The 72,089-nt window shown below is 37.3% G+C and overlaps 1 pseudogene; it reads left to right on the forward strand.

Annotated features, from left to right (window-relative positions):
• Positions 1 to 7,816: 7,816 nt before the first annotated feature.
• LOC121488692 lies at positions 7,817 to 32,877 on the forward strand (annotated as a pseudogene).
• The last annotated feature ends 39,212 nt before the right edge of the window (positions 32,878 to 72,089 follow it).

Consider the following 72,089-nt stretch of genomic DNA (forward strand, 5'->3'; position numbering starts at 1 on the left):
TTTTTTTGACTTTAATGAAATCAAGTTTATCAGTTTTTTCTTTTTGGCTCATGTTTTTTTTTAAATTTTTATTTATTTATGATAGTCACACAGAGAGAGAGAGAGAGAGAGAGGCAGAGACACAGGCAGAGGGAGAAGCAGGCTCCATGCACCGGGAGCCCTACGTGGGATTCGATCCCGGGTCTCCAGGATCGGGCCCTGGGCCAAAGGCAGGCGCTAAACCGCTGTGCCACCAAGGGATCCCTTTGGCTCATGTTTTGGTGTCATATCAAAAAATTTGTTGTCTACCGTAAGATCACTAGTATTATATTTCTTCCTATATTTTCTTCTTTCTATGTAAATGCCTAAGGTCTAAGTTCCATTTAGTATTTTTGCATATGAATATCCAATTATCCTAGTGTCATTGTTGAAAATATTTTTCTTTTCCTATTAAATTGTTGAAAATCAGTTAGCCATAAATATGTATTTATTTTTGAATACTCATTTCTGTTCCATTGGTCTGTATGTCTCTCTTTATGCTAGTGCCACACTGTCTTAATATAGCTTTAATTGTAAGCTTTAAAATTGGGTAGTGTAAGTCCTCAAACTTTATCCTTTAAAAAAACTTATCTGTTTATTTTATGTCTTTTGCATCTTCATAGAAAATTTAGTACCAGACTGTTAATTACCACAAAAAATTCCACTGCAGTTTTAATGGGGATATCATTGAATTTATTGATCAATTCTCTACCTGCTTTTACAATTTTTCTTTGTCTTTGATTTTTGGCAATTTAATCCAGTTGTGTCTAATTATGGATTTTTAAAGCATTTATCCTGCTTTGGATTTAGTTTGTTTTAGTTTTTAGTTTGATTTAGTTTGTTTAGTTTGGATTTAGTTTTTTTTTTTTTTTTTTTTAGACAAAACAAAGGCGTTTATTACAGGAACGTTCTTGAACAACAGCAGAGATGTTCACACAGGTAGATGGTGGAGATGAGCCTGAGTGGCGTCCCCACACACTTGAGGGCTACTCCTCGTTCCTCGGGGCGCACACTCTTGCCTGCCTCCTCCTCGCTGGAGACCCGTGACCCCTCCCCTACTGAGAGCTACAGGACACCCCCACAAAGGAGGCTTCTCTCTGCAGGCGGGCCCCCCATGAGTGACGTCCTGATTTCATAGCAGGGAGAACAGTCCCCACTCCACAAACACAATCCCACCCTCTACTCCCTCAGGAACACAGGTCTTCCCAGCTGCCACAGACGGTGAGGCAGGGTCACTAGGTGAGGATGTCGTGGGCCTGGTGCTCCACCAGCATCTCCATGCTCCTCACGTCGGTGCACCAGAACTCCAGGCGGTCCTTCATCCCCTTGATCTGCTGCCGATCCAGTACACCGGGCTGCACCCAGGTCATGTGAACCCGCTTATCCACCTCGTCAATGCTGCCTTTCACCAGCCCCACTGAGAGCGCCTTTTTTTTGTTTTGTTTGTTTTTTGAATCTGTGGGTGGTATTTTTCATCAGTTTTCAATATTTACAGCTTTTTTTTTTTTTTTTCCTGCTTCATTCTTGCTCTCCTTTCTTTCTGGGATGCTCTCTCTCTCTCTCTTTTTTAAGTGATTCCCACTTTTACTCTTATGTTCCTCTTCCCCCTTTTCTCTCTGCTATTTTCTTCTTTCTTCTTCAGTTTGGATTTTTCCTATTGATTTGTCTTGTAATTCATGTGCTATTCAGTACCAACAATGAGATTTAAATATCAGCTAGTGTATTTTTTAGTTCTAGAAAAAATTGTCTAGTTTTTTCTTATAGATTCAAATTCTTCATATTTTCTCAGTTTTATCTATCTCTTCTTTATATTCTTTCACATTTCCATAAAAGATTAAAATTTTTTTCCAGCTTTATTGGGATATAATTGACATAAAATTTTGTATGTTTAAGATGTAACACATGTTGATTTGATACATTTATATTTTGCAAAATGGTTACCACCTCAGCACTAGCTAATACCTCTATCACATTATATAATTACCATTATTTTCTGTGATAAAAACATTTAAGATTTACTCTCTTAACTTTCAAGTATATTATACATTATTGTTCACTATAATTGTAATGCTATGCATTACATTCCCAGAACTTATTCGTCTAATTGGAAGTTTGTACTGATTGACAAACACCTCTCCATCCCTTTCCCGTCCCCCTAGCCACTGGTTAACCACCATTCTATTTCTGTAAGTTCGTTATTTTTAGATTCCACGTGTCAGTGAGATCATACACTATGTAACTTTCTGTTTGGCTTATTTCACTTAGTATAATGCCTTCACTGTCCATCCATATTGTCACAAATGGCAAGATTTCCTTTTTTTTTCTCATTGCTGAATAGTATTCCTATGTGTGTGTATGTAGGTGTGTGTGTATCTTACATTTTTTTAACCATTCATGCATTGACAGTCACCTTGTTTCCATATCTCAACTACTGTGAAAAATGCTGCAAAACACACGGAGTGCGTATATTTCTTTGAGATTCTGCTTTCATTTCCATTGGATATATACCCAGAGGTGGGATTTCTGGAGCGTATGGTAGTTCTATTTTTAAATTTTTGAGGACCTTCCAAACTGTGTTCCATAGTGGCTATGTCAATTTGCATTCCCTTCAGCAGTGCACTAGGATTCTTTTTTCTCCTCATCCTTGTCAACACTTGTTATCTTCTGTCTTCTTGATGACAGCATTTCTAACAAGTGTGGGGTGGTGTCACGTTGTGGTTTTGATTTTCATTTTGCTAATGATCAGTGATGTCAGACATCTTCCCATTTACCTGTTGGCCATTCATATGTCTTTGGAAAGAATATATATTTGGTTCCTCTGCCAATTTTTAAATTGGATTGCTTTCTTGTTATTAAATTATATGAGTCCTTTATATGTTTTGCATATTGATCTCTTATCAGAAATGTGGTTTGCAAATACTTTGTCCCACTGTGTAGGTCACCTTTACATTTTGTTGATTGTGTCATAGAATTATTTTTAGGTTTTGTTTATTGTGGTTAATATCTGAATTATCTTCTGTTTTTTCTTTTGACTGGAAGTTATATTTTTCTAACTCCTTATATACCTAGCAAATATTTATAGTATGCCAATGGGAATAAAGGAATCATGGAGATTGTAGATGATGCTGTTTCCCAATAAAGAAGGTTCTCACCTTATTGTGTTAGGTAAATAGTTTGAAGGGCACATCTCTTCAGTCTAATCATGGATGATCTGTGTTAGGAATTAGAGTTTTTCTGAGATCTAGTTAACTTCTGGTTTATCCCTGGTTAAGTTATTTGTGGTTCTCTGTCTTCTTGATGTTAACCTGTTAGGAGGATTCAGTTCTGACCACTGGAGGTTTTGAGCATAACTCTTTAGGTTTTTATGGTATTTTTCATACAAAGAACCAAGAAATTGTGAAAGGTTTTACGCTGCCTTTCCAACTTACCCCCTCCATTTATACATGCTGCTTCAGAACTTAAGAACTGACCCTTGGAAAAAACTGTGTATCCAGGGCTTCTCTAGTTTCCAATACAGGTCAGTATCTGTGAAGCCTCTAAATTCACAACTTCTTTCTTTTTTCCTCATGCCAGCCTCGATACTCATGCCTATTTTGGAATTGTTAATTGACCCAAAGAAAGAAAATGGCTGGTGATTTTCAATTGTCTTAGGAAAAACTCTTTGAATTCTGAAATTTTAGTTCTAGTCCTCATTGGCTCCATATTTTTCTGATATTTTTAAACATACAATTTTTTGTAATTTATTTGGTTTTTCTCCCTTAGTTGTAAGGAGAATCACTGACCTGCTGCAACTTACTGCATCTTTCCTGGAAGTGAAGTTCATTTTCTGTCAAAGAGAAAAAGAGAAGTGAGTTCCAAATCTATTAGCCAGTAAGATTATTTTAGATACCAAGCAAAATTCTAGAACTTATTATTTATAAGGCAGGTGAAAGTGTTATTATAAAGGGGACATCGTAAAATAAATCTAATATAGGGTCATTGAGAATATATTATAACTAAATAGCTCCATTTCTTTTTTGTTTCTTTGTCAAGGTTACAGGAAAAATAGATACAATTTATCTGACATTTAGAAAGACACTTCACAAAGTTTTAATGGTATCTTTGTTATCAAGATGAAGAAATGTGAAGTTGATACTAATACATTTAGATAGATTTACATAGTCAAAGGATCAAACCCTGTGACACTGATGACTTTTTGAAGAGATCAGTGGGAGTTTGAAGAAATGTTTTTGTGACTACAGCACAAACCACTGGGTAGATTTTAATCAATGAATTTGATGAAGACAAAGATAATACACACATCATGTACACTCAGAGTGAATTCCAGTAAAGTGAAAGAATCAAGAACCTAAATAATTTCAGCAAACTGCAACAAATAAAGCTTAATGGGTACAAATGTAATATCCTACGTTTGGATAAAATGAAAACTGTTAAAATACAGGCTAAGAAAGACATGGCTTAACAGAAATACATGTTTAAAAAATCACTTGGGAATTATTGTTGACATGAAATTAGAATGAGTCAGTGGTGTGATATGGCTGCCAAAAAGGCCAGTATGATTTAGGGCAGCATTTAGTTGAGTAAAAGGTATGGAATAAGGCAGCTGATGAATCCATAGTAGTGAATATTCCTTGGACATTTGCTGTTGCAATATGTTCTGAGCATCATACTTTCAGAGGGGACCATATCTGAAGCTCACCCAGGGGAGAGTAGTCAGGATATAGAGGTGGGAAACAGAAAGAAAAAAACAGTGGAAAGATGTAAGAGTGTTTTACTTGGGGAAGAGAAAGTTCCAGGAAATATGAGAGCTGTCTTATAATGGGCATAGGGTTGTTTTGTCTTTGTAGTTAGAAGTAGAACAGATATAGAGAAGATGCTTGCATTTCTAACATTAAGAAGTACTTTTTCAAAAATAGTTATATAGGTATCTGAATTTTGAATTGGATTGCTTTGTGTTCTGTGTGGTTGTAGATATCTAAGACTTTTCAATTAGGAAGAACCAGATGCATGTCATTTTTAAGTTCTGTGATTTGACCTAATCTTTCAAACTCTCAGTTTCTTTAATTCTAGAATGGGGACAGTAATAGTACCCTATTATAGTTATGAAGATTAAGAGAAATAATTCAGATGAAGTGCTTGCAATGATGCCCAGGATAAGTGAAATATTTTTAAGGTCCTGTGATGTGATAAGAAAAAGAAGAAAAAAAGCACCTGCCTCTTATCCTGGCCATGCTTTTACTTCAGTAAGTAGGAAACCAAGTCCCAACTCCGAAATTAGACTTAATGCCCAAAATGTAGGTGCCAGAGAAGCTGACTTAATCTGATGTTGCCATTAAGAGTCTACAGATCATGATAGCTAATTCTCAAAGACTTTTCAGGTGTTATTTTTATGTTAGCATCTGCTTGGATAAACTCATACTGTGAGTTGATGAACATCAATTTATTTATTCCTTCTAGGTGGTCAGTTTTTACAGAATGGCACATGTGTATGCAAACATGCATCCTGAATTTTGAGTACACACTCCATTTAAAATAATTTACTTCTTTTTCCCTCAAAGTACATATTACTTTATATATATATATATATATATATATATATATATATATATATACACACACACACACACATATGTAAGATGTGGTTAAAAAAAACAGAATTTTTATATGTCACACAGTTGTGCTGGGATAGTCACAATCACTTTCCGTAAGAAGCATGATTCAAAAATACTATGAGATACTATTTTATGCTCATCAGAAAAGATTAGCATAATAAAAATAGTATAATCTTATATGCTATGAAAAGGGTACAGAGCAGTGATAACTTGAAAGTCTGGTGGGAGTGTGAACTGATATAACCACCGTGGACATTAATTTAGCAATATATCTATGAAAATTAGAGAGGAGCACTCTCTGACTCAGCAAGTCTGCTTCTCTGTATATGGCAGAAAAAATCTTATATGTGTACGAAAACAGAAACATATAGAATGTCCTTTGTAACATTTCAGTCTAAATGTTTCCCAAGTGCAGAAAGAATAAATAAGTTATGGTTTAGTCATCTGAGTGAATGCTATACCACAACTAAGATGAGTAAATTAGAGGTACATCTGTAAGCATGGATAAATTTAAAATACATGACACTGAGTAAGAATACTCTTTGTGGAATGATGTATACAATATGATTCTGCTTGTAGAAAGATTTAATCATAAAGCATTATTAAATAATGTCTATGGTTATAAATATGGAACAAATATATAGAACCATTCATGATGAGATTTATTTTGGAGGAAAGTAAATAGAAGAATGAGGAGGGATCAAAGGGGCGGGCTTAATTCTTTCTGTAATATTTTCTAAAAGTGGTAATCCTGAAGCAAATGTAGAATAATGTTAATATTTGATAAAGCAGGGTATTAAGTACATAGGAGTTCATTATATTCTTATCTGCATGCTTAATGTATTTCACAAATCCTTTTTTTAAGAGAAAAGAAGGCTCTCTTTTCTATGTTCTTGCTCACTTTTTCCTTTTTAAAAAAGATTTATTTATTTAGAGAGAGCATGCATGCGAGTGGGGGGAGGGGCAAAGGGAGAGAATCTCAAGCCAACTCCCCACTGAGTGGGGAGCCAGACCTAGGCTTGGATCTTACAATCCATGACCTGAGCTGAAACCTGAGTCAGATGCTTAATGGACTGAGCCACCCAGGTGCCCCTTGCTCACTTTTTCTTGAAATGGCTGTGAGAAGATTTAGGGGTCCATTGGGTGGGCCAAAAAAAAAAAAAAAGAAAAATAAGAAAATTGTGGTCAAAGTGCCAGCTAGCAATTAAAAGTACTCAAAGATCCCTCATATATCTAGTGTGGTTTTAAGTAGTACAATAAGATCATGTGTTAAGATTCAGAAACCCTGATACTGTTCATGTGGAGAGGTCTAACTAAGAATAAGTATCTGTTGGGGAGAGAATGAAAGATTAGTACAGACAAGGGAAAGACAAGGAATGTCTCAGTGGGGTGGCTTCTGAGGAGATCCCTGGCCAGTGTGGGGGTCAGTGTAGATGCCCTGTGCACTTGGGGAGGAAAATAAAGGTGGCATTAATGAAAGAATTGCTGAAGAGAAAGACTTGAAGCAACTTCATACTTTTGCTTGGGGTAATCTGGTAAAAACTATCCTAGAAAAAAAAAAAAAAACCTATCCTAGAAAATCCAACCACTCAAACAAAAATAATTGGGAGTGAGGCTTAATGGTTAATGAAGCCCATGCTCCTTTGATCAGTAGAAGAATTGGACTTGCCTAAATGTCCTGATGGCAGCTTGATCTTTTATCTCCAGGGTCCTGCAGAACAGAGAGGGGATCCTACTCTGTACCTCCAGGCAGCTAGTGGGGTGAATGGATTCCCAGTGTCAAAGGCTGAAGTTCTAATTAGAATCCTCTTTCTAGAAGGCTTTTGGTGAGCAGTCTTCATTCACTTCCCAGTGCCATCGGGGAATAATGTTCCATATTCAGCAAGAAATTGCCCTCTTTTACATGTATGAAATGTTTTTGTATTTGAAACAAGTGGTCTTGTATTTTTGTGGATGTGAAGCAGAGTGGTCTTGAGGGCTCATGATCAGTATATCTTGTCAAATAAAAGCATCATGAGCTCTTAAAAAATGCTATCTAAAAACTAAACTTGGTCTTAAATGGTAATGCTAGAGAAAGATGCTTGGGAATTTAAAGATGGATTGGGCAACTTTATAATTGAGATTTTTTCTAGTGTCTACATTGTATTTTAATATTTAAGGAGGAATGGAGGTATTGGTAGGGGAACATGAAGAGTGCTGAAAAGGTGAGGGGGAGCCAGGCTGTGCAGATGATGGTAGCATCAGAAGAGGTTCTTTTGTTCCCCAACATGGACAGAGAGATAATCCCCATCAGATTATTCTCTTTAAAGTAGAGACTTTAAAGAAAATGTAGTTTCTGTTGTTTAGCCTGTACTGCCTTCTCCTGGTTGGTCTTGGATTAGCAGCTAGGGTATAATAAAAGTAAAGCTTGTGTGAATTAATCCACATATAACACAGATACTGTGTGCAGACTATACTGCCTGCCCATTGGCATTTGCTCCAGTGCTGGTAATATATCCAGGCATAGAGGGCCTGCCTTAGAACTATGGTGGTGGTGTTTCATGACTCTTGTCTTTGTGAGCCTATGCATATATTAATAAAATATGCAAGTAGAACCCTTTAGCTCCTCCAAATTTGAGGAAGGCACTTGTGTGCAGTCTGAGTTCTCTGTGAGTTGCTTCCTTCTAAATGAGGGAGGTTATATAGAATGTTAGGCTCTGCTAATACACTTACCCTTATAAAGGGACATTTGTTGTGTGTCCTCAGAGTGAATTCTACTTTTATTCCTAGGACGTGGCAGGAGTGTAGTGAAGAGGCTAAAATTATAGTCTCCAGTATCACAGACAAACCTCAGTTCAACGAAAAGGTAACTGGTTCTTCTCAGTGAAAATATCCTGCTTAATTGTCAGACAGATTTTGATATTCTGAAAATTATACCTGTAAAGTGAAAGAAAAGGAAGAGACTGAGAAAAAGGAAGCAGAAAGAAGAACTTACTGACTTTGGAGAAGAGCCAAAGCCTTATGTACATACAAGCAAATGCATATATGTATAACCTTATATATGTGTATATGTAGCTCATGTTATATCTGGAAATTGTATAGTGTGAAATTGTATAGTGCAATCTACCTGTGAGGAACCTAAAAGATGGAAAAGGATCAGGAAATGCTGATACAAAGAAAAATACTGGGGATGGGGAGCATGGTTGAGGTTGTCCCTACCCTTCTGTTAGAGCATCCACGCATTCAGAAGTGCAGGAGGGGAGTGCCTGGATGTGGCTAGGCCAGAAATAAAAGTCTGCATCCAAATAGTGGGAGCTTGAGCGCTTGAGCCAAGCCAAGAATGAAAAGCACGCTGTGGCCAACTCCACAGAATAGGAGGCAGAGTAGAAGCTAAGTAAACACTCAACTGACTGTGCCACCCAGGTGCCCCTCCAAATGACTTTTAATTCCTAGTCCATCCACACACTGAGGTTCTACACCTGGAGATCCTAAGGCAGCAAAGGGCTCCAGAGGAATGTTGTGGGTAAGATATTAGCGATTCATATCCTGAATATGTGTACATTATATTATATGAATGTGTGTGTGTATAAAATCGTTATGTCCAAGTAAAACATTAGATCACTTTTATTTTGGTTTTTCTTAACTAGTTATTTTGTCTCTAAAGTCTCAGAAATAAACTCTATTCATGTACTTTCAAACCAGAAATAAAGGTTGACTTGGGTAAACTTGGAATAAACAGACTGGCATATTAAGATAAGGTCCCCAGGATCAATCCTTAAAGCTGGTGGGCTGCCAATCAGATATCTTCACTGAGAATTGGTTTAGGATCAGGAACTATTTCCACCTAGTAAATGATAAGGACAAAAAGATCACAGAGACATGATGCAGCAAAAGTGATTATCTGTTGTTCTTTAAATACAAAGATGTCGAGGAGACTTGTCTGTGGTTTGGTATAACAAAGCCTGGAACTCAATAAATATTAACTGATAACGATAACATGAAAATGCTTTTGATTGCTCCACATACCAAACCTCATAGCCTTACCCAGAGACCCAATGAAAGCTAAAATAACCAATAAAGAAAATGAATGAAAGCTATGCCAAACCATGAGAAGATGATTCAAGTTAGAAGTGCATGACAAAGCAGGTGGCTTCAGTGCTGGTAGAAATATTTGGTAGCTAGGAACAAGATGAAAATGAAGTATCAGTAATTGTCATTTTCCTTCATAGTTAAGATACATGAAACCAGTGAGATATTCCATAGACTGTGAAGGCACAGCCTCTAATTCTAAGAGCCAATTTATTTTACTCTAATTGGAGAGGTTGGAAAGACTTTTGAGATTGTTATTTTAAATGTCTTTTGCTATTAAACTGTGGTTAGGAAATCTGCTCAGCCAAAATGATGCTAAAAGAGCATTAAGTTTATGAGTCACGAAAGCCAGAATGAGTCCAATTAGTTTCCTGCACTTTAGCACAATAGAAGCCTTTAATAACAATGAGACACTACTTTAAAATTGATACAAGACAAGAGATCAGAATCTTGGCTTCTCTCCCCACCTTGATTATTGACCAAGTAAAGGTTAGATGAGCTATTGTGTTGATTCATTTGAAAGATTCCTCTTCTGTAGAATGAGGTTGACAGTGGGCACATTTGGGTCTTGTAGGGCACAGAGCAAGTTATTGTCTCTTCAGACTGAAGTCTTGTATATGTAAGTAGCAGGAATGAAAACACTGCAGGGCTGACTTCCTCCTAGGCCTTTTTTGACTTTCCCTCTTCCCTCCCTCCCTTGCCACCCAATGCTTCTCCTTCTTCTCCTCCTCCTTCCATTTTTTTCCTTTCAGAATTATCTACAAAGTTCTGTTTAACCTAATTCTGTCTGGTCCCAGTATTCTAAGTGGAAAATGGCAAAGTAGGCTATGGAAGGCTCTTGCCTTAAAGGGATTAATTTGCACAAATTAAATGCTGACATGCGTGGATTTTTGGGAGCCCTAGAAATTAACAGTCTGTACTCTCAAGGTTTTTTTTTTTTTTTTCTGTCCACATACTATTCCACAAGGTTCAGAAACCAACCTTTTGTCACTAGTGATGCCTTACTTAGATGCCAAGGAGACTGTATGGTTAATAGACCAATGAGTCTTTTTTTTTTTTTTTTTTTTAAGATTTTACTTATTTAACAGAGAGAGAGAGAGAGAGAGAGAGAGAGAGAGAGAGAATGCCTGAGCACCAGAGTGGACAAGCAGGGGGAACAGCAGAGGGAGAGGGAGAAGCAGTCTCTCTGCTGAGCATGGGATCATGACCTGAGAGGAAGGCAGATGCTTACCTGATTCAACCACCCAGGAGCCCCATATTGGGCACCTTTAATGTGTAAGCTCCCCAAAGAAGACTGGGAGGGTGTGCTTTTCCACTGATTGGCTTACTAAGCAGTAAATGATAAATTCCATAGGGCAGGGAATTTGCTTGTTCACCTCTGTATCAGCAAAACTGTGCCAAATAGTTTGGGGATGATAAATAATTGAAGAGTTACAAATTTTAGCTATTTTTAAGCTTTAAATCATTTTGTCTTGTGTAAGGAATCATACACTACAAACTATTTCGTATCTTGCTTTTGTAACTTTGTATCATGTATCATTATTTTTCCTGTTATTAAAAATTTTTAGAAAATTTTATTTTTAGAGGTAGTAAATAATTCCACTATATGGCTAAATCTTAATTTACATAACTATTTTCTAATTCTGGATATTTAGATTGCTTTTATTTTTATATTATAAAAAAATTGCTGAGTCTCATGGATGGCTTAGATGTTTAAGGGTCTGCCTTCAGCTCAGGTCAAGATCTCCAGGTCCTTGGGATGGAGCCCTGCATTGGGCTCCCTACTCAGTGGGGAGTCTATTTCTCCCTCTCCCTCTGCCTCCTATGCTCTCTCTCTCAAATGAAGAAATAAAATCTTAAAAAAACTAAGCGTTTTTATGCATACATTTTGTGACATTATGAAGACTCCTACATGCAGACTTACTTGATTCAGAATCTATAAATATTAAGGTGGTTTTTTTTTTAAAGATCTTGTTAATTTATTCATGAGAGACAGACAGACAGAAAGAGAGAGAGAGAGAGAGAGAGAGAGAGAGGGAGGCAGAGACACAGGCAGAAGAAGAAGCAGGCTCCATGCAGGAAGCCCAATGTGAGACTCCGTCCTGGATCCCGGGATCATGCCCTGGGCCAAAGGCAGATGCTCAACTGCTGAGCGACACAGGAGTCCAAAATATTAAGGCTTTTGATACTTGTTACCAAACTGCTCTTGAGAAAGGTAGGAACAATTTACACTCCGAACATCTATATTTGAGATCTATATAACATCATGATTCTTCACTGGTGTGTTAATTTACAACTTCATAGTTCTAAAATTGAATATATTTTTTGTTTTCAAATATTTATTGGCTGTTTTTATTTCTGCTTTTGTGAATTGCCTATTTGTATTTCTGACCCATTTTTCTATTGAGTGTTCAACTTGTTCTTATTAATTTTGTAACAATCCTTTATTTATCAGAGATAAATATAGTTGTCTGTAATACATATTTCCTCAGTTTGTTATAACTTGCATTGTCTCAGATTTTTAAAGTAGTTTTTATAATTACCTAAAGGCAAACAAAAACTGAAATACATATGTAGTAGTACTTACAAAACCCTCCTCCATCCCAGTGTTTGGCAACCATTCATCTAAAATTATTGACTTTTGAGAAGAATTTTGATGGCTTGATGTTTTGGATGGATATTCTTCTTCATATCACTGAGGTACTAATCTATTCTTAGTTTTCGAGAATTTTGTTGGGAATAGAGATAACTTTGCTCCATGCCTTTCTAGTATATTTGGAGATGCTTATGTAATTTTTCTTCTTTGACTTAGGTCAGATATCTTTGGAAGGATAGGTTAGGCGACAATTTTATACTTTTTTTTTTCCACATCTTTCAGTTTCTTCTGCAGATAGTATTTTCAGACTTTAGTATCTTTTGGAGTTGGTTTTTTAATTTATATTTTCCTTTACCCCCACTTTATTCATTGGTTCTTTTAGCAATATTAATTACCTATTTTGTATCAGACACTATTTGTGATCAGAACAGTGGAAAGAACAAAGGAAGACAGAGATGATGCAGAAATAGAGGTCCCATTGCAGTTCTGGTCCCTGGGAGATGGACTTGGAACGTTTGATATTTGTGTACATAATACACTGTGAATGTTGAATGTTGAGGGTAGCAATATTGGGCAGCTGATAATGTAGGGAGTTCTGGGGTTGGGATGGCTCTGTAGAGTTTTCCCATTTGACCAGTTGGCCACTCATTATGTGTGCACTGCCCCCAAGGAGAGAAGTGTGACTTTGAGTGAGAGGGCTCCCGTGGACCTTGCACAATTCCCATTCCTAGAGAGGGCGTCCATATGCATTCACGTTCCTGGCAGCAGGTGAGATGGGTGCTCCACTCCCAAAGGGGATCTCTTCTTGGATTCTACACTGATTGATAGTTAGAACTGCTGCATTATTTCTACTGTTTAAGAACCACCCTGTTTCCTGTCGTGTTTACTGTCATTGTATCCCATTAACCATTCAATGTTTTGTTGTCTTTTCATCCATTCTCTCTCTTTTTCTCCCTCCCTCCCCATCTCCTGCTTATTCTGCTAAGAGATTTGTTTATCAGTATTTTTGAAAAACTGTCATTTAGATTTATTTGTCAATTTTACTAGATGCTGTATCTTTAGTATCTTCTTTTGTCTTTGTTATGTCTTCTTCCTACTTCATTTTATTCTTTCCCTCGAATCTTGAGTTGAATGCTTAGCTTATTTAATCATTTCATTTTTAATAAGAAATACTTTTAAAATATAAATTTTCCTCTGAGTGCATTTTAACAGTATTCTTTACATTTCTGTAAGTGTAGTTTTCATCGTTATTTTTAAATTGTGTATTGATCTCATTTTTTCCTCAGTATTGAGAGTACTTTAGGAGAAAATTCTAAAATGTCAAGGCAATTTTTTTTCTGCTTTAATTTGTCATAGTCAGAGAAAGTGATCTGTAATATTTCCAAAGTTGGAGATTTCTTAGGATTTTCTCTGTAGCATAATAAACTAATATGAGTAGTGTCCTCTCAAAATTCATGTCCATTAGGGACATCAAATGTTACCTTATTTGAAACGAGGGTCTGGCAGATGTGACTAATTAAGATGAACTCAGATTAAGGTAGGCCCAAAATCCAGTGACTGGTCTCTTTTAAGCAGACTGGCAAACCCACAGAGACACATACATAAGAAGGCCAGGTGAAGACAGAGGCAGAGAATGGAATGATGTAACTAATGGCTAGGCAATGCCAAGGAATGCCACAAATGCTGGCAACCCCCAGAAGCCAGGAAAAGGAGAAGCAGAATACCCTCCTAGAGCCTTCAGAGATATGCTAAAGGCTCTTGATAATATTATTTTTTAATATCTTCCTTAAACTTATAATAGTTTTTACCTTATGTAAAATGGCACAATGTTATTTTGGTGCTTAACACTTACAGGAGTTGTATTTTTACTAGTAGTTATTATACTTAATAGTAGTATTTGGTAGTTGTATTATTTTACCTGCTATAATTATTCTGTACTTGATTTTATCTCATGTTATATTTACTTAGAATTACTTTTTATCTGCTTTTAATATTTGACCATAACTATTTTTTGGACAAAATCCTCTGTCCATTCTTCATTAAAAAAATCATCTTATATCAGTATGTTTTAGTTCCTTCTATTTTATATTTAAGAATCCGATCCCTCTAGTTTTGTAACCAAAGAGGAGACTATTTGTTTTTTTATTGGGCAACTCATACAATGTCCATTTATGTAATATCAAGGTCATAGCTGACAGATTTGCTATAGTTGCTATTAATTCTGTTTGTGGTTTGATACTTTAATAGAAATGCCACCCTAGTGTTTCTTTCATTTTCTGTTTATCTTCCTTACTGTTATATCGTCAAATATTTTGGGAAATGTATATCTCGTTTCCATTCCGTGAAATTCAAAAGTTTTCTCAAACCGTGTTTAGTAGCTGATACTTGAAGGGCTTTCTTTTGGGTCCTCTTCTTTGACAGATGAAATCTAGGACACCTTTACTTTCTCCAGTAGCACAGAATCCACTACCCTCTCCTAGTTCTGAGTCTTTTACACTGATCTTCCTGTGTTTCACACCCTAGTGATTGTACTCACATTATTATTTTTATATCCTGTATCTTCTCTTTAGAAAACATATTTTGCTTCGCATTCAACTTTATAACCAGACATAAAATTTATTCTTAGACTTAATATCTATTTTTAACTGGCCTTCAAGGACCCTCTTAGCTCTGTTCTTTTGGTCAGTTGGAGTGCTTCAAGGAATTTCTTTAAAGAGAAATGTGTTTTCTGAGCCTTTGCGTGGCCGAACTGCTTTATACTTTGAACTTCAATGATAGCTTGAACTTTGCTCAGGTTGGTTCTGACATTTAATATTGCAGAAGAGAAGTTAGAGGTCAGGCTGGTTTTTATTTTTCTGTAGTAACTATTTGGGAGGTGGGTAGAGGTAAGAAGTGGCTAAGTGAAGAATTTTGTCCACATCTGTTATTGCCATTTGAGAATGCTATCACAAGGTTGTTAGGTGTAACATTTCTTTGATGTTTCTTGGAAAATAGTAGCCCCTTTTGATTTGTATACATTAAATTTCCTTATGTTTAGAAGGGTTTTCTTCAACTGGCTTGTTTACGAGTACATTTCTTCTGGGTTCTTCTCCAGAAACAACTACTCATTCGAAATACTATATGATGTTTCTTTTCTCTTAATTTTCCATATTCTCTACAATTATTTTAATCTGTTTATAGGTTTTTTTTTTTCATGCTGACATGTATTTTTGAGTTTGGCTTTCACATTTGTATTTTATTTTGAGAGAGAGTGCAAGTGCACACCCACGTGTGCCAGTGGGGAGGCTAGGGGGAGAGGGAGAATCTGAAGCAGGCTCTACACCCGAAGGGGGGCTCCATCTCATGACCCTGAGATCATGACTTAAGCCAAAATCAAGAGTTGAATGCTTTACTGACTGAGCCACCCAGGCACTCCTTTCACAGCTTTAATTTGAATTTCTCCATCTATTCTTTCTTCACTGCCCTCCATGTGGATTTAATTATTTCTATTTCATGTTTAGTTTTCTTGAATGTTTCTCTTAAAAAAAAAAGATTTTATTTATTCGAGAGAGAGTGTGCACGTGTGTGAGAGAGTGCATGAGTGTGGGGGGAGGGGGCGGGGGCAGAGGGAAAGGGAGAAGCAGACTTCTCCCAGAGCAGGAAGCCCTACATGAGGCTCAATCCCAGAACTCTGGGATGATGCCCTGAGCCAAAGGCTGATGCTTAACTGACTGAGCCACCCAGGTGCCCCAGTTTCTTGAATCTTTCTAATTGTTTATTATAAAAAATCTTATCCCTCAGTAAATCCTCATAATGAGCCTACGAAAAACATATATTAATTATTCTCGTCTTACAGATGATGAAACTGAGAAACAGATTAGTTAAGTAAAGCACCCTAGGTCACACAGATAGTACTTGACAGAGTTGATATTGAATTCAGAGCAGTCTGATACAGAGCGCTTGTCACATCTACTGATTTTGCTTCTCTATTATTAGAAATGTTATATCACATGATGTAAGTCTAAGTTACATGAAGAATTCTTTTATAGTGATTGTGTAGTTCTTGAAGAGAGAATGGGCGTAAGAATAGGTTCACAAAAATGTTTGAGAGTTTTGAGCATAACATGGTAATCAGATTTGTAATATGTCTGGAGCGGAAGTGTAAAATGGACACAATATTCAAGACAAGGAAATTCTGGAGTTAAGATTCTAAAGTCTTTGAGGCAAAAGTTTGACCTTTAATTTGCCCGGTGGGCCTGTGTTTCCTACGTATGAGATGTTTTACACTTCTGAAGCCTAAGGAATAAGATTGAGAATTCAGCTCGAGGTTGGGATATAGGAAGGTGTTGAACTATCAAGGAAGAGAAAGATCCCATAATATGCTCTAGAAAGAACTAGTCAATCTAGAGAGATTATGACTATTGGCTACTACATGGATGAATGCAAAAAAATACATACCTAATGTTTATTTCTTGTGTACTTCAAGGTTCCAGTGCTCTGTGATAAAAATAACACATGTGTACACTGAAGGGGGAGTCAAATGGAAAAGCCATTAATACCCCTGGAGTGTGTATGTGTGTGTGTGTGTGTATCTGTTAAACAGTGTTGGGAACTCAAGAAGAAAGCTTTATGTTTGTGGAATATTTTATTTTACCCTATTCTGTGTTTTAAGAAATATGGAGAAGACTGCCAGCATATTTTATCTTGTAGGTAATAACAACGTAATTCCCTTAGAATGATTTTGGTATGAGGAACACTTAAAAAAAAAAAAAGAAATCTTTAGTCTATTTGAGCCTGTAATCCGATTAGGACTAATTACGTTATCAGTATAAATATGAACAATCACATCATTAGAACCCATAATTGCCTAATTATGACTTGTACTCATGCAGTGATTTTTGCTAGATCTGAATTCCAGCTATAGGATTATTTTGCCAAATCTGGAGACAGAAATTAGAGTCAATTCCAGTCAAGTCCGTGGCTTATTTTTTGGTGACCTGGGTAAATTTACCAGAACCATTTCATGGAAATATTATTCTTCAAATTTTTCATAAGGGCCAATTAGAAGAAACTTCTTGCAGATTGAAATTATTCCCTGTACCACTTTACGAAGATAAACAAACAAAACAGGGATGAGATCTTTTTTAGGAATTATGCACAAAATTAACAGAGTCACCGAGTGTCCCAAAAATATTCCAGCAAGCTCCTCATTATCATGCTGCCCTCTGCCAGACCTCTTTTATCCCACCTGCCTTTATTTTTATTTGTATGTTTCCTAGAGGAAAGTCTTATAGATTTTATTTGGGAGACTGGACATCCAGGAGCATTTATTCCTCAGTGAGTTGAGTGAGTTGTCCAATAGTACAGGAAGCAGAGGCAATAGTTCACATCTCTTTGCCTTTGGAAAATTCGATGGCCAGCAGCCAATCCTTGTAGAGAGGAAACAAATGATGTATAGTAAAGTTCAGTTTGGAAGACTGCATTTCCCCCATTTTCCTGGTCTATTTATAATATTTTAGTGCTTCCACAGTGACCAAAATGAGGCTGGTTCCATAGGAGCTTGACTGCTTGGAGGCATTCTTTGTTTCAGGTTTTAGGTGTGTGAGTTGTTAAAAGAAGACTCCCTGAGGATCTTCCATAATAAGCCCAATTTGGATAGCATCCAGGATGAACCCTTACATCGAATTCTGAATTATAATGGGTAACATTATAGCAAAACTCCAGAGCATTTCTCTCTGTGTCCTAGAACATTAAATATTTTTGTCTGGCAGGCACATCGGCAAAACCCCAATCTCATTCCAGTCTGATAAAGCTATTTTTGCAGTTGATTAGCATGCCAAATGTTTCCCTTCCTACATACTCCGTTTCCTTCCTTTTCCACTATTTGTAAACTGCTGGGGAGGTGTGTTAACAACATTGGATTTCAGTGTCACATGGAGGGGAAGTAGGGATGGTAGGAGGCAGGGGTGGGGGAGAGATTGCTTTCTGTACACTCTTTTAAATTCCACCTTTTTCTTTTTAAAATTCTTTTTAAAGAGATGGATAAGTGGGGCACCTGAGTTGCTCAGTCGGTTAAGTGTCTGACTCTTGATTTTGGCTCAGTTCTGGGTCTCTGGCTCATGAGATGGAGCCCCGCATCAGGTCTGCGCTGAGTGTGGAGCCTGCTTAAGTTTCTTTCTCCCTTTCCCTCTCCCTCTGCTCCTCCCCACCACTTGCATGCTACCCTTCTCTCTCTTTAAAAAAAAAATAAATAAAAGGGGTGCCCGGGTGGCTCAGTTGGTTGAGCATCTGCCTTTGGCTCGGGTCATTATCCCAGGATCATGGGATCAAGCCCCAGCTCAGCAAAGAGCCTGCTTCTCCTTCTCCCTCTGGCACTCTCCCTTCTTGTGCTCTTTCTTTCTACCAAATAAATAAATAAAATCTTTTAAAAAATGATGATTAGTGTATGAGTATTAATATAATTCTAATAACCGTGATTCTATGGTTGTGTTTTATCAGGTAAATGGTGAATTAGTTTCCAAGGGTTGATGTAATGAGGTATCACTAGTTGGGTAGCTTAAAACAATAGAAATTTATCCTCTCACAGGTTTGGAGGTCAGAAGTCTGTACTCAGAAGACAGGGCCATACTCTTTCTGAAGGTTCTAGGGGAGAATCCTTTTTTGCTTCTTTCTAGCTTCCAGTGGCTGCCGGCAATCTTTGGTGTTCTTGGTTTATAGAGGCATCACTCAGTCTTGCCTCCATTCTCACATAGCTTTCATCTGTGTCTGTATGTCCAAATTTCCCTCTTTATATAAGGACACTGGGCATTGGTTTGGGACACATCTGAATCCAGGATGCCCATCTTTGCTTGATCACATCTGCTAGCATCCTGTTTCCAAATAAGGTCACATTCTAAGATAGTAGGAGTTAGGACTTCAACATATTTTTTGGGGGGTGGAGATATAATTCAACCTGTAACAAATAGCAAACAGGAATGTTTCAGTTTTGTATTTGCTCAGAGAAGGACCCCTGAGGGCTGTGGGATAGTTATCCATCATATTTAGCAATTTGCCCTAGAGCCTGAGAGGTCAGGATGGATGGCCTGTTTTACCTGCAAGATAGGCAGCTACCTTCTCAGATCGTGAAACCCAACACTTCCTAGTTGAGAAATGTGTTAGCTCAGAGTCTTAAATAAGTTGCAGAATTAACACAACTTGTGGTAAAAGCCTGAGTGGAGTCCACCATTGCTTGACTCCTAGCCTATCGTCTTTTTTAAAAATTTAAATTCAATTAGCCAACATATAGAACATAATTAGTTCCAGATGTAGGGTTCAATAGTTCATCAGTTGGATACAACACCCAGCACTCATCACATCACGTGCCCTCTCTCATGCCCATCACCCAAGTTACCCCATCCCCCCAATCCACCTCCACTTCAGCAACCCTCAGTTTCTTTTGTGAAGAGTCCTTTATAATTATCTGTTAATGCCAAGCAGGTGCGTACTGGGTGCGCAACAGATCCGCTCATTACCCAGCAGAGCAGTGACAGCTCCGGAAGCTTCTCCTCACACTGCAAATCACTGAAGTTTCTTTTAGTCCAGCATGTGGCTAGGCATCTTAAATGTTTCCCTGAAATAGGTCACTTATAAACAAATCAAACGAATAAAACAAAAGCTTAGTCTGTTATCTCTCCTTTGAGACATTTGCATTGCAATAGAGCAGCCTGGGCTCCATCTGGGACCTACTGAATCTGTCTCCAAAGGAAAGTCTAGGGACAATCTGTATGTCAAAGCACACTAGGTACCTCACATGATAAGGCATATCTGGGAGACACTGGAATAGAAGAATCCTGACTTCGGAAATGGTAAGGAGTAGTATTTAGTGCCGGGCTCTTAGATAAGAATCAGATGGGGATGTTGGGGGGAGACAGTAGGGGAAGTGGAAAATTAATTATTCAGGGCCTTCCAAGGAGCACCAGAGTTAGATGCACAATTCCCTACTCTTTGTGCCAAGTTTGAGGCCTGCTGTCTGCCTTGGGAGGGATCTGAAGGAAGCAAGTTCTCTGGGCTCAGAGTTCTTCATCCCTCTTAGGAGAAGCAGTATATACCTAGGATTGTTTATTAAGTACAGAGCCTGGAATTTCTTGAAGATTGAAGCACCAATTTCATATGAAGGGAGGTTATCAGAGAAAATTCTAGCCTGCCTTGTCTCCTTAGTTATATTGTTTGCAGTCAGTGGTTATGCCCTCCCTTTCTTAAAAGAGTTGCTCATTATTTGTTTTGTACCTAAAGTTATAATCTAGTGTCTGTGACAGCACATTTGATTGCTTTTAAATTAAGGTGATAGGAAAGGCAAAGAAATGACTAGGGAAAAAAATCTGGAGAACAGATGACAAGATAGCAGTGTTTTTGAATCTCTCAAAATAAACATGATATTGAAAAATGATCCAAAATCGTTTGCTGAAAACCACACTTATGTTTGAGTAATATTTTGGTGAGATATTTTAAAGTGTATGTTTCTTTGAAGGCTGATGTTCTGAAATTGAATTTGAAGGCTGCCTGGTACCAAAGTAGGACATTTTTTTTCCCCAGGTGTTCCTGTATTTTCTTCTCTGTTTAGTTTTTATACATTTAATTTTCATCATTTCTGCTTCTTCAAGATAGAAATGCCATGTGGTTTCTATCCAAATGAGATCCCCAGGAAATGGTGACACCTTTTCTTTTATTATTTGCTTTTTTTATATCTGCCTTCTTTCTTCAATTTCATCCCATTGAGAGTCTCCTATGTACCAGCACTGTGCTGGGGCTGAAACACCACAGGCTTTGCTAAGGAGCACCAGGCTGTGAGTGGGAAGGACCTGGAAAGGGATCGTGTCAATGAGTTGTGAAAAGTGACATTGGACACTTTCTTAGGGAGCTAGAAGAGCACAGACAAAGTCATTGGGACATAGTTGGGGCCCCCAGGAATGCTTACCAGAACTAATTACACTTGAGCTGAAATCTATCAACATGTGCATTGTGCATCCATGTGGGTGAACCCACTGATGAGAAACTCAAAGGAGTGGTTAGAACTTGGGCTTATATAGAATCTTATCAAAGAACAATTTGTAGAAAAGTGACAATGTTTTTAACATAATTTATTTAATTAGAAGGGATTATGTCCCAGAATGGAATGGTGTCTTCAAATACCATAATAGCCATTGTGGCAAGGCCATCTCCAGGGAGAAATTTGCTAATGTGAGCCTTATTTTAGAGACTAGGCCTTGGTGTCTTGTCCATGCTATAGCTTTGAGCACCCAGCCTTTTCATTTGTGTTTTTAAGATGATTGGTTGAAAAGCAGGGACATGGTCTTCGGCAAGATATCAGGTTTGGTCTAGGGAAGGCAAAACCAGAAAGATTACCATTGCTGAAGGTGGGCAAGTCTGATCAATTTGATTTTGTTTTCAGTGTTAACTCACAAAACCATTCCATTTGGCAGCTGAGTAGAGCTTCTTGATATTGTTTATTGTACTTTTCATTTGATACAATTCTTTGGATTCCATATTTCCTTTCCCTTCTCAGAATCTAGTTAGACTTCAGAGTTTGGGTTATAATGATGAAATAAAAGCTAGACTACATCACCTCAAAACTCTATTTCTCTTGTCCAAGACTCTCTCAAAGTCTAGATTTCTCTATCCATCTGCATACCAAAACTCTCCATTTGGATGTCTAACAGACTCATCTGAACTCTCACTCGTCCCTCCTCCCCCTCAAGCCTGCTCCAAGCCTTTGTTCTTTTTCATAGTAGCGATGGAGAAGTCCTCCATAGCTATATGGGTCTTTTTGCTGTTCCTTAGACATGCCACACATCCTTATGTGGCCTTATATGTACTTTTCTCTTGGTCTGGAAGACTCTTTATCCAGATACCATCATGGCTGATTCCCTCAACTCCTCCTAGTTATGTCAAATATCACCTTCTTGGTAAGGCCTACCCTGACCACCCTATTTAAGATCACAGATATTCCTCACTCAAACTTTTTTCCAGTACTTTACCCCTATTTATTTCCTTGAGACTTAATCACCTTTCAACATATTATGTAATTTACTTTATCATTTGTTTTCTTCTTCTCTTCCATAGAATGGAAGCTCAGTGAGGAAAGGGATTTTTTTCATTTTTTGCTCATTTTTGTATCTCCAGTGCATACTACACTGCTCAGTAAAAATAGGTATGCAATAAATATTTGTTGAGTTGAATGAATGCATGAACAAATGAATGAGTGGTTTTTCTTATAAATAAACTAAAATTCAAACACTTATTGCAAAGGCCTACACGATATGACTTTGACAGCCTCTGACCTCATCTCCTATACTGTTTCATTGGCTCACTCCAGTCCTTTTTGCTGTTCTCTGTTTTGTTAAAGTAGTTCCTGGCTCAACTTTTACACCAGCTATCACCTTTGGCTATGACTGGTATATTACCTCCCAAAGTGGCCTTCTCCAATATTCCCATCTCAAGTAGAGCCCCTCCTCTTCATTAAATGCCATCCAGCCCTGCTTCATTTTTCTTCATTGTACTAATGATCTACTGAAATTCCATTATTCATTTGTATGTTTACTCATTTATCCTTATGTTTTTATCTTCTTCCCTAAAGATTGCAAATGTAGTAAGGTCAGGGATTTTGTCTTTCTTATGTATAGTTTATCTCTGACACATGACATCTGACACAATGTGTACTTAGTATTGGTGAAAAGGTGAAGTGGAAGACCAGACTGCAAACAGAGAAAATAATGTGCTAATTCATTGTTGAGGGAATGAGAGCTTAAATGTTGTAGTGGGAATGAAGAGGAGTAGCTAGCATTGAGAAGTATTTAGGAATTAAATGACAGAAGTTGGTAGTATATGGAGAATGAGAAAGGAGCAGTCCAGAGGAATAACAAGTTACCATAATTTGGTAAATATGTTTATAGCTTTGTCATTAACTGAGATAAAAGAGTAGAGGGCAGAAGATGGTGAATTGAACTTTGGGCATCAATTAGTATATCTGTGTTAATGTAGCTTAGGAAATAGGTTCAGTCATCAGCATTTATAGGTGGTTGTTAACCCATAAAAATGTATATAATTGTCTACAGAAAGGTGTGAAGCAAAGGGTACTCAGCCTTTCTCATTGTGGCACATTTTCAACAACTAAAATTTCTGGTAGTATACTTATATTTTTAAAAAGAGATATTGGCCTGTAGTTTCTTTCTTTCTCTTTTTTTTTTTTTTTTGGAGTGTATCTGGTTTTAGTATCTAGGTAATGCTGGCCTCATAGAATGAATTTGGAAGTTTTCCTTCCTGTTCCATTTTTTGGAATAGTTTGAGAAGAAGAGATATTAATTCTCCTGGACTTTTGTTTGTGGGGAGCTTTTTTATTAATGATTCAATTTTATTACTGGTAGTCAGTCTTTTCATTTTTTTCCTTTTTCTTCCTGGTTTTGTTTTGGGAAATTCTGTTTCTAGGAATTTATCCATTTCTTCTAAGTTGTCCAATTTGTTGGCATATAATTTTTCATAATGTTCTCTTATAATCCTTTGTATTTCTGTTGTGTTGGTTATTTTTCATTTTTTATTTTGTTTATTTTGAGGTCTTTCTTTCTTTCTTTCTTTCTTTTTCTTTTTCTTCTTCTTCTTCTTCTTCTTCTTCTTCTTCTTCTTCTTCTTCTCTTTCTTGTGATTCTGGCTAAAGCTTTATCAGTTTTGTTTATCTTTTCAAAGAAATAGCTCCTGGTTTCATTGATCTTTTCTACTGGGGTTTTTTGTTTGTTTGTTTCTTTTTAAATTTTTTTTTGTAAATTTATTTTTTATTGGTGTTCAATTTGCCAACATATAGAATAAAACCCAGTGCTCATCCCATCAAGTGCCCCGCTCAGTGCCCGTCACCCAGTCACCCTCACCCCCCGCCCACCTCCCCTTCCCTCACCCCTAGTTCATTTCCCAGAGTTAGGAGTCTTCCATGTTCTGTCTCCCTTTATGATATTTCCCACTCATTTTTTCTCCTTTCCCCTTTATTCTCTGTCACTATTTTTTATATTCCCCAAATGAATGAGGCCATATAATGTTTGTCCTTCTCCAACTGACTTATTTCACTCAGCATAATACCCTCCAGTTCTATCCACGTCGAAGCAAATGGTGTGTGTTTGTCATTTCTTTTTTTTTTAATTAATTTTTATTGGTGTTCAATTTACCAACATACAGAAAAACACCCAGTGCTCATCCCGTCAAGTGTCCACCTCAGTGCCCGTCACCCATTCCCCTCCAACACCCGCCCTCCTCCCCCCTTCCACCACCCCTAGTTCATTTCCCCGAGTTAGGAGTCTTTATGTTCTGTCTCCCTTCCTGATATTTCCCAACATTTCTTCTCCCTTCCTTTATATTCCCTTTCACTATTATTTATATTCCCCAAATGAATGAGAACATACACTGCTTGTCCTTCTCCGATTGACTTATTTCACTCAGCCTAATACCCTCCAGTTCCATCCACGTTGAAGCAAATGGTGGGTATTTGTCGTTTCTAATTGCTGAGTAATATTCCATTGTATACATAAACCATATCTTTTTTATCCATTCATCTTTCAATGGACACCAGGGCTCCTTCTACAGTTTTGCTATTGTGGACATTGCTGCTATAAACATTGGGGTGTAGGTGTCCCAGTGTTTCATTGCATCTGTATCTTTGGGGTAAATCCCTAGGAGTGCAACTGCTGGGTCATAGGGAAGATCTATTTTTAACTCTTTGAGGAACCACCACACAGTTTTCCAGAGTGGCTGCACCAGTTCACATTCCCACCAACAGTGCAGGAGGGTTCCCCTTTCTCCACATCCTCTCCAACATTTGTGGTTTCCTGTCTTGTTAATTTTCCCCATTCTCACTGGTGTGAGGTGGTATCTCATTATAGTTTTGATTTGTATCTCCCTGATGGCAAGTGATGCAAAGCATTTTCTCATGTGCTTGTTGGCCATGTCTATGTCTTCCTCTGTGAGATTTCTGTTCATGTCTTTTGCCCATTTCATGATTGGATTGTTTGTTTCTTTGGTGTTGAGTTTAATAAGTTCTTTATAGATCTTGGATATTAGCCCTTTATCTGCACGTCATTTGCAAATATCTTCTCCCATTCTGTAGGTTGCCTTTTAGTTTTACTGACTGTATCTTTTGCTGTGCAAAAGCTTCTTGTCTTGATGAAGTCCCAATAGTTCATTTTTGCCTTTGTTTCTCTTGCCTTCATGGATGTATCTTGCAAGAAGTTGCTGTGGCCAAGTTCAAAAAGGGTGTTGCCTGTGTTCTCCTCTAGGATTTTGATGGAATCTTGTCTCTCACATTTAGATCTTTCATCCATTTTGAGTTTATCTTTGTGAATGGTGCAAGAGAGTGGTCTAGTTTCATTCTTCTGCATGTGGCTGTCCAATTTTCCCAACACCATTTATTGAAGAGACTGTCTTTTTTCTAGTGGATAGTCTTTCCTCCTTTATCAAATATTAGTTGACCATAAAGTTCAGGGTCCACTTCTGGATTCTCTATTCTGTTCCATTGATCCAGTTTCTTTTTTAATATTCCCCTGGCTATTTGGGGTCTTCTCTGATTCCACAACAATCAATGTGATTCATCATATCAGCAAGAGAAAAAACAAGAAACATATGATCCTCTCAATAGATGCAGAGAAAGCATTTGACAAAATACAGCATCCATTCCTGATCAAAACTCTTCAGAGTGTAGGGATAGAGGGAACATTCCTCAACGTCTTAAAAGCCATCTACAAAAAGCCCACAGCAGATATCATTCTCAATGGGGAAACACTGGGAGCCTTTCCCCTAAGATCAGGAACAAGACAGGGATGTCCACTCTCACCACTGCCATTCAACATAGTACTAGAAGTCCTGTCCTCAGCAATCAGACAACAAAAAGAAATAAAAGGCATTCAAATTGGCAAAGAAGTCAAACTCTCTCTCTCCGCAGATGACATGATACTCTACATAGAAAACCCAAAAGACTCCACCCCAAGATTGCTATAACTCATACAGTGATTTGGCAGTGTGGCAGGATACAAAATCAATGCCCAGAAGTCAGTGGCATTTCTATACACTAACAATGAGACTGAAGAAAGAGAAATTAAGGAGTCAATCCCATTTACAATTGCACCCAAAAGCACAAGATACCTAGGAATAAACCCAAAGAAAGAGGTAAAGGATCTATACCCTAAAAACTACAGAACACTTCTGAGAGAAATTGAGGAAGACACAAAGAGAGAGATGGAAAAAATATTTCATGCTCATGGATTGGGAGAATTACTTTTGTGAAAATGTCAATATTACCCAGGGAAATTTACACATTTAATGCAATCCCTATCAAAATACCATGGACTTTCTTCAGAGAGTTGGAACAAATTATTTTAAGATTTGTGTGGAATCAGAAAAGACCCCAAATAGCCAGGGGAATATTAAAAAAAGAAAGCCATAGCTGGGGGCAGCACAATGCCGGATTTCAGGTTGTGCCACAAAGCTGTGGTCATCACGACAGTGTGGTACTGGCACAAAAACAGACACATAGATCAATGGAACAGAATAGAGAATCCAGAAGTGGACCCTCAACTTTATGGTCAACTAATATTCACCAAAGGAGGAAAGACTATCCACTGTTTGTTTGTTTATATATCATTTATTTCTGCTCTAGTTTGCCTTCTGCTGGCTGTAGGCTTTATTTTTTTCTTTTTCTAGCTCCTTTTGGTATAAGATTATTTGAGATTTGTCTTTCTTCCTGAAGTAGGCCTGTTATGCTATAAATTTCCCTCTTAGATACAGCTTTTGCTGTATCCCAAAGCTTTTGGGCCATTGTGTTTTCATTTTCATTTGTCTCCATGTATTTTTTTATTTCCTCTTTGATTTCTTGGTGACTTATTCATTGTTTAGTAGCATGTTATTTAATCTTCATGTATTTTCCAGATTCTTTCTTGTGATTGACTTTTAGGTTCAGAGTGTTGTGGTTGAAGAAGATGCATGGTATGACTTTAGTCTTTTTGAATTTATTGAGGCTGATTTTGTGAGCTAATATGTTATATATTCTGGAGAATATTCTGTGTGCACTTGAAATGAATGTATATTCTGCTGTTTTAGGATCAAATGTTCTGAATATATTTTAAATCTGTCTTGTCCAGTGTGTCATTCAGAACCACTGTTTCTTTGTTGGTTTTCTGTTTGGATTATCTGTCCATTGATGTAGGTGGGGTGTTAAAGTCCCCTGCTATTTTTATATTATTCTTGATTAGTTCCTTTATGCTTGTTATTAACTCTTCATTTGGGTGCTCCTATGTTGGGTGCATAAGTATTTACAATTGTTAGATTGTGCCCTTTTGATTATGTAGTGTCCTGCTTTGTGTCTTGTTACAGTCTTTGTTTTAAAGTCTGTTTTGTCTGATATAAGTATTGCTACCCTGACTTTATTTTCACATCCATTTGCATGATAAATGTTTCTCCACCCCCTCACTGTCAATCTGCAGGTGTCTTTTGGTCAGTGTCCTGTGGGCAGCATATGGATGAGTCATGTTCTTTTCATCTGTTCAATCACCATATGTCTTTTGAGAGTATTTGATCCATTTAGTAATTATTGATAGATATGTATTTATTGCCATTTTGTTATTTGTTTTGTGGTTGTATTTGTAGTTCTTCTGATTCTTTCTTCCTTTTTCCTCTATGCTCATGGTTTGTTGGCTTCCTTTAGTGATAGATATATTTGTATTCCTTTCTCTTTGTTTCCTGTATATCTATTACCAGTTTTTGATTTGTGGCTATCATTAGGTGTATAAGTAATATCTTAGTGAATAGCAGCCTATATTAAGTTGATGGTCGCTTATGTATGAACCATTCTAAAAGCATTAAATTTTTGCTTCTCTCCCCCCACATTTTAGGTATATAGTTTCATATGTTATATCCTTCCATTTTGTGACTCTTTTGGCTGATTTTTATAGATATACTTAATTTTGGTGCTTTTGTGCTTCCCACTTTACTTACTCCTGCTAATGGTCTTTATCAAAATATAATTTGAGTTTGTGGTAAGTTAGACAAGAATAATAGTGATTTCATAAAATTTAAGTAGAGAAAGCTGACTCTAATCAGTGGGAGTATATTTAATAGAAATTCACCCAAAGCATACCACATAGGCTGAGGCTCATGAGAGGAAAAATAGGAGATCAAAAGGAAGGTAGGAAAGCCAAACTTTAGGTGAAAATTTATGAGTACTCTTTTAACTTTTTCTTTAAAAAATATGTTTTCTCCCTGATGAGCTCACATGCTACTCTTTTTTTCTAAACTATTTTTATTAGTACACACTGCACAGGAAATGACCAAAGGATTCATTTGCCCTGTAGTTTTACTCTGAATTTGACAATTCGGTTTTGAGATCACTTTTATTTCAGCTAATGTTCACAATTTTGAACTGTCTCTTTCAGAATTCTTATTCTGACTTTTTAATAAGTGCTTTAATTGGTCATACTCTTTTTTGTTTTATTAACTTTGATTTTAATGTCTAAAGAAATGTATTACTGTATAGCATTTCAAATGCTAACTTTATTATGTATCAGTTTGGTCAAAGATTTATAGAATGTAGAATGACTCCAGAAAAACCGGGCACCAAATTCCCTATTCATTGGCAACTTTAAATGTAAATTTATTGGGCAAAAATAATAATTATTCCTTTTCTCATCTTAAGGCTTGGCTCTGATTATAAAGGGCTTGTAGTCCATCCAGTTGGGATCTTATCAAGTGTAAGAAAGAGGTTAATGAAGGAATGGAGATTGCAGTAATGAATAGAAAAGAAAAAGTAGTCTGTAAAACAGGGCATCCTAAAAGAGCAGAGTATAATATATTCATGGTGGTGGAGAGGGGAGAGAAATAGCTTTTGGACATATCATAGAACATTAATTGTATGCAAAACAATATATTGTTTAGTATATGGAGGTGTTGGTGTTGTAAATAGCATGTTACTAGCTTGAATTTAATGAAGGGATTTAATGGAAGAATTTAACTAGATAATATCAAATATCAAATGCAATTTATGTGTTAGGTATTATGCTACTTATATATTTCACATAATCATTATCAAAATGTAATACATTACCAAGGACTGGAAATAGTAGCTGAAGCATAATAGTTTAGTGAAAAGACTAGAAGAATTGAATCAGGCAGAGTATTCAGAGAAGAAAGACTTCATGAAATATTCGAATTGGTAATTTGAAGGAAGAAAATAAAATAGCTTTCCAAAGAGAGAATATCAGGAAATATAGAGTACAGTAATTAAAAATTTGAAAAGCACCGACTTTGTTCTAGTAAGGAGGGGTAAATAGGTATGTATTTATAGATTATGGTTGGTAGGATATATACGGTGATCAGAGTTGTGATTCTCATGGCTACAAGAGAGAGGTGCAGGCACTTCTGAGGGATCTTGAACAGATGCAGAAATAAATAAAAATTGTCAAATTTTCCTGGTCAAACTATTTTATATTTTTAAACTCACATTGTTCTTGTAACACAACCAAACTCCATAGGATGTTGTTTTTTAAAATTTAAATTCAAGTTAGTTACATATATTATTAGTTTCAGGGGTAGAATTTAGTGATCCTTTAGTTGAATATAATATCCAGTGCTCATCACAAGTGACCTCCTTAATGCCCATCACCCAGTTATCCCATCCCTCCACCCACCAACCCTCCAGCAACCCTCACTTTGTTTCCTGGAGTTAAGAGTCACTTAATGGTTTGCCTTTCTCTCTGTTTTTATTTTTCCTTCCCTTCCCCTATGTTCATCTGTTTTGTTTCCTAAATTCCACATATAAGTGAAATCATATAGTATCTGTATTTTCTCTGACTTATTATGCTTAGCATAATACATTCTAGTTCCGGGATCCCTGGGTGGCGCAGCGGTTTAGCGCCTGCCTTTGGCCCAGGGCGTGATTCTGGAGACCTGGGATCGAATCCCACGTCAGGCTCCCTGCATAGAGCCTGCCTCTCCCTCTGCCTGTGTCTCTGCCTCTTTCTCTCTCTCTCTCTCTCTCTCTCTCTCTATCATAAATAAATAAATAAAAATAAAAAAAATACATTCTAGTTCCATCCACATTATTGCAAGTGGCAAGATATCATTCTTTTTAATGGCTGAGTAATATCCTTAGGATTATTTCTTAAGGAAATCATTGGGGGTTATTAAAAATTGGTGTTCACTTAAAAAATAGTCTATTTCTATAGTTTGTTGAGGTCTTTGAGTTTTCTACTAAGTTTCATGGGATTGCAATAGATATTGAAAAACTACTAGTGCACATGGGCATATATATATACTGCTAGAATTCCCATAAAAGTATAAAATCATGAAAACATTAGAGTTGATAAAGCATCAAATCTGTCACTTAAAAATTAAAGAAGAAAAATAAATTATCTTAGTAGATGGAGGACTTCTCCATTAATTCTAAGCAAATTCAAAGCTTAGAAGGAAACTTCCTTAACCTGAAAAAGACTTTACTGAAAACATACAGCACATATTATGATTAAAGAGTAAATAGTATTAACACTTCTTTTAAAATCAAAACAAAAGCAAAACAAAACAAAAACCCAAATAAACTAAAATCAAAACAAGACACGGATGCCTACCATATGCATTTTTCTTTTTTCTCTTCCTTATTTCCCTTTTCCTCTTCCTCCCTCCTATTTCTCCTTTTCCTTCTTTTTTTTTTTCTCTTTCTGTCTTTCTGGATCTCCAAGTCTCTCTCTCTATTTCCATATTTTATTGGAGGTCTGAGATTGCCCAAGAAGACAAGAAAACAGAAAAAAATATTGGAATATGAAAATAAGACATATATATTTGTTCTATTATTTATAGATGATATAAGTAATTACATGGAAAATCCCTAATAATATACAAGTTATTACAAACATGCAATAACATGCAAATTATTAGTTAAAAAGGTTTAGCAATCATATTGCAATATTGGATATAAGAACAATATTTAAACCTGACATATCTACACACAAGGACAAATAATTAGAAAATATGAAAAAAGATACCATTTACAAGAGCAATAATAATGATTAAAGTCTGAGTAACAAATCAAATAAAGATATACAGTACTTTGATGAAGAAAATCTAGAAAACTTAATTAGATCATGTTAAAGAAGACTAAATAAAAGAGATAGATCATGTTTATTGGTAAGAAGACTCAATAATATAAAGGTCTTAATTCTTTGTATAGATATATTTTTCAATGCAATTCTATAACAATTTCAAATGTTAATTTTCAGACAATTAGACCATATGATTCTAAATGTATGTGGAAGAATAAAGGGACAGTAACAGTCAAGGTGCAACCAAGGAAACAAAATAAAAGGACTTCTTATAACACCACAGTAATTAAAAATGGATGGGAATATAGATCAGTGGAACAGAATATAAAGTTCAGAAATTGACTCATTTAGGAAAATGATACATTTAGGGGAGGTGGCATTGCAGATTTGTGAGAAAATAACTATTTTTTTATTTTTATAAATTTATTTTTTATTGGTGTTCAACTTGCCAACATATAGAATAACACCCAGTGCTCATCCCATCAAGTGCCAACCTCAGTGCCCGTCACCCAGTCACCCTCACCCTCCACCCACCTCCCCTTCCACCACCCCTAGTTTGTTTCCCAGAGTTAGGAGACTTTCATGTTCTGTCTCCCTTTCTGATATTTCCCATTCATTTTTCTCCTTGTGAGAAAATAACTATTAAGTCACTTGGGACAATTCATTATTTATATAGAAAATATATATAATTGAATATCCACCTCATATCGTATATAAAATTCAATTCCAGGAATAATTAGAATTTAAATATGACAAACAAAACTAAAATTTTTAGAGTGTATAGCTAAGAATATTGTAGACAAAGAGGAGAATTTCTGCAGCAACCACCGAAGCCCCCAAGTCGAATCTTCCCCCAGAGCCTGTTCTGCCCCTAGAGGCAACTTCATCTTCTGAATTGGACTTGCCTCTGGGCACTCAATTTTCCCTTGAGGACCAGATGCCACCCTGGAGCCAGACTGACCTCCCCTCCAAGCAGGTTTTTCCCAAGGAGGAAGCAGGACAGCCCTCAGAAACCCCCATAGCCAGCCAGGGCTCGGACAAGCCCTTGAGAGACCCTGAGACTCCCCGATCTTCAGGTTCTAAGCACAATAGACGGAAAACAAATGGCAAGGCACTAGGGAGATCTCCCCTCACCATCCTACAAGATGACAACTCCCCTGGAACTCTACCACCACGGCAGGGTAAGTGGCCTTCTCCCCTGAGTGAAAATCCTAGGGAACTAAAGGAAGGGGCCTCTCTGGGATCTGGATGACTTCTGAAAACTGGAGGCCGAGTGTGGGAGCAGGACCAGGACCAGGACAAGGAGAATCAGCACTTTCCAAACTTGGTGGAGAACTAGGTGCGTGGCCCTAGTGCTGGGCTCACCAGGGGCCTGGTGACGTAGCATCCCTTCAACCCCATCTTTCCCTGGAAGACGGGAAAGGCTCGACCCCCCCTGAACTCACAGCTTGGGGACTGAGCACTTTCTTGGGCTATCTTTGTGTCTCACGTGTTTCTTGTATATTAAAGAAAGTGGTTTTATTTTTTTTTTATTTTTTTTATTTTATTTTATTTTATTTTATTTTTTTAATTTATTTATGATAGTCACGCAGAAAGAGAGAGAGAGAGAGAGAGGCAGAGACATAGGCAGAGGGAGAAGCAGGCTCCATGCACCGGGAGCCCGATGTGGGATTCGATCCCGGGTCTCCAGGATCACGCCCTGGGTCAAAGGCAGGCGCCAAACCGCTGCGCCACCCAGGGATCCCAAGAAAGTGGTTTTAAATGAAAAAAAACAAACAACTTTTTTTTTTTTCATGTATTAAAACTGATTTATTGGCTGTTAACTAAGGTTCAGACACAATATAGTCAGGAATTTGTGTCATCTGACTGAAGTCTAGAAACTCATCAAGTTACCACACGCTGAGGGTGACAGACCTGGGATGTGCCACACACCTGACTCAGGGCTGCAACCCTTCCCCAGCTGCTGACTGCCCACATAGCATAATCTCAACTGAAAAGGAGGATACATTATACTCAATAGACTTAAGACTTTCTGTTCATCCAAAGAGACTTTAAATAATATATAAAAGATCAGCGTCAAATTAGAAAAAGACGTTTGTAATGCTTGTAACTAACAAAGGATTAATACCCAGAATATATGAATAATTGCTACCTTTCAATAGAAAAAGACTAGGGAAGAAGCAGAAGAAATGGCAGAAACATTAGGCTTCTTTTTTAAATGATTTATTTATTTGAGAGGGAGAAGAGAGAGAGCAGAGTGAGGGGAGTTGAAACATACGGGAAGAAGGGGAGAGAAACTCAAGCAGACTCCATGCTCAGTGCAGAGCCTGACGCGAGGTACCAAGCTCCATATGAGGCTTGATGCCTACTCAATGAGGGCTCTATCTCACGACCCTAAGATTGTGACCTAAGCCAAAACTAAGAGTCAGTTGCTCAACCAACTGTGCCACCCAGGCATCCCAGAAATATTTGGCTTCTTAAACTAGTTGTTCTTTGGACCATATGTATATTATTTTTATCCCTAAAAAAATGCTTTTTTGAGAGATAATTCACATAACATGCAATTCACCCATTTGAAGTGTACAATGCAATGGTTTTTTAGTATATTCACAGTTGTATAACCATAACCACAATATATTTTAGAACATTTTTCTACCCCCAGAAACCTTGATACGCATTAGCAGCCACTCCCATTTCCCTGATCTCCAATGCTCCCAGCCCCACACAACCCTATTCTTTCTGTCTCTATAGATTTGGTTGTTCGGGATGCTTCATATAAATAGAACCATATAATAATATGGGGTCTTTGTGCCTGGTCCCTTTAATTTAGGATAATACTTTCAACATTTGCCCATGTTGTAGTATATATCAGTATTCCTTCTTATTGATGAAAAATATTCCATTGTATCAATGTGTATCACATTTTATTTTTCATTCATCCTTTGAGGGACCCTTGATTGTTTCCCTTTTTTTGGCTGCTATGTATATACATGTACAAGTTTTTGTGTGAATATATCCTCTTATATCTACTGCTTCTATACCTAGGAGTAGAATTGCTGGATCATATGGTAACTCTATATTTAATCTGAGGAAGCTGCACCATTTTGTATTTCCATCAGCAGGACTCCAGTTTCTCCACATCCTCACGGACATTTGTTATTCTCTATCCTTTTAGTCATGGCCATCCTAGGAGATGCGAAATAATATCTCACTAGGGTTCTGATTTGCATTTCCTTGGTGGCTGAGGATGTTGAGCATCTTTTCATGGGTTTATTGGCCATCTGTTGATCTTCTTTGGTGAAACATACATTCTTTTCAAACATAGACTATTTAGTAATAATATAAATTTTAAGACAAACAGTAAATATGAAGATAAGGAACCTTTAAAGTTTATGAAGATAGTCCCTTAGATAAACTTAATTATGAATGGTAGCAGAGAAAGGAAATAACTCAAAGGACATGACTGTAGAAGACGAGATGACAAATAGTTTGGTTTCATGTTAATTTTTAATGCCACAGTGGTAATTGTAGTCTGTGATCACAGTCTCAGTGGGCAGAGTGAGGGAGGTGAGGTGAGGACAGTAATGGGGAGGATGATCATGGGGCAGGGTTGAGTTCATTGTGAAATGGAGAAGAAAGATTGTATGATAGAGAGTTGAAATAGAGAGTTGCCTTGTCTCGTCAGATAAATGTTGGAAATAGGTCCTTACAGGTGCACAGAGGCCATTGGGTAAGCAGACTTACTTCCTTTGTCAATTAGTGACTCCAGGTGCTCTTTGCTTCCTTCTTACCCCAAGACCTTATTGCTCCACATTCCAAGGAACTAGTTAAAAAAAAAAAAAAGAAAGAAAGAAAAGAAAGAAAAAAGAAAAGGAAAACATCCAAATAGTTGGGGAAAAAAAATCACACAATTCACAAAAAGCCCTTTAAGACTATGTTAATGTAAACACAGTTTCAACTAAACCACTTGCTTTTTTTTAACACACAAAAAGACCTTATTAAAAATGAGTTTACTTGAAGAAATCCATGCATGAATTATATGAGAAACCTAACCAATGAAGGGCGAAATTAAAATAAATGTATTCAAATAAAGATATGCAGTATAAGTGAAGAGAAATATGGTTCAAGTTCCAAGCTTTATAAAAATTATATTCTACTGTAACTATCAAAATTATCTTAATGGGCTCTTGCTCTTGTTTTTTAATGTTTTAGTATGTAATGATCAAGAGGCTAAAACAAACAAAAACTATTTGATTTAGGGGCGCCTGGGTGACTCAGTTGCTTAAGCATCTGACTCTTGATTTCGGCTCAGGTCCTGATCTCAGGGTGGAGAGATTGAGCCCCACATCAGGCTTAGAGCTTCTCTCTCCCTCTCCTTCTGCCTCTCCCCAACCACTTATGAATGTAAGTGCTCTCTCCTTCTTCAAAAAACAAAAACAAACAAAAAACTATTTGATTTACATGTATAGAGGAAATCCAAGCTATAGGAAGTACAGTGTATGTACATATACTTATGTTAGTATTAAGCTATGGCTTTAATTCCAATCCCACCTTTTTATCTTCTATCTGGGATGCTGGGCCTAGGACTCTGTAAATCATGCTTCTCTTTTGCCTTTCAGGTTCTGCCAGTTAGAGGATGCTAGAGGCTGACAGGAAGGCTGAAGGAGGAAGAAGGGACATGCTTCTTCCTGTTTGCTCCCTGTTCCTTTCAGTGACATCCAGCAACTGTTTTTCATCCCAGCAGTGACAGTTTTTTCCCAGTAGCAATCAATGGTCCAGTCTGTAGTTTTGAAAACATTCATAGAACTAGTTTTCCTACACTCCTTTTAGAGACACCAACATCATCCAGCAAGTGCCCCATCCTGAGCAATTTGGGCCCCAGGTCTGAGAAGTCACTTGAACTTCCAAGCTGTAATAATTCTTTTTTAAAAAATGGACTTTATTTTTTTTTGAGAAAGAGAGAGAGTGAGCATGAAGGGAGCAACAGGCTCTCCACTGAGCAGGGAGCCTGATGTGGGCTCAGTCCCAGAACTGTTAGATCATGACCTGAGATGAAGCAGATGCTTAACTGACTGAGCCACCCAGGCACCCCAAGCTGTAATAGTTCTAACCTCTTCACATTGTTCTCCCTGCCCTAGGGGTGGTGGTAGCTGCTTCCTATAGTTGGCTAGCCCATGATATTTTAGTATACTTGGGCCTTGGGGGTTAGAGGTGCAGACCCCACTTCACCCCCGCAGTTGAAAATCTGTATTTAACTTTGACTCCCCCAAAACTTAACTACTAAAGGCCCACTGTTGACTGAAAGCCTTACCCATACCATAAATAGTCAATTAAACTATAGTTTTGTTATATGTATTATATACTGTTTTCTTATAATAAAGTAAGCTAGAGAAAAGAAAGTGTTATTCAGAAAACCATATGGAAGAGAAATACGTTTTATAGTCCAGTATTGAAAAAAATTTAAGTGGACGTGTGGAGGTCAAAACTGTGCTGTTCAAGGGTCAACTGTATTCTCTTCTGCCTTTTCCATTCTTCAATATCTGGCTAGCTAACAATTCTCTGTATTAAATTATCTCTATGAAAGTCACTATTGTGGTTTCCATTTATATCTTAAGTGGATCCTTACTGGATGACCATATGTATTCATTCAGTTTCCCAGAGCATAATGAGAGAGAGAGAAACACACATATGCAGACATACATATTTGCTTATTTATAATATTATTTTAATACACTTTGGTATTAAGTTAGGTAAATTACAAGTTTTGTTTATATGTTTATCAGTGAAAATTACCCATAATTGCTTTTCCTAGTACGATTTTTTTGTGGTTTTGATAGCAGTGTTATATTAGCTTTGGAGAATGAGCTAGGAGGCTTATTATGGTTTTTTTTAATTAATTACTTAATTGTTGTTAGGAATTTTTTTTAGAGCAGTTTATGGTTCACAGAAAAATTAAATGGAAGGTATGGAGATTTCCAGTATAACTTCTGCCCTCATCTACACCTGTTGATAAAGGCCTCCCCTTTATCAACATTCCCCACCAAAGCGGTACACTAGTTAGAGTTGATGAACCTGCACTGATACAACATCCATCATAAGCACCTGAGATCAATAGTTTACCTTAGGGTTCAGCAACACCTTGGTGTTGCTCATTGTATGGGTTTGTACAAGTGTACAGTGACATGTATCCATCTTTATGGTATTGTACAGAGAATTTTCACTGCCCACAAAGTCCTCTGTGCTTCTTCTCTTCATCTTTTTCCCCAACCCCTGGGAACCACTGATCTTCCTACTGTCTGTTGTTTTGCCTTTTTCAGAACGTCATGTAAGTGAATCATACAGTGTGTAGCTTTTTCAGATTGAATTCCTTCATATATGTTTTGAAATAATTTATATAAATTGGAACAATTTGTTCCTTAAAGGTATGTGGAATTCATCTGTAAATCCACCTGGTCTTGTACAATTTTAAAGTTAGTCCTTTGCCTGACATTTAAGTTTCTTCTAAATCTACTTACATCTATTTTTTCTTGAGCCAGTTTTGAGAATTTTTATTTTCTTAAAGTAATGTCCACTTTCATTTAGATAAATAATGTGGTATCTTTTATAAATATTTAAACTTATCTGTTTCTACTTCATTTACAACACTACTTTACATTTTATTTTGAAATGATATTTCTCAGTTTTAAAAATGGTGGATCTTTGCAAAAAGTACCTTTTGGTTTTTTTGATAAACTTTTATAATTTTCTAATTTTATTAGTGTCTTTTTTTAACCTTTACTAATTCTTTTTTTCTAAAGATTTTAAAATTTTATTTATTTGAGACAGAGAGAGATAGAACATGAGTGGGAGGAGAGAGGCAGAGGGAGAGGGAGAAGCAGGCTCCCCCACCAAGCAGGGAGCCCAATATGGGGCTTGATGAGGACCTTAGGATCATGACTTGAGATGAAGGCAGATGCTTAACCAACTGAGCCACTCAGTTATCCTGCTTTGTCAGTTCTTTATAGAGCTGTGTTAACATCCTTTAAGATGTTTTATTACTCATATCTCTTTTTATTTACACAATTTGCAAAGCTTATTAGCTACTTATAGATTTGTAACTGTTGCATTTTCTTACTGGAATCTTCCTTTAATTAAGGAAGGATTTAATATTTTCACATGAAGTTTTTCTTTGTCTTATATTCTTGTTAGAATTAGCCTAATGGGTGTTTTTCCACTGTGTTACTTTAGGTTTTTCTTTGTGCTTTCATTTTATGGGTGTCAATGATGAACAGTTTATAGAGAGATTTTTTTTTTTAAACTAATCCATGAGTTGCTGTCTTAATAGGGGAGTTTAACCCTGGCATACGGATTATAACTAATGATACACTTAACTTTTTCTTCCAGTTTTATTTTGTTTTCTGTTTATCTCCCTTGCTGTATATTTCTATTTACCTTCTGTACAGCCTTTTGTTAGATTGAACTTTTTTTTCCCTCTTTTTCTCTCACTCTATTGGTTTGAAAATAATTCTATTTTGAGTAATTATGCCTAAATTTTTATCATAGAAACATGTATTTCTTGACTAAAGTTTAATGATTCAGAATTGCAGCCTTCCTCATTTAATTAGATAGGTACCTCTGGACATTTCTTGGTTTTATGTAGTTTGGAATTTTAGTTTGATTGTTACTGCAGTTTTGTTGCCGTATCCTATCAGCACATTTAGATAACTCTAAAAAGCTCTTTTGTTCATCATTACTCTTTGAATCCTTCTCTGTTTTTTTAAAAAAGATTTTATTTATTTATTTATTTATTTATTTATTTATTTATTTATTTAGAGCAAGAGCACAGCAGGGGGAGGGGCAAAGGGAGAGGGAGAGAGAGAATCTCATTCAGACTCCACACTGAGCCTGACACAGGGCTTGATCCCAGGACCCTGGGATCATGACCTGAACCGAAATTGAGAGTCTGATGCTTAACCAATTGAGCCACTCAAGTGCCCCTTTCTTCTGTATTTTTCATCTTTCTCCTCTCTCCCCTAGCCTCCCACTCTTGCATTCTGTGGTGATTTTTTTCTAATAGCATTTGTAGGTGGTAAATGATGTCAAGAGATTGATCTCTTTCTGTGACTTCTATAGATTTGAAATTCTGTAGTATTTATTCTTCTGATCCAATTTGTAATTTTATAGTCAAAATGTCAATCTCTTCAGCCTCTTGTTGATTTTTAGGATGAAATACTCTCTTGTATCTTTTGGGAAATATATATATATAATGATCAGAAGATCTGTCCTACTCAGCCTATAAGTTTTCTTTCTTTGCATGTAAATTTTCTCTCTTCATTAAATTTCTTATTGCCTTCTCACAGCATTGGCTTTCTTCCTCTTTCTTTCTTTCTTCTTTCTTTCTTTCTTTCTTTCTTTCTTTCTTTCTTTCTTTCTTTCTTCTTTCTTTCTTTCTTTCTTTCTTTCTTTCTTTCTTTCTCTCTTTTCTTTTAAGATTTTATTTATTTATTCATGAGAGACATAAAGAGAGAGAGGCAGAGACACAGGCAGAGGGAGAAGCAGGCTCCATGCAGGGAGCCCAATGTGGGACTTGATCCCAGGACTCTAGGATCACGACCTGAGCCAAAGGCAGACGCCCAACCGCTGAGCCACCCAAGCGTCCCACATTGGCTTTCTTAAAGCATTTTATGATTCTTTCACATCTTTATAACTGAAAGTCTCTATTAAACTCAGAAAAGATTGCTTCTGGTTATAGCCTGCTTGACAGGAAGGACAGGGCCAGTTGTTGAGTGTAATAAGTGGAAGGAAACTCTCTGCCCAGGGCTTACTATTCTCTTGGTGTTGACAGGTGCCTGAAATGTCACCCTGTTCCTCTTCCACTGTCATTTGCCACTCATGTTCACCTGAAGGAGAATTTTCTTGTTTCTGTTGCCTGGCCCTCGGGCAGGTGGGAGGAACAGGATACAGAGGAAGACATGTCTTTTCTGGACGTTTTTGTGCTTCTAGCATCTGCCACCTTTAATTGTGGGACACCGAGGCTTCTCTTGTTTTTGTGGTTTCCCTCCTTCCTCTTTTAGTTACATCTTGGGCTCTGGCTTCTTTCTTCAATCCAGTCCTCTGCTTTCTGCCTTTTGTGGTATTTCTATGAGGTCTCCCTTCTTTGTTTTCTACTTTTTAGGTGGATTCATCTCTCTCTTTTGCTATGTTTTCTGGCTTGTAAAGGGATTTTTGTCAGAAGAGGAGGCAGCATTGTACACTCAGCCCAACATCATGATTTGGGACCACCCTTCACTTCTTTTTATTTTTTAAAAGATTTTATTTTATTTATTCATGAGAGACATACAGAGAGAGAGAGAGAGAGAGAGAGGCAGAGACACAGGCTCCATGCAGGGAGCCCGACGTGGGAGTCAATCCTGGGACCCCAGGATCACGCCCTGAGCCAAAGGCAGAGGCTCAACTGCTGAGTCACCCAGGCGTCCCCACCCTTCACTTCTTTTTTTTTTTTTTTTTTTCCACCCTTCACTTCTTAAGACAGTTTTACTCAGGCAAAAAGAGCAACATTCAGTGGTCTGTTCAACTTCTTACATGTATTGTTTTGTGCTTGGCTTTGCTTTTGTTTTTTAACTGCAAGTCACAAAGCATAAGGGTGGGAGCCAGAATTAATCAGCTAGCAGCTATTTAGGGCTGTAGTATTTTAGTTATGTTTAGACATTCTGTATCTTCATCATATGTTCTCACATTCTAGAAAATATAAGATAAATCTTGGGCTATATCTATGTATTTTTAGTCTCAGGATATTGAAATGGAGACGAGGTGTTGGACGATTTTCACATTGTTTGCCAACTGGAATGTTTTCTTTCCTGTCATTCAACCAAATGAAGATGCAAAACAATAAAAATATTTTTTGCAGAGAAGGTAGACCCATCCAAACAATGCTTCTAAAGTATGGGGTCTAGGTTGTTTACATTTTATTTTCTTCTAAATATTCTCCTAAGTCATACTGAGGTTGATACAGACATTCACCAAAGAAACTTTGCTGATTATATTCAAACAGAAAGGCTCCGTGTGATGATTCAGAAGGCTGGTTAAAGCAAGCTGTGGTGTTGGTACTTTGTTGGTGTGGACTTTATGAAAAGGACCCATGGAATTTAACAGGGAATTTTTATTGTGTTCAGTGGCCTAGCAAGAAAAATTCACAAAACTTTTTCTGGGCTGATCCTCTGACATATGAAAGTTTAAATAATCTATGAAGTACTGGTGGGTGTGTGCTTTTATTCTAGGAACCTTAATAGATTGTTAAGTGGGTGTTTGCCTCCACACACACCTACCTCAGATCTTCACTGTCACATGTGACTCTTTTCTCTTCCAATTTTAAAAGCCCTTCAGAGAAAGATATTAGATAATATTCATTTTAAAGCCTAATAGTCCATGTGACTGGCATTATTTCTTATGCCACTTCTCAATATTTTATGCTACAGAATAAACCTAGTTCTACTATTCTTTCCTGGGTGGCGATGATGATGATGATGATGATGATGATGATGATGGTGGTAATGAGCATTACTTCTCTACTTGTAAATATACCTGTAAATATGATAATGCATATGAAAGTCATTTGCAAACCTTAAAACACTGCTCAAAAATATTAATAATATCTAACGCTCACATTATTAGTATAATATTTTACCAGCATCATTGACATTAGGGACTTTGGATAATAAAAGTAATCAGAAAGTATGTATGTATACATGTTACTTTTCCTTTCTCTTTTGGTAAGTATTTGGGTCTTTTAAATATAAGGAACTGAAATAAAAGATTTTTCTTGGACTTTCCTGCTGAGCACCAGAAGACCTTTTAGCAAACAAGTTGATGGTTTCATGTACCAGCTGGCATGAGGATAAGGTGTTGGCATGGCATATTAAAGAGAGTAAGATGTGGTAAGTTTGATGAATCTGAGGAAATAACTAAATGAGAATCAATTGTAATAGACAGGTGATTGACAAACACTCTTTTCAGAGGAGCTTGGAGCTTCTCATAGAAAATCAGCTATTTAGCATGGAGTGGTCTGCATTCTCTTTATGCTATAACAGCCATTAGCCTAGATCTGTCATCTTTCTTCCTTATCTGTGAAACCAGGATCATAGTAGCTCTATCTTCTTACAAACTTCTTATAACAATACATTATAGATTATAAAATCATGGGAGCTCTGAGGGATGTTAGTGTTCATCTCATACTCTTAATTTCCTAAAAAGGAAACAGTCTCAAGTGAATGATTTATCCAAAGTCAAAAAGCTAGTCGAATTTTTGAATTAGAAGAGACTTTTTGGTTGCATATTTAAATGTTTTACTAAATCAGAAATCTTTGACAATATTTCTGGCAATCATTTTGAGATCTTTCTATGCTAAGAAATTGACTGCTTTTCAGAGTAGAACATTCTATTTTTGGACCACTCTAATTGTTAGGCAGTCATTTCTTGTAATGAATTGGCCCCTGGGTTCCTGTGACTTCTATACCTTGACTCTACCATAGGAGGATACCCCAGAAAGCAGACTCAATGATAGAAGTTAGCATGCAGGAAGTTTATTAAGAAATGCCTTTGGACAGGGCAGCCCAGGTGGCTCAGTGGGTTAGTGCCGCCTTCAGCCCAGGGCGTGATCCTGGAGACCTTGGATCAAGTCCCACATCGGCTCCCTGCATGGAGCCTGTTTCTCCCTCTGCCTGTGTCTCTGCCTCTCTCTCTCTCTCTCTCTCTCTCTCTCTCTCTCTGTGTGTGTGTCTCACGAATAAATAAATCTTAAAAAAAAAAAAGAAATGCTTTTGGTATCAACATTTGTGTGAAGGAAGGGAAAGAAATAGGATTTGTTAGACAGATGTCAGTCTGCAGTAAAGTTTCAATGGAGCGCCTCTCCTGATGTGGCAAGGAATTTGGAAGATGGAATGACTTGCAAGCTGTCGGGAGTTGAAAGGAGAGTGCCCGAACTTTAAGACTCTATGTCAATCAGTTATTATGCAGCCAGTCCTCGAATTTGGGGAATGGTCTTGGTGAAGCAGCTTCCTCTTGCTGAGGCAATCCAGAATGGAACCAACATCTGAGGACTGTTTGTGGGCAGCACTACCAGTGGCTAAAGAGTAGAATTCCTTTATTTCTGAAAGGGGGTCTGGGTAGTATCTTATAGCATTCATCACAAATGATAAAATTGGCCTTATCCTGTAAATTTCTACTAAAAAATATCCCTGCTACCTTTGATTGTGATTGTGTTTATGGATAAATTTAGGGAGAATGGATATATTAACAATCTTAAATTCTCTAATTCGTTAATATGTTATAGTTCTATTTTTATTTAGGTCTTTAATTTCAGTTAGCAGTATTTTTTTTGAAGATTTTATTTATTCATGAGAGACACAGAGAGAGAGAGAGAGGCAGAGACACAGGCAGAGGGAGAAGCAGGCTCCGTGCAGGGAGCCTGATGTGGGATTCGATCCTGGGTCTCCAGGACCACACCCTGGCTGAAGGCAGCACTAAACCGCTGAGCCACCCAGTCTGCCCCAGTTAGCAGTATTTTATAGTTTTCAGTGTACACACCTTAAATACATTGGACACATTTTCCTTAAATATTTGATGTTCTTTGATGCTATTTTAAGTGGTGTATTTAAATTTTAATTTAAAAACATTTATCAGGGGATCCCTGGGTGGCGCAGCGGTTTGGCGCTTGCTTTTGGCCCAGGGCACGATCCTGGAGACCCGGGATCGAATCCCACGTCGGGCTCCCAGTGCATGGAGCCTGCTTCTCCCTCTGTCTGTGTCTCTGCCTCTCTCTCTTTCTCTCTGTGTGACTATCATAAAAAAAAATTTAAAAACATTTATCACTAAAGAATATCCAATGGGAAAAAAAGATAATCTCTTCAACAAATGGTGTTGGGAAAACTCGACAGCAATATGCAAAAGAATGAAACTGGGCCACTTTCTTACACCATACACTAAAATAAACTCAAAATGGATTAAGGGCCTAAATATGAGACAGGAAACCACAAAAATCCTAGAGGAGAACACAGACAATAAATTCTTTGATATCGACTGTAGCAACTTTTTTCTAGATATGTCCTAAGGCAAGGGAAACAAAAGCAAAAATAAACTATTGGACTTCATCAAAATAAAAGGCTTCTGCACAGTGAAGGGAACAACCAGCAAAACTAAAAGACAATCTATGAATAGGAGAAGATATTTGCAAATGACATATCTGATAAGAGGTTAATATCCAACATATATAAAGAAAGTATACAACTCAGCACTCATAAAACAATCTAGTTTTAAAAATGGGTGGAAGACATGAACAGACATTTCTCCAAAGAAGACCAACACATGGCCACCAGACATGAAAAGATGCTCATTATCACTTATTATCAGGGAAATGCAAATCAAAACTACAATGAGATATTACTTCACATTGTCAGAAAGGCTAAAGTCAAAACCAGAAGAAGCAACTGGTGTTGGAGAGGATGTGGAGAAAGGGGAACCCCCTTGCACTGTTGGTAAGAATGCAAACTGGTAGCCACTGTGACAAAGAGTATGGAGGTTTCTCAAAAAATTAAAAATAGAACTGCCCTATGATCTAGCAATTGCACTGCTGATATTTACCCTAACAATACAAAATGCTAGTACAAAGATATATATGTACTCCTATGTTTATAGCAGCATTATTTACAATAGTCCAAATATGGAAGCATCCCAAATATGCATTGGTTGATGAATGGATAAAGAAGGTGTGTTATATATGTACAGAATGGCATATTATTCAGCCATAAAAATAATGAAATCTTGCCATTTACAATGACATGGAGGGAGCTAGGGAGTATAATGCTAAGTGAAACAAGTCAGTGAAAGATAAATACCATATTATTTAACTCATATGTGGAGTTTATGAAACAAAACAAATGAGCAAAGGGAAAAAAAAAGACAGAGACAAACTGAATAACAGACTCTTAACTACAGAGAACAAACTTCTGGTTTAGCAGAGGGGAGATGGGGGTGGGTGCATGAAATAGGTGATGGGGAGTGAGGAGTACATTTGTTGGAATGAGTGCTGGATAATTAAAATAAAAACTTAAAAAACATTTATTGCTAGTATATAGAAATACAATTATTGATTTTTGTATATTGGTTTTGTATTCTGACACTTTGCTAAACTCACTTATTAGTCATAGTGGATTTTTCAGTAAATTCCTTAGAATTGTCTGTGTTCATGATCATATTGTCTCCGAATAGAGATGGTTTTACTTTTTTATTTTTAATTTGTATGCCTTTATTTCCTTTTGTTGCCATATTGCAATGCCTAAGAGCTGCAGTATAATGTGGAATACAAGTACTGAAAGTACATATCCTTCCCTCGTTCCCAGTCTAGTCGAACAGCATTCAGTCTTTCATTAGGATGTTAGTAAATTATAATAGGTAATTTAATATTCTAGAATAGCAACGCAACAAACATGCCTCAAGTCAAATGCTAGTTAAAGCCCTGTCCTCACTTTCACTGCATCAATACTGGATACAACGGAGTTGGAACAATTTGTAAGTAATTGCTTACTTTCTAGCTTTGAAAGAGAGCAACTTTCACATCCTTTTGGAAACTTCTTTCCAAAATGATGATGAAATAATCAGTTCTTCACATAGAAGGGCATAATGTCCTACAAAAATAATTGTGTTGAGTAAAATTAAGTAATTCCATCAGATATTCATCACTGTGTTTGCTGATGTTCATGCTGAGAGGTTCATGCTTCAAGTAATCATCAGACAAACTTGTCTGGGATAAATCTTTTTGCATGGATGCCTTTGGAGAGGATGTTGACATTTAACATTAAATTCTTGAACATATCTCATATTTATATAATATTCAAAGGCCAAGAAAAGAGCACGAGCATATTCATGGACTGACTCCTCTGCCACCTCCTCCCGACCCATTCTCTGCTTGTAGAGAAAACCAGCTTCCTCTTAAAATCTCCCTCAGTTAATTTTGGAGAATAGTTCCTCAACTGCACCCAGCAATAAGACCCTTCACATTATAGCATACCTTATTTTATTGTGCTTTGCTTTATAGAAGACTTTGCAGACACTATGTTTTTTATAAGTAGAAGGTTCGCAGCAGCCCTGTGTTGAGCAGATCTATTGATACCATTTTTCCAACAGCATTTGCTCACTTCATGTCTCTGTGTCACAGCTTGATAATTCTTGAAGTATTTCTGATATTTTTATTATTATATTTTTATGGTGATTCAGTGATGAGTAATCTTTGATATGATTTGTATTACTGGGGTGCCATGAACTGTGCCCATATAATACAACAAGCTTAGTCTATAAATGTTCTGTGCATTCTGACTGTTTTTACTGGCTATTCTGCATCTCTCTCCCTTCCCTCAGATGTCCCTGTTCTCTGAAACATAACAATATTGAAATTAGGCCAATTTATAACCCTATACTGGCCTCCGAGTGTTTCAGTGAAATGAAGAGACACATCTCTCACTTTAAATCAGTAACTAGAAATGATTAAATTTAGTGAGAAAGGGCTGTCAAAAGTTGAAATAGCCCCAAATCTAGGCCTCTTGTACCAAACAGCTAGCCAAGTTGTGAATGCAAAGGAAAAGTTCTTGAAGGAAATTAAAAGTGCCACTCCACTGAACACATGTAAGATAAGAAAACAAAACTACCTTCTTGCTGATATGGAGAAACTTTTAATGGTCTGGATAGAATATCAAACCAGCTACAACATTCCCTTAAACCAAAGCCTAATACAGAGCAAGGCCATAATTCTCTTCAATTCTGTGAAGGCTGAGAAAGGTGAGGAAGCTGCAGAAGAAAAGTTGGAAGGTGGCAGAGGTTGGTTCATGAGATCTAAGGAAAGGAGCTATCTCTGTAGCAAAAGTACAAAATAAAGCAATGAGTGCTGATGTAGAAACTGCAGCAGGTTATCCAAAAGATCTAGCTGAGATAATTAATGCAGGTGGTTACACTAAACAGCATATTCAGTGTAGATTAAACAGCCTTCCATTTGAAGAAGATGCCCTCTAGAACTTTCATAGCTAGAGAAGAGAAGTCAGTGCTTCACTTCAAAGCTTCCGTGGTCAGGCTGACTTTCTTCTTGGGGGCTAATGCAACTGGTGACTTTAAGTTGAAACCAATGCTCATTGACCATTCTGAAAATTCTATGGCCTTTAAGAACTATGCTACATCCACTCTGCCTGTGCCCTGTCAGTGGAACAACAAAGCCTGGATGATAGCACATCTGTTTCCAACATGGTTTACTGAATATTTTAAGCCTACTGTTGAAACTTGCTCAGAAAAAAGAGTCCTTTCAAAATATGACTGCTCATTAACAATACACTTGGTCACCCAAGAGCTCTAATGGAGATGTGCAATGAGATTAATATCACTTTCATGCCTACTAACACAATATCCATCCTGCAGCCCATGGATCAAGGAGTCATTTTGACTTTGGGTCTTATTAAGAAATACATTTCAGGGCAGCCTGGGTGGCTCAGCGGTTTAGCGCCGCCTTCAGCCCACGGTGTGATCTTGGAGACCCAGGATCGAGTCCCACGTCAGGCTACCTGCATGGAGCCTGCTTCTCCCTCTGCCTGTGTCTCTGCCTCTCTCTCTCTCTCTCTCTCTGTGTCTCTCATGAATAAATAAGTAAAATCTATAAAAAAAAAGAAATACATTTCATAAAGCTATAGCTGCTATAGATAGTGATTCCTCTGATTGATCTGGGAAAGGTAAATTGAAAACTTTCCAGAAGAGATTATCATTCTAGATACCATTAAGAATATTTGTGCACTGGGTGTTTTTCTGTATATTGGTAAATTGAACACCAATAAAAATTAATTTATAAAAAAAACCAAAAAACAAAAAAACAACAAAAAAAGAATATTTGTGGTATGAGAAGAACATTTTTCATGGGAAGAGTTCAAAATATCAACATTAACAGGAGCTGGAAAGTTGATTTCAACCCTCATGAATGACTTTGAGGGGTTTAAGACTTCAGTGGAGGAAGTAACTGCAGATGAGGTGCAAATAGCAAGAGAAGCAGGATTTGAAGTAGAGCCCGAAGATGGGGCTAAATTGCTGCAAGCTCATGATCAGACTTGAGGGGATGAGCAGTTGCTTCTTATGGATGAAAAAATAAAGTTTCTTTTTGAGAGGGAAACTACTCCTGGTGAAGATGCTGTGAAGACTGTTAAAATGACAACGGATTTAGAATATGATATAAATTTAGTTGATAAAGTAGTGGCTGGGTTTGAGAAGCTTGACTCCAATTCTGAAAGAAATTCTACTTTGGGTGAAATGCTGTCAACATTGCATGCTACGGAGAATTGGTTGTGGCAGGAAGAGTCCACGGTTTTGGCAAAGCTTTATTGTCTTGTTTAAAGAAATCATCACAGCCACCCCACCTTAAACAACCACCACCCTGATCGGTCAGCAGCCATCAGCATCGAGGCAAGACCCTCTGCCAGCAAAAAGATAATGACTTGCTGAAAGCTCAGATGATGGTTAGTATTTATTTTTTTAGCAATCAAGTATGTTTTTTTTTTAATTTATTTTTTATTTATTTATGATAGTCACAGAGAGAGAGAGGCAGAGACACAGGCAGAGGGAGAAGCAGGCTCCATGCACCGGGAGCCCGACGTGGGATTCGATCCCGAGTCTCCAGGATCGCGCCCTGGGCCAAAGGCAGGCGCTAAACCGCTGCGCCACCCAGGGATCCCAATCAAGTATGTTTTAATTAAGATTTGTACATTGTTTTTTGAGACACAGTGACCTTGCACACTTAATAGACTAAAGGTATGGTGTAAGCATAACTTTTATATGCACTGGGAAACCAAAAAAGTCATTCGACTCACTTTACCTGTGAGTAAACCTGTGCCACTTGAACCTTCTCATTTAGCTCTCACTTGCATGTGGTTCCCTTCTCGCAAATTTCACTGTTTCTGTTGTGGGTACAGCACACTGATGGCTCCTGAGGCAGTCCTTCAGGTGCCCAGATTGTGAAAGGTGGTCATTTATGTCCTCAAGCCTCATGGTTCCTGAAGTCAGATCCTTTGGCATGTAACTATCACCCTTCTTCCACGTGGGCACATGAAGGGGAGAGTGGGAAATTTCTTGCTCTCTTCTCTGTCACCTTTGCCATTTTTCTGACCTTCTCCAGCCACCCATACCACAAACAAGCAAACAAAAAACCCCACATTTGCCTTCTTCAGTCAAAACATTAAAACCACTATGCATGTTAATGCGCACAAACAGATCCCTGCAAGGGTCACCTACAAGCCAATGACAAACAAATTTGGCCTTGGTTGGAAACCTGACCACACAGCACTGCCTCTCCATTGACTAGAGTCAGCCAGTTTAGTGTTTCCGTTTGCAAAATCAATCCCACAATCATTTACTGGAGACTCATAGAGTGTTCCTGTGGGAGACACTGAAATGAATATGGATTAAAAGCCAGAAACGTAATCTTCTCAGTGCCTTGTATTTAGAACAGCTTCTACTTCACATGGCCTTTTTGTATTGTGTTTATTTTTTTCAAATTAGCTAAGATCCAGCTCATTATTTTCCAGGCATAAATATTTATTCACTATATTTAAACACATAAATATTGGATGCCTGGCAATTAGCAGTGGACTTTTGACTGCAAATGGAGTGGAGCTGATTGTGACATTATATGCAAATGAGAAGTCTTCAATGTAATCATGCACTGAAGTTCCCAGTCAAAAATGACACCCTGTCCAGAAACCCAAAGCTATACATTCAAAGTTCTGTACAAGACCAAAGTAACACTGGATGTTACTACTTGTAGTCATTTAATTTAGTCGCCAGTGCCGAGAATGGTATTTAGAGGATGATTGAGAACACGAGCATCTTATAAATATCAAACATGTTCCTTCCCTGCTTTGTTTCTGAAGCCTAGTCAGATATTTTCCTGTGTCTCCTATTCACCAAATTGGAAAAACAAAAGCTGGAACAAACAAAGAGACCATCTCATTATTTAATCATCATTTCTTAAATAAAAACAGTAGTTAATACTCCTATTTATAAGAACCAGGAGTATAATAATGCCTCCTTCTAAAGAGATAGATTTTCCTTTATAAGACAATTTTCTGAAATCCTCTGCTCATTTATCAAGCTGGAAGTTTTGATGAATAAATCAGAATATAATTTTTTTTTTTTTTTTTTAGTTTGCTTCAACTCTGTGAAACTTTAATGAACTGATCTGGCTCATAACATATATAAACATGAATATATGTGTTTCATTCTTCCATAAAATCTTGGCAGCAATGCGACACAAAAGGTTTAATTCACTATTTCTTTGCTGCCTCAATTAGAGATTTTAAGCCTATTCCTTCAAGCTGCCACTGCATGAGTCATATCAGGAAATATGAGGAAATCAGGGCCCTGAAATAACTTGAATTGGGTTTGGGTAATGGTGGGATGGAGTGGTATCTTACAAAATGAAAGCCTTTTATTAACCGAAGAAAAGAAAACCACCATCAGGCTAGAAGTTTTTAAGGGAGCTTGAGAAGGGTAGCTTCCCCACTTTGGTTGTGAATGTTTCCATGCTGAGAAAAACTGGCTCTGCCTAGCTCAGATGGCGGTGACCTGCTCATTTCCTGCATTTGCTATCACTAACATTTCAGTCCCAATTTCATATCTACTGATTGGTTTCATATCCTTCTCCCTCTTCTCTTCCTGTTAAAATTGGAGCCATTTTTCAAGATTTAACTCAGGTCTTTTCCTCTGAAGCCTTTTCTGATCCTCCCAGCTTTATCGAATCTCTTCTTTCTCTTACCTCCAAATAGCATTTCTATTCTCTACTAGTCATTTGACCCTTAATCATAGCTACTTTATATAGTTCATTGCATTTTCAAACCTATTTATCTGATCTCCTCAGCTAGATTAAAAAGACTTTTAGGGCAGGGCTGTTGTTTTATGCTTACATAGCCAAACCAGTGGTTTGTACAGGGGGGAACTTGATGGTCTGGAAACAGGCCATAATCCTTCTGCACCAGGAGGCCTGATTTCATTGGGAAATAAATGTGCCCATGAAGTCTGTTCTAATTTATGTTGTCGTAGGTGTGGTCCTGGGGTATGGTAAACCTAAATTCTAATCCTAGATCCACCATTTATTAAGTATGAATGTGGACAAGTTTCTTAATTTCTTTAAGCCTCAATTTGCTCACCTAGAAATAAAACAATAAAATTGTTGAGGAGGAAATTAGATAATGTCTATGAAGCACTTAGCATGGTTACTGGCATATAATAAGCACTAAATAATGGTAATTTACTGGTATAAGTGCTACTGGTATTGAAGCATGGTGGCTGCTCGGTGACACTAGTCAGTGAGGAGGGAGGATTGCTCGAGGAAATGCCCGGAGCTGTGGAGCTCATCAGCCAATGGCCAGAACTCGTAGTATCAACATAGTGGGATGAATTCACACTTGCAGGTCACTGTCAGGGAGGGAGGCAAAGTGTAAGTGATCCCCCTGCCAACATGAATCGGTAGCAGTAAACAGTATTAGAAGTTCAGCATCTGACCAGTACTGATTTGGGGTGGTCTTTTCTGTTTGGATTAGGGCTTTGGACAGCATCTGGAATTTCTGAAACAATACCAGCTTTTCTAAAAGCAGATGGGGGAAGGGATAGGCAAGGGTTTACTGTTTTGTTTGTGTAATGGTAATATTTCTCCTCTGGCAATTGCTTGAAGTCCTTCGTTCTTTCCTTTTTGTTTGTAGAGTCATCCATAAACTTTGTTACCATTTTCTCATCTTCCTGCTTTTCACCAGCTTCGTTCACAGCTCCACCCAAATCTCTCCCACCTAGACTGTTAATGACCTTATTTCTGGTTCCATGGACTCACCCTTCATCACTCTACAGCTTTTGTCTCAACTATGTTTTTATTCCTGATTTTTTTCTATGCTTTTGTCTGCTGTCAGACCAATCATACTCTCTTGGTATTCCTTTTTTGTCTTCTCCTGCAGTTTTTTCCCCCCAGGTGGTTCTTCTTCTTCTTTTTAATTTTTTAAAAAGATTTTATTTATGTATTCATGAGACACATACAGAGAGAGGCAGAGACCAAGGCAGAGGGAGAAGCAGGCTCCCTAGGGGGAGCCTGATGTGCTAGGGAACCTGATGTGGGACTTGATCCCAGGACCCCAGGATAATGACCTGAGCCAAAGGCAGATGCTCAACCACTGGGCCACATAGGTGCCCCAGATTCTTCTTTCTTGAGCTACTGGTATTCCTCAACAGTGTGTCTTAGTCCTTGTTTAACGCTGCACACTCTGCTTTATTGATCTTGCCTACCCTATGAAGTAGTGCTCACAAGCTTACCAGCCACCTTTGTGTTGAAGGCTTCTAAGTCCCTAGCATTAGTCCAGATCTTTTCCCTGAGCTCTAACCTGTAAGTCCAGTTGTCTAACAGACATCTACAATAATATTCAAACAAAATGCAGTTCTTCCCTTCCCAGCTCTCCAGATTTTTCTTTCTTCCCTGTTCTTTTCTCAGGGAACAACATAACCACCCACTCTATTGTTATTCATGTAAAACAAATGTGCATCCTCCTTGACATCTCATTTCCTATATCCAATTAACAACCAAATTCCAACTCAAGCTTCCAGAACCCATATTTTCCTTCTGGGTAGATGTGTCTTGTTTTGTCTGCCATCTGCAAATATATGGACTAGAGTGCTTACTTAAAAACTGCTCTTTTGTTTTTCTTTCCATCTACCTGTTACCACACAGCTAAATTAGTTTTGCCACTTTCCTTTATGTGTGGATTTAGAGAATGTACCCTCAAAAGAGCTTCAGTGTTTTGAAACTGTATAATCAAAGATTCTGCTTTTTTCCTATGGTAAGCCAAATACATTATTTGTTAATAACTATAAATAATGATAAATAAACTGGGCATCACTTGTTACAGAAACCGGTGTGCATGTTGATTATAATCCCAACATCAGTGGAGGTTATACCAGTACTATTTGCAGTACTATTACTTGAAATAATGGTCAATGAATTTTTATGTTTATTAAGATAGAAATTGCATATAACTAAGTCAAAGAGTGCTACAAAGCTTATAATAAAAATGGCAGACAAAGCACTAGTCATCAATGCCAACAGAGTGGAGTACCCCACACCAGTTACTTGATCCCAGGGGAGGACTCCAAACCCTTCTGCCAACTGCATCTTGGTATAAGAGTTGCCAAGGAAAACACAATGCAGTCAACTGCTGGATAGAACAATGCTTTACTCACATGAGGGAAAAACAGAGCAAGATCAGCTTCAAGATCAGAGCAAGATCTCTCTTCCTTGGTGAGGAAGTGTTCCAGAATCAAGGTTCATTTTTATTTAGCTGATTGGGGATCAAAAGATTGTGCATATCTGACTGCCTTCCCCAACAAAAGCTGCATCCCCTGGGGGGGCCCTCCCACATCCAATGTCTGATGTCCCAGAGGCAACCATTTTCAAGTGTTTCAGCTGTTTCTTCTACTGTTGCCCCTACATATCTAAATAAAGTACTTATACTGTGAATTCGTGACTTTAACTTTAGGTATTATTTGTTGGTGTCTTATTTTGAGCGTTACTTTCTTAACTCATTGCTGCTTCCTCCCCCCCACTATCATTCTTTCCATCCTCTTAATACATTTGATTCATAATTTCCATTTTAAATGAATGTTTAGGATTTTTTATAGTCATAAAACATATCATTATTATAGCTGAGCCCTGCAATGTATTATATTTTCTCTTTGCTGTGTTTTTGTTTTTCCTGGAGTTAAATTTTTAAATTTTAATGTATTTTCTTAAGCTTCACTTTACCTGTTATATAATCAGCCACTTGCTTTGTATAAGAACTAGAAACATCTCACTATGGTCAGGTTCATTTTTTTCTAGCAGAATTCCTTGTGGAACCCTCTCTCTCCTTCTTCTCTAATCTTTACAGGTTACATTCTAAGTCTGCTCCAGGGCTGTTGTCGTGGACACTTCTCTTCACTATTTTTGGGAATTCTCTTTGCCTTTTTCCTTGATTCATTTTAGGATTACTGGATTTCTTGATTATTGTTTCTTAGATCACACCTCATTTTGGTGAAGCACATTCCGCAACAGCTTTCTGAGAAAGTCAAAGGAAATCATATTGCAGGAGCCTGAATGTCTGAAACTGTTATTCCATTATCACATTTGATTAATAGTTTTGCATGATACTGACTTATAAATCAAAAATTATTTTCTCCCTGAAATTCTAAGGTGGCTTTCTTTCCCATTGTCTTCTATTTCTGGTGTTGCTACTGAGAAGCTTAATGATTCTTGGATTCCTAATTTTAATAGATAATTTTTTTTCTCTGTAGCTTTGGGATCTTCTCATTTTCCTTGATATTCTGAAGTTTCACAATAATGTGCAATGGTGTTAGTCTTTCTCATTTGTTTTTATGGGCCCTAAGAGGGCCATTTAAATCTGGAAGATCACATCCTCATTCTGGAAAATATTCTTGTATTATTTCTTTCATAATTTTTTCTCCTCTGTTTTCTTATCTTGGTCCTTCTTTTCTACCTTCTAGATGATTTCCTTAATTTTATTCTTAACTTATCTATTAGTTTTTTAAGATTTGCAATTATATTTTTAATTTCAAAGGACTTTTTCCCCTCATTCATTCATTCGCCAACACTTATTGAACCACCATGATAATATGCCAGGGACCATTATATGGGGATCTTATTTTCTCCTTGCTGAAGCTAGACAGGGATTGCAAGTACCAAGTGGTTGGTGGTACTACATTTTAAAAGTAGAGTCAGAGTAAGCCTCACTGAAAATAGTATGTTAAAGCAGAAATTTAAGAGAGATACAGATTTTTTTTTGGAACTCTTTTTTTTTTTTTAATATAGTCATCTTTTCTAATTCAAGGGTGTGATTTTTTTTCTTATCACTTTCAGGATATTCTCTGGAGATTTTTTTTTGAAGTTTTCTTTTGGATTTGGAATTCACATATTCTCATTTCTACTTCCTTTAATTTCCTTCTTCCCTGCTTTTTTGTTTTAATTTTGCCTTTCATTTTTTTGGAAGTTTTACTTATTTAAGTACTTTCTACTTAACCCAACATGGGGATTGATCTCACGACCTTGAGATCAGGAGTCACAAGTTCTTCCAACTGAGCCAGCTAGGTGCCCCTTGTCTTTTACTCTGAAGTCTTGCCCAGTGTTTGGTGATTCTTGGCTGTCTGTCATATTTATAAATGAGGTATGAAAAAATGAATTGGAAGCACTATGTGTATGTGTGTGCAGTGAAGATGGGTTGGTCAACCTTTTGAGCTTACTGTGGATTAAGTGGACATTTGCTATTTCTATGGGCTCTTTTTCTCCTGCTTTCTGAGACATAGGTGCCTTACTGCCAACACTCTGGGCCAAGTCAGTGTGTAGATTGTAGTTTAGTTACCCCACCTCTGGTGGAGATTCTGTTCACCTGTGGCTGTAACTACTATCTTGGGAGTCCAGAGCCTCTTCAGTTCTCTCTTGCCTGAGAAGAGCCTCCAGTTTTCTGGCAGGGTAGGGGAGGTGCAGCTATCTGGCACTGTGGGTTTGGGAAGAAGATACAGGTATGTAACTGATTTTTATACATATCCTGGTTTTTGACCAGTACTATGTTGTCAGCCCCAACTCACACCCTTGTCTTGAGAATTATAGTTACTTGGTGGCTCTAGTTCCTGAACTGCTCAAGTATTCATGAGAGGCTTTGTTCCCTTTTGGACGACCTACCCTTCCCTGAAAAGCTGCTGGGATTTCAGTTTTCTCTTCTCTGCTAATTTAATCACCAGTCATCCATCCACACTTCATCTTCCAAAACGGTGTCAACATTTTTCATCTCCTATTATCTCAGGATTCATGTCCTTTGTATTCATATGTTTATACCTGTTCCCCTTTATTTTAGTGGCGTTGGTTAGGGAGAACAGATTAATCTGTTCTTTGAACAGGGCTCAACTGCTCTCTTGAACTAGAAGTCTGTAATTAATGATTTAATCCAAGTTACTTTAAATTCTTCTTGAATAGGTTAAATAAACTTTTCTCTTTGAAATGAGAATGGTCTTTGATTCTCTACAAATCCTCTGAAATAATTTAGTGATTAAGAAAGTCGACATATTTCCTTAGTATTTCATATTGGATGCTAAAGTTATATATTAATATTTTTCTTGGATAATATTGAAATTGGTTCATCAGGTTTTATTTCAATATTTTAAATGATTTGCTTTTCTCTTACTGGAAAGCCTTTTGAATTTTAAGATATGAGGGTATTTTTAAGATGTGACTTTTATTTATTTATTTTTTTAAAGATTTTATTTATTTATTCATGAGACACACAGAGAGAGAGGCAGAGACACAGGCAGAGGGAGAAGCAGGCTCCATGCAGGGATGCAGGGAGCCTGATGCGGGACTCGATCCTGGGACCCCAGGATCATGCCCTGGGCTGAAGGCAGGTGCTAAACTGCTGAGCCACTTAGGGATCACCAAGATGTGACTTATAAGTTGAACATTAAAAAAAACAAAACACACCATCCTAGCAAATGTTATCAGAATTAGTCAAGCATTAATATGAAACAAAAAGAAAAACTCTCTGAGGTTGTCTTCTGTACTGTAATGTCTTTTCTTCCAATTTATCCTGTAATAAGAATCTTACAAAAGTGAAGCTGGGTCATATAATTTTCTAGTTTGAGTATCTCCCCTTAGTCCACAGGATAAATACCACCATTCCTTTTCTCTTTATCTTTAATCCATGCACTTTGTAGCAGCCATTGCTAATGATTTCATATTCCTCAGAAACTTTTCACATAGCAAATGCTCAATGAGTATTCATTGATTTGAATGGAATATTGAACAGACCAAGATGGTTTGGATGCCTTTTAGTGTTCATGGGTGTTAGTCCTGAAGCCTTATTCTCCTGGTCTCCTTTTTATCTTCTGTAGTAGCAGTAACATTGCTCAGATTTCTCAGAAAATAGTATTTTTTCTGTCTCAACAAGATACTTTCTTTGATGGGTCAGTGTATGGAGTTCAGTGGGAAGGTAGATTTCACTAGTAAAATGACTCTTAAATAGTTGAAATCTGAGCTCTTCTACTGCAAAATCACCAATTTTTCCCTGATCCTTAAAGGGTAAAAAATAATACTAGATTTTGCTGAATTTGAAATATTCCCTTCATATATTATAAGATCACATTTTTCATTATTTTAAATTTGTCATTATTTCATGCTGCCTTCTGTGTGATTACTCTAGGATTAAGCTCTGAGTAGAAGCAGGGGAAACATGGGAGGAAATGGATCATGGCATTTAAATTGAGAAGAGTCTAAGCAGAGGGGAAAGGAATCAAAATTGAGAATTGGTGGAAAGTCTCAGAAGGAAAGGGATGAGTGAGGAATGAGAATTTCTGAACTGGAAAAGGCAAGTTACCACCCAAGGAAATCTGGCTCCAGAGAACAATTTATTTTAATTTGCTTCCTTTTGCTGTTTCCTTAACTCAGGAATACTTGGCTTTTCACAGTTACTGTGGAGGCGTGGTAGGAAATATAAACTTACTGGTATAAAACAAGAAATAGCTTATTTATATGGCAGAAAGACTGGAAAAATTGCATTCATTTTGTTCATCTACTGTAAGCTCTAATTCCCCATGATGCTTTCCTAAGCACTGAATATTTATTAAGAAAAAAATTTTGGTGGTGATATGGTGTCATGTCAACACTTGGAATTAAATGATCAGTGGGTAATATAAAAAAGGCCAGGATATGGTAAGTTTTGTAATATTTTAAGTCACATTGATGAGACACTTGATACGAATACAATTTGCTTTTATTCTGGCATCATCGTTTGTTTTGAGTAAAGCTGGAAAACAAATAACATAATTTGCATAATGAAACCATCGAGAGTCAACCACTGTCATTCATCAGAGGTATCTGTACCATTTTGACTTACAGTTTAAATTCATTCATGTTTATTTCTCTCCTCACCCCAACTAAACAATGCTTTTGATTTATTCTTTCCGTTTAGTGTCATATAAAATAAAGTGTTCCACTAGGAGAAGAAACAATTTGTCAAGCAGAAACTATATTAAGTGAAACATTCTCTCTGATATGTTTTTAATTTGTTTTATTCCCATTTTGCTATTGTAATTTTCCCACCTGCCATTGGAGATAAGGAAGGGTTTCATTCTTACTCTCTTGGCTCACTAAGGCTATATGCTCATTTTGTCAAGGAGGGTCCCCCTATCTCCGGCAGGAGGAACAGAAGTTGGCCCATGAAGGGAGACCCTGCAATGAGTCTCAGCCAAGAGGTCTGACCATCCATGAATGTGTTAACAGGTGCTCTTGGAGACCGACTATTTATCCATGTTGTTCTGGTGGCTGTGGGGAACTGTAAGAGAAGCAGAAAACAGTGTTCTTATCTGGGCTGATAAAACCCAGTGCTAATTCAGGCTACTGTGAATACTGTATGTGCATTCTTGATGCTCTTACTCTTTCCTTCCTCCCACCACAGCAGTTTTAAATATAGGATCCATGGGCCCACAAGAAGCCCTTGGATAGAATTCAAGCAGTCTGTAAAAATTCCATCTTTTTAATTATTAATCACTGACTGAAATTTAACAGTTTCTTCAATTATATATGTGGGCACAAACCACAGTAGTATTAAGAATATCTGTGACCTTATCACCAATAAAAATTATAGATATTTTCATATCACATTGCAGTTGTTGCAGATCTCTGGAAATGCCATTTATGTTTTGTCACTATTTTTAAATTAGAGTAGCTATTAGACCTGCAGATAGAGTTTGTTATTAAATATTTTAATATAGAAGCACATAATATCATTAAATCACATTTTTTTCTTTTGATATTTTAAAATTGTATGCCATTGTAATTATTTTCTTTTGTCAACCTAGGTATATTCTTTTGCAAATTAAAAACATTAGTCTGAGAAGTGGTCCACAGACTTCACCAGTTAGCCAAAGGGGCAGTAATACACATAAAAAAGGTAAAGAATCCTTGTTGGTTATCAGACTTGGTGATTTCTTTATTCCTTCATATTTTCAACATAATAAGAGAGGGGAAATGAAAGTGGAATTTATAGGTTTTATTTCAAATACTAAATTGGAAGCAGTTAACTGCATCGAGGCTTCTGAGTTATCAGAGGCTCTACATTTTTCCTTTATAGATTCATTATGTTGCTAATTTAATTATCAAGTAACTGACTTTACTGTCTGGACAAATATTTTTGTCTGTCGTTTGCCAGATCTTAATCTGTTATCTTGTAACCTTGAGATACCACTTTACATCCCAGTTTTACTTTTATTCATTTGCTGGATGAGGGTAATAACACCTAGTGTGCCTTGTTGTTGTCATTGCATGTTTATGTGGGAGGGTTATTTTCCTGGGTCATTTTCAGATCCTAAAAATTATTGAATGAATTTAATCCAGTAGTATATATTTACAGACAAGTTGAAAACTCTAAATAAAGCATTATACAAATGTCATAAATTTCTATTATGGATGCTATAGAATGCTGGGTAGCTCACAAAGTCTTAAAAGAAAACTCCTGTCTATGACCTAAAAAGTGCTGTATCATTGTTGGATAAGGCACAGCAAGCCAAAAAAAAAAAAAAAAAAACCCAAAAAACAAAAAACAAAACAAAACAACAAAACAAAACAAAATAAAACCCAAAACCAAAACCAAAACCAAAACAAAAAACCAGAAGTAGCACCCTGTGCTACTTCAAGGAGCACATGGTGCTTGGAAATATTTTAGCTCTCAATTTTCCAAGATATAATGTACTGCTGTCAATGTCCTCTTAAACATGGCTCTCCCCTGACTGATAAATAGCATAGTGCATTTCCACAATTAGAGTAGATGGTTGAGTGAAAGGAGCCTCAGCATCATTAGGTGAACCCATGTTGGTGCTCCCATTAACATAGTTTCTTCTCCATAATTGAAAGAATTGCTGTCTTTTGCCCTTGCAGAGCTGGGAACATGTTACACTGGTAGAGTTAAGGAACTTACTAGTCCATTCATCATCTTTGTTCTTGCAGACATTATATTTTCAATATGACTAAGAGACAAAATTTTTCAATAAGTAACAAATGTAAACTTTTCTAGCACCTAATATTGCATTCTGTGGCCAAAATACATGGAAGAAGTTGAGTGTGAATTTCAAAGAGATGGTTGTAATGCAACACCTCTCCTGTCACTTAAATCAACATTGCAGCCAATATATTTTAAACTTTAGGTTGTTGGTGATTAACCCAGCATCCCCCACATGCAAGGCATCTTGTGCTGGTTTTTATTAGTTACTGCTCACTGCGTCCCTTGGTGGCGCTGCTGTCCCCATTTTGAACTGTTCTGAGAGTTTTGAGTATGAGACAGAGCATCTCCAACCTTCTGTCTCTTACTGTGCAAGGTTAACAGGCTCGGGGGGGCAGCATTTAAAGAACCAAAGGGTTTTGTTGAGGCAGTTAGGTAAACATTTCCTTCTCCTCAAGAAATCTCAGAGCCAGCAGCTCTGAGATCTCTTATTTCTCCTTGCTAACACACAGTGTGGCATTAGTTACCTCCCTGACTTCATGTCAGTGTTCTGAGCTCTGCCAAACAGCAGGATAGGTGGAATAGGTTGTGATTTGATATGTGTCAGTAAGCAAAGAAAGAAAGAAAATATTTCTGAATTTGTTCATTGACCTAATGGGATGGGGAAAGGCAAATGCTTTTATCTTAAAACTATCTAAATCAGAAATTGAGAATAGGGTAACTAGGACAACTTTGGAATTTAAGAAAGTTCAGAGAGAGAATAATACTCAAAATTAGGTATATTTTAGTTTATCACAGTTGGGATTTATCCTCTTACCAACTCAACATAATTTAATGGCAGGATTTGAAAAAATAAGCCAAAGACCATTGTTGACATTCATTGAACAATAAAGAATAAAGGAACTCTGAAAAGGTAACAAGCAATGAGGAGCATCTGGGAGACATTAACATAGGAGCCCCACTGCTACTCACTTTCTCTGCTCTGCTGTGAAGTCTCTGGCTCACAGAACTTAAAGTCTGCACACCAGGCTAATACATATTTATTTTTAACATGGTTCTTTTTTAAAGTATTTTGTTGGTTGAGAGAGATGAGAATGAGCAGAGAAGATATACTTTTATAGTCTGATGTAAAAGATTTTCACTGCAGCTTTGATACAGGTGAGCACTATGCCCTTCATTTCATGGACCCTGTGGGCTGTCAGTCAGGACATGAGTAAAGATCTTCCTTTAGAGAGTAACCACTTTCTGACATTAACTGTGTCTTGATGGAGAGCACAGCATATGAGTTATGAGTTTTGGCCTGTGAGCTGTGAAAGATGACTCAGAAAATATAGCCTTGAGAACTAACTGAGGAAACTCCTCTGGCAGCACTAAGCTCTGAACAGACTCAGCTCATTTCTATTTTTGGCTCCTCTTCAGATGTCCAGAATGGCACAGCCAGCCACCAACCCCATTTCTAATTGCTCCTGTTGCAGTATGTTGATGTCTCTTTTCTTCTTTGTGGGAATGTGGGGGGCCAGTTAGTGGAGAGCAGGGGTAGCAAAAGAAAAAGGACAGTTTTAGGCAACCCCTATGACAATGGCCAGAAAGGGGTTCAAACTGAGTGTAAAGGAGCAGATAGGTAGTAGGGAAGGGAAAACATTCCATAAGACTAGAAAATATTTCTGAGGAGCCTTGGTAGTAAACATGTTATAAATATTGACTAAGAAAAATAAGCTAGAAAGTCGGTATAATGCAACAGAGGTTGTAAACACAGGGAAAAGGGAAGAGAACATGAAGTGTTTGAAACTAAGCTTTATAATACTTGTATGCCAACACTGAATACTCATTTTACTTCCCTATTATTTGCTCAAAGTCTCCTAGGAATGGGAGGAAAAGGTACATGCCAAAAAGGATTTCAAAAAGGTCAATAAGGGAGGAACAAAGGGATGAGAAAGAATGAAGTAATAGGATTTGAAAAAAAAATCTTTTTGGCAAGGACCTTAAACGCCTTTTTCATAAGGACTGAAAAAATTTTTTTCTTGGCAACAAAGTTATTGATAAAATTGAAAATGCCATCTTAAATGCTATGTTACAGAAATAATGATGTGGGATTTATATACTTGGATTCACAGGCTATTAGAGCTATAAAGGACACAAAAAATCATTTAGTCTACCTCTCATTTTAGAGATGGGCCCAGAGGTTTACAGTAATATTCCCAAGGTTGCAAAGCTAATTAATAGCCACTCAGGAACTTAAAGGAAGTTGGTTGTTAGTCTAGAACTAAGGATGACAGCAATCTCTTTTTCTTTTCAGTGAAAATGGTGAGGAAAATAAAGGTCATATAGCTTATTGACTTGATTGTGGTCAGTCAACACATTAGAACCAAACATCTGACTAAACTAGAGTCTCTTTATTTCTGGTCCATAGGATGAGTTTGCTAGATACGACGCCATCATTGGTTGTATACATTGGGTTCTTTGGGATGACATGGAGATTAGTGGGCAGAAAACTTATTGGAGAATTCTCTTGGAAGCAACACCTATGGAAAGGAAGAGAAGGAAGCAGAATTGGGCACAGGGGATAATTGGAAAGCACTGGGGTGCTTTCTAATGAAGGTCATAGGTGATCCAGAGGAATATCTGAGAGACTGACAAGGGCCTTGGGGATTGTCATGAGTTGGGGCAAAGGAGCCAGGACTTTATATCCCCCATCATCAGTCTTTATGTGCTGCACCCAGGGAGGAGCCATGACCTTGAGCAAGGATGCTTTTTTCAGCCAACACACTTTACAAAGACAGCTGGCAGCTGGCAGCAGTTCCAGAAGCTGGTAGAATAATATCTTCATTCCTAAAAGGGGCATCTTAGCAGCATATCAGTGAACTGCTTGTACCTCTTGTATTCACTTCTTCATAAACATACTAAGAATTAATCTTCCAGGATCCCAGTGGGTTTCTTTTCCAGAGGATTCTTATAAGAATAAGGTTGATAGGATAATCTAGCACCCTGATAATACAGCTAGTTTGAAGGTCTCAGGTGATACTCACCATCTCCCTCCTCCATTATCCAATCTAGATTTCCCTCAACTTCTGCTAGTTTTGGTGGTTTTCTTCTTGGCATGCATGATTCTGACTATCCTGAGCCTCTCGTCACCTTATCTTCTTCAAGTCTTAGTTGCATTAGTCAATTTGCCATCAAGCTTGGGCAAGAGGATCACATGGGTGTCAGACATATTTCTTCCTGTCCGCATTGTATACAAGAAGCCTACTGTTCCCAATAATCAGGGTTAATTACTACCACCAAGATGGGAGCAGGTGCCAGCCAGAGCTTATGGTACAATTAGAATCTTTCTGCTCCTTGTGGGAAATACTTCCCCTTTGAAAAATAGGACATCAGATCATGCAGTTTCTAGAGTTACAAGAATGGGAAGCACAAATTACCCAAGTGGGCCACTGGGAGTGGTGATAAGAGAGGCCACTCTTCCTTCCATTTATCAGTTCCTGGGGCCATGTATTCCACCACCTGGGACATAGCACCATATATAGATCATTGAGTTAGAGTGGGAATTGCATTTGGAGGATGGAGAACCATATTGAGAGTATGACCTTCAAGCTGGCGCTTCAGCTGTGCTTTCAGCAGGTCACTCCATTACTTTTTTGGGCTAGTAGGTTTCTGTTGGTTTGGTAGTTGACATGGCCAGTGATCTCATGGTCAGATACCAAGTACCCGTTCCCACACCTTGCACCTCCTTTCTTTGAAGTAGATCCTTTGGTCTGATGGTGTATTTTTAGGATGATACTGTAAATCAAACACTGTAAATCCTCAGACAGTGGTTCTGACTGACATGCTGTGGGCAGAAAAGTCAAATCTAAACCCAGAACATGTGTCTGTTCATGTTGACATGCATTATAGCCTCTTCCAAGCCGAAAGGTCCCAAGGTATTCAACTAGCCACCAAATGGATATTTGATCTCCTATAGAGATGGTGCCATTCAGGGGAGTTAGTGTTGAACATTGAATCAGATCAGTAGCTTGATTAGCCTTGGTAGGTGGAAGCAATGCTGTTGAGCCTATGAATAACTTCTGTCCCTGCCACTATAGCTGTTTCATCTGCATGTCCATTGTGCTAGGACTAGGTAAGTTGATAACAGACACTGGCTGATGTGAGCTAATTAGGTTAGATTTTCTACCTGACTTAGTGCCTCTTCTATAAATAGGTGGTCTCTTGTAGGTGTTAAAGGAGTTAACATTTGATACAAAGATTTTCAGTTATGTCTGTTCCTATAGGTTCATCTAAATCCTTTTATCCCAGACCTTCTTTTCCTGCCCTTCCAGTTTTTATTCTTCTTGAACACTGACTTCTGGTCAAATCATTTGCCACTGCACATAAGTCCATGCACATTATAACCTCACAAAGAACTACATTGCTTAAGCTTTGCCTATTGGGAAGATTTCTCTTACCACTGTTGTTAAGAGCCATCTCTAAGTCAGGCTACAACATGGCCCCATCTGTTTCTAGCTTTCACTCACTTATCAAGAAAAGAAAATCCATTTATAACCAAACAGGAATTATTTTTTTTTCTGAGAAAAAACCATGTCCAAACTCAGAACATGTGTCTGTTATGGTCTGGTGCATTGACCATAAAAGAGATGCCCCTATATGGTGATAGGTATGACCTAATAGTCAAGTGCTACAGCAGCAACAGTAGATAACTTCAGGATCTAAGATACCTGCTCGTGTTGCTTTTTTTTTTTTTTTTTTTATGTCTCCTGGTCCTGTTATTCCTTGATTTTGGGTGTATCACTTCTGTTGCATGATGCATTAGTCCTCGATTTACCTGACCTCATGACTTTGTTGTCTGATGGTAGCCAGCTTATATTTTTTTTAATTAATTTTTATTGGTGTTCAATTTACCAACATACAGAAAAACACCCAGTGCTCATCCCGTCAAGTGTCCCCCTCAGTGCCCGTCACCCGTTCCCCTCCAACACCCTCCCTCCTCCCCTTCCACCACCCCTAGTTCGTTTCCCCGAGTTAGGAGTCTTTATGTTCTGTCTCCCTTCCTGATATTTCCCAACATTTCTTTTCCCTTCCTTTGGTAGCCAGCTTATAATGAGAAGTTCAGATTTCATGGTGATTTGACACCCATGATCAGGCACTACATTTATACCTGAGCCCAGTAGTATACCAGGACATACTTTTCAAAAGATGTGTAACTGTCTGTTGTAGATGACATGACCGTGCTCCAAACCCCTAGACATCTGTGCTGTGATTCTTCCACTTGGGCTTGCTATAAACACCATATGGCATCTTATCCCACCACAGATACCCCTAATGCTATTCCATTCTGGTGTGTTATGCTGCTCAAGTGATAGGGTTGCTTGTATCACCGTGCTATACATTATTTTTCTGCTTTGGTTTTTACTCAAAACTGGAAATCATCTATGCTGTCTGGCATAGGATTTGATACTGTATTCCTGGCTACAGAATATGCTGTCTCCAGACATGGAAACATTACTAGGTACAGTTTTTCCTTCTTTGTGGTAGGATGTAAATGTTCTGATAATCTTTCCTTTTATAGAGGGGATATGCCCAACTGCACAAGACCATGAGATTCCTAAAAATTTTACTCATGTGGCAGGACCTGAATTTTCATAGAGTATATCTCCCACCCTCTGGTATGCATATATTTTACTTAGGCCTACAGTACAGTGGCCACTTCTTTTTCATCTGGTCCAACTTGCATGATATCTTAGGTGTAGTTCACCAGTAAGATTTTCTGTGGTATGCGTGGTCAGTTAAAGATCTCTTAAAATTGTTTTATGACAGGGAAGAAGAGGTAACATAGCCCTTCGGCAAGACTGCAAATGTATACTCTTGTCTATTTCAAGTGAATGCGAGCTCTTTCTTATTTTTTTAAAAAAATATGATTAGAAAATAATGTGTTTGACAAATCACTAGTCATATACCATGTGCCTGAAGTCAGTAATATGTACTGGCAAAGATGCTAACATTTGGCAAGCAGCTGCATTTGGGCAACTGCTGCTTAGTTGAGTTTGTGGTAATCCATTCTTATTTTCAGAGTCCATCTGGTTTCTTTCTGGTGACTGACTGGTGAATTAAATGGAAATATGATGAAAATCATCACTCTTGCATCCCTTGGGCCCTTAATAGAAACCACTAAATTTATGCCATTCTCCTTAAAATGTAATAGCTTATTAGAGAATGCTCTGGAAAAATACCTGTGGAAGGGAAGAGAAAAAAAGCAAGACTGGGCTGAAGGAAAAGGTGGCAGCCGCAGCTGACCCATGGGTCAACTCTTGGGGTGGATTGGCCTTGCAGCCTGATTTGAGTTGAGGGGACTGGCCCTTTATAATCCTATGTTGACCTACCAGTCATTGGATAAAGGATGTCTAGGGAAGGGGTGTAACTTTGGGCAAGGCAGCTCTTTTCAACCAAGGGACTTCTGAAAGAGGGCTGGTAGCTGAGGACTATCTGCTGGCTGCTCTTCCAGCAGCTGGGTCCTTCAGTCTTGAAGGTGAATCTGGGCAGTATATCATAGAATCAACTATCAAATTAAATACTGGAGCCCTTATATAATGTATGTTATTTATTTTTGGAAAAAGAGACTTTTAGTGAGTTGTAGGATATTTTAAGTGGAGGATAACAAAAAAATATGGGGTTGGGCAGAAAAGAAATGTCATGGCCGAACTCTAATTAAAGAAAAGTACTAATAACCATTAGCATACTGAACAAAGAACTCAGAAGAGAATGGTATTTGTGGACTGATAAGTGAATCTGGACTAAATTACTTCCCATAAATTGCCCTAATGTAGCTCAGGCTAACATACTAGTTGCCCCAGGCTGACTTCCATGTTTCACTGGCATACAAGTGGCACTTTGCATTATGGAACTAATTGCAGTTGAACTGCATGCTCAAGAACAGGAGGTATACTATAGATTGGAATTAATCCATAATCAGTAATTATATTCTTTTATTTAAATATTTGGGCACGGTGATCTTGGACAAGACTTTATGTAATTAAGATGTATGTTGTTAGACTTAATATCTTCTGTTATTCAAAATATGAGAAGGTGAATTTATTCAGGGATTTAAAAAGTGCTAATTCATCTGAGGGGTCCTCTCTGATTTCTCCGTTTTTAAGTAGCACCTTCATCATTCTCTGTCTCCTTACTCTTTTATATCTTTGTACTTATCACTATGTGATATATAATATACAATATTTATTTTGGGATGGAATGACTGTATCTTCCATTTCCACTCGGAATGTGAGTCTCATGGAAACAGAGATTTTGCTATTCTGTTTATTGCAATGCTTCTAACACCTTTGAAAAGTACCTGATACATGGTAGATGCTGAATAAATGTTGGCTGAAGGATGGACCAATTAATATATGAGTTATACTGTATTTGCTTAATAGATTTCAATGCTTTTGGAACACACATTATTGTTAAAGTTAATTAGGTTAAAAATTGATTGCTTTTGGTGAATTCAGTACTAAAATTGCTGTAACTTTTTCTCTTTAAGAGTTTTGGAAGTTTTGATGAGAAGAGTTAATTATGGTTAATACCTCATAAAACACATGTCAATTTCAGCAAACAGAAACATTCACACTTCATCAGTTCTTATTTTATGACTCTTGACAGGTTCTAAGATGCTGCTATAGCACTGATGATGGTGGTGATCATGGAGGAGGATGATAGTAGGTAATATTTACTGAACAGTTTTTTGCTAGTCACCATGGTAAGAATTTGGCATTCATTAACTAATATTATGCTCGCTAAAACTTACAGAACAGTTTGCCATTTTCCTGATGAGAAAATGAGGTGTAGAGAAGTAAATATTCAAAGCCATATACGTGGCTGGTGATAAAACCAGCATCTGAACTGGATGAGACTCACATAAAGGCTGTGATCTTTTTTTTTTCTTCAGGTTTTTGTTTAAGTTCCAGTTAGTTAACATACATATAATATTAATTTCAGGTATACAATTTAATGATTCAACACATACAACACCTGGTATTCATCACAAATACACTCCTTTAATCCTCATCATCAATTTAAACCATTCCCCCACCCCCTTCTCCTCTGGTAAACATTAGTTTATTTTGTCTTCTGGATTGCCTTTCTCTTTTTTCCCCCCTATGATTGTTTTGTTTCTTAAGTTCCATATATGAGTGAAATTGAATGGTATTTGTCTTTGACTGACTTATTTTGCTTACCATAATACTTCCCAGCTCTGTCCACATCATTGCAAATGGCAAGATTTCATTCTTTTTTATGACTAATATTCCATTGTATGTGCATACCACACCTTCTTTATTCATTCATCAGTTTATGAGCATTTGGGCTCTTTTCATAATTTGGCTATTTTAGACGATGCTACCATAAACATTGGGGTGCATGTATTCTTTTGAATCAGTATTTTTGTATCCTTTGGGTAAATACCTAGTAGTGCAATTGTTGGATCATAGGGTAGTTCTATTTTTAACTTTTTGATGAGTCTCTATGCTGTTTTCCAGAGAGGCTGCAGCTGTTTTCATTCCCACCAACAGTGTAAGAGGGACCCCTTTCTCCACACCCTCATCAACACCTGTTGTTTCCTGTGTTATTGATTTTAGCCATTCTGACTGGTGTGAGGTGATATCTCATTTTAGTTTTGATTTGTATTTCCCTGATGATGAGTAATGTTTAGCATCTTCATGTGTCTGTTAGCAATCTATATGTATTCTTTGGAAAATGTCCATTCATTGTCTTCTGCCCATTTTTTAATTGGATTTTTATTTTTTGAGTGTTGAGTTTATATAAGTTCTTTATATATTTTAGATACTATCAGATACATCATTTGTAGATATCTTCTCTCAATCTATAGGTTGCCTTTTTAAAGTTTTATTGCTTATTTCTTTCACTGTGCAGAAGTTTTTTAATGAAATCCAAATAGTTTATTTTTTGAAGGCTGTGATCTTAACTGCTGTAATATTCTGAGGCAGTAGCAAAGTGAGAAAAAGAGAGAGAGAGAAGATATTATTTGAAAGAGTAAGCCCTGTACTCCTCTTTCAGAGTTGAGGATACGGAAGAAGGCAGGGAATGTTTGAAGGTAGTTCAGATACACCATGTATAAACAGGTGACATAAGGCAGAAAGAAAAATGGCAATGTCAGAACATTATTTGAAGATTCATGGAAACAGAGGAGAAGGAGATTCTGTCTTTTGTGGGAAGCAGGGTGGGATCAGAGGGGAGGTTCTGTTTCAAACTGAGAGCAAGAAGTGGAAGAAGAACATGCCAAAAAGAAGTGGCAACAGTGTTGACATTGTCAGAAGTAAGATCTATAAAGTGATGTGTCTAATCAGTGTAGTAAAAAAAATGTGCTTAATCAAATTTCACTCTCTTCAGCTGGAATTCTAACATGTTCTATATATAGTGTATATAAGTATATATATGTTACAATGTAGTACTACATATACTACTTTCTAAATAGTATATTGCAGTAAGTCAGAAAAATGATTAAAACACATGAGCCTAAAAAAATACATTTCTTTCAAGAGTTCTATAAAATTAGAGGTTTTGGAACAATAGTAGCGCTTTATTCCTTCAGCAACTCACATTCTTCATTCCTGTGTACCTTTACCTGTATTCACCAGTTGGTTACATTTTTCACATTTGTTTTGTCACTCTCACGTACATGTAAAACCATCATTATTACTGGTAAGTAACTAGATCATTTGAGAGTAAATTCAGACCTAATGACTCTACCACAAAATATTTTAGTATATATTTTCTAAGAGCAAGGACATTATTTGCCTAACCACAACATCAAGATTAAAAAACTTAACATTGGTACAATATTATCATCTAATATATAGTCCATATTAAAGTTTTACCAATTGTTCCAGTAATATTATTTTTTATATAGTTTTATGGTTTATGGTGTGCACATAAGCTCTCTGTTCATTTACTTTACTACACAGCCTGGAATTGAGATGAGTAATGCTGAAGGCCAGCTGGGCTGCTTTTTCCACAATGGCTTTGTGGCTCTTGGAGGAGACATTGTGAGCAATCTGCACAGTAAGACTTGTTGCATATCAACAGCACTTCAAGCTCCTTAAAGTTATCTAGGAGCTTCCGGAAGCCACTGGGCAACAAGTGCTTTGTTTTCTTGTTGCTCGCGTAACCAATGTTGGGCATCAAGATCTGGCCCTCAATCTTCAGTTCACCCTATTGTTAATGCCTCTGGGTTTTCACCAATTGCATTGAATTTTGACATATCGCTGTGACTGGTGCCAGATGAACTTCTTGGTTCTCTTTTTAATGATCTTGTGCTTCATCAGACGTCTGAAAGCAGCCATGATGCCCAGTAACAGATGGATGCCAACTCCCCAAGAACATTCTTTACAACACTTTTCCCCAATGTAGGATCCAATGCTAGTATCACATATTATATGTAATTGTCCTATCTCTTTGTATTTTTAGAAGATTTCCTCAGTCATTTTTGCTTTCATAATATTAACATTTTTTAAAGTAGACAGGCTAGTTTTATGGAATGAGCCTCAATTTGGGTTTGTCTGTTTCCTCATGTAGATTCTGGTGTCCTTCTTTGGCAAGAACTTTATGTATGTGATGTGCCCTCTGTGAATCACCTCAGAGGTTTCAATTTGTATAAGTAGTAGTGATATTAACTTTGATCTCTTGATTAAGGTGTTACCATGATTTTCCCCTATAAATAGCATTTTTCCTTTGGAATTAAACCAAACCATGAGGAGGTACTTTGGAAATGTGTGGGCATCCCATCAAATAGTCACAACATGATTTTGGCACCCCCTAATGATTCTTGTATGAGTCAATTATTGCTGTATGGTTGGAAATTTTTCTAATCCCCCTTTCATTCCTTCTGCATTTTTTATTTGGCATTTTCCACATCATTTTTTGAACAATTGGTTTACTTTCTGGCATTATAAGATATTCCAGGCTCATCTTATACTTATTCTCCTCAAACCCTAGGATCAGTCATTTCTCCAAGTAGCCCTGGTACTTTTACTGGGTAATGGTATCTTGGAACCAATATTTGGATGGTAGGTGTACTCATTGGTACTGGAGTGTCATTGCACATACATACATCTTAATGCTGCTATCAAGGGACATGTGTTATGAACACCAACCAAGTGAACCTTAAGGGTACATCATTTGGATAGTAACCACCAGTTACAAAGAGCTAAAATCTAGTTTAAATCATTGTTATAAAAACTGTTATTAGTTTAATAAGCAATGTATAACTATACAAGATTGCATAATCTTTTAAAGTAATCTTGAGAGGAATAATCAATTCTCATTTCTCAACTAAGAATCAGTTGGTTGATAATCCAGATTTCTGAGATTGTGTTTTGAAATTGTTGATTATAAGAATACTGTAACTCTGGAGATGGTGTCAAAGTTAGTATTTCTGTAATACTAGCAATTTGTAAGGAGGTATAGAAATAATAGATGAGTCAAGCACATGTTACTGCTATAGAACAAGCTTAAGTCTAGGTGTAGTTACACGGTTTGAAAACATTGTATTTCTGTATGTTGTGTTTACTGATTAGGATGTTTGAAATGTTCAAAAGAATTAGGCTAAATTTTTAAGTCTGTTCTAAATCTTTGAAGGAGATTTAATTACTTTTAT

Source organism: Vulpes lagopus, chromosome 4 (assembly GCF_018345385.1).
Source record: "Vulpes lagopus strain Blue_001 chromosome 4, ASM1834538v1, whole genome shotgun sequence".
NCBI classification, from domain to species: Eukaryota; Metazoa; Chordata; class Mammalia; order Carnivora; family Canidae; genus Vulpes; species Vulpes lagopus.